Source organism: Medicago truncatula, chromosome 5 (genome assembly GCF_003473485.1).
Source record: "Medicago truncatula cultivar Jemalong A17 chromosome 5, MtrunA17r5.0-ANR, whole genome shotgun sequence".
Lineage (NCBI taxonomy): Eukaryota > Viridiplantae > Streptophyta > Magnoliopsida > Fabales > Fabaceae > Medicago > Medicago truncatula.
Genome location: NC_053046.1, coordinates 9,221,240 through 9,283,173, shown reverse-complemented (window position 1 = coordinate 9,283,173; position 61,934 = coordinate 9,221,240). Strand labels below are relative to the sequence as shown.

The window sequence follows — 61,934 nt, the reverse complement described above, 5'->3', positions numbered from 1 at the left end:
CGCCGGCCAGCCTCACCAAGGCAATAAGCATCTTCAAGTTTTATTGAAGGAGAATGCTTCTATGCAATAACATTTATATGAGCTTCGATCCCTCTGTATGCGTTTTCAGTTTCGTTACATTTTGATTGATTTTAATTTCGTGATTAGGGTTTTGGTATCACCGGTGTTGTTTTGATTGATTTTTCCGATTTGATAGGAAAGGAGCTTGAAGAAGCTGGAGTTCTTAGTGAATCGGCACGGTCGCGGAAGGTTTTTCTTTTCATCAACGATCTTCTCTCTCATTCACTGCTCTTCTCCTCTCTCATTGATTTTTTGTATTAAACTAACTATACATGTTGTGATAAGCTTTAAAGAATGTAATTGTAAAATTAAGTTGCATAAGTTAATTTTGTGTGTTTGTGATCTTCTACAGGTTTCAAAACTGGAAGCAATACAAAGTGATGATGGTACAACCTTGAAAGAAGAATTACTGGTATGGAAATTTGATAACACTTCCTGGTATGAGTTAAAGTGGCTAGGTTTAGGATTAAGAATGAGATAAACCAATTTATGACTATTATTATTGGAATGTATGTTTTATCAAGAAACTAAGACTGAATTTCATATATCACTTAAAGGAAGAATGAAGTAAATGGAAAATAAATATGATCTGTGAAACTTCTTTTTCTGCCATTTTTAAAAAAAAATATTTAGAACTTCATTTAAGTATTTCCAATAGAAGGAATTGCTTAAACAAGATGATAAAAAAGTTACTCTTAAAATTATGTTGTTCAACTTTTAGTTGCTTTCCCTTTTACATGTTTGATGTATTGCCTCTTTGGATTTCACTTTCACCACCCATGTTCTTTTGCATATGTTTAAACTTATGCCTATTTAATGTACATGATAGACATATATTTGCATCTTAATTATTGACAACTAAATTGTGATAGTTGGCCTTTCTGTTGTGGTGGAAGTCACTATATGAGTGTGTGTATATGTATCATATATTAGCTCCTTAGGCGCTAATAAAAGTTATTGATTAAAGTGTTTGATATCATTTTTATAGTTTCATTAGCTGAGACGTGAAGTATTTATAATTTCACATTGGAATCAAAGGTCAAACTGATATTTGATCGAAGGCCTGTTGGCTAATGATTGAAATGCATGCTCAAAGACAACCGATGAGTATAAAGTGTATTTTCTCAAGATGATCCTCTTTTTTCTTATTGGTTTTATCATCAATTTGTACATCACCATCATATTTAAGTAGAACTTCAAATTTTCTGATAACTTTTTATTGACTATAATACAGCAGCTTAAACTGAATTTGTTTTTTTACAATGAGATTTTCTTATGCGGTGAACAGTGAATTTATTGCATATGGACATCAGAAAAATCTTAGTTTTATTTTGATACATTCAAGACTCAAGCTGTTGTTTTTGACCAAGTATATGTGCAAAGATAAAATTTAATTTGTCTTTCTGAAGTGTGAATTTTTATTCCAGGAACCGCGATGACACATCTCAGGCATAGCTTATAATAATAACACCCAAACTCCTTTATAAATGTATTGAAACTTGGGTTTGGCTTATATTTTCTTGACAGATTGACTGAATATTTACTTTTGTTCTTTTTATAGATCCTTTAGATATGGAACCTGTTATCGAATTGCATAAGATTGTCAATGATATGCGAGTTAAATATAGGACATATTAAATGAGTTTGATGCTCATTATGTAAGTATGCATTTATATTTTTCTTCCTTCGAGTACGAATATATTAATATGACTGAATTTGTTTAATGCTTTCGTTTTATTTCAAGGATGTAAAAAGGATCAATGGTATGATTTTTTTTGAAAAAAGGATGACATGCTCTTAGTGATTTCTATAACATAGATCTTGGTGCTTGGGTGACCATAGTGTTCAATAGTTTTGGTAAATTTGACAACAATATCAAAGATATGTTTGGTCAGTTTATAACTTATCCAAAGTTTGTTCTTGCTATGAAATTTTCCATTGAAAAACTGCTACTCATGTCTATTTGTATCCTATTATTCCTACTCCATGAGTATTTTGACATCATGAGCCATGAGCCACAATCATCACGATAATGGGAGTGAATAACTAATATGAAATATAGTTCCATTAGATCTAAATTTGCACAATAGGTATTGTCTATGTTATGATAAAATAGTGTGCAAATAAATAAACTTTACATAAATTGATAGAGATTGTCTGTTGAGAAAATAGTGATAGTTTTGGTGGATTTTGTCGAGGTGGTTTCTGTTTTTTGTGGTGTGCTCTCGAGGGGCAGCAGGCTGTGTAGTGCCTCTGTGTTGGCTGCGTGAGGCTGCTGCTATTTTAGATAGCAGGTTTTTGGTTCTGTCACTAGGAACCGTTGTGATGTTGGTGTTTTAGGGGTTGCATATCATTGACTTTTTTTTTGTGCCTAGCCTTTTTCTTTTGTTTTCTTTCCGCAATCATGAGGCAGGCGTATGTGTTTGGTTTGTATTTTATAGGATCCTGATGTTGTTTATAGCTCACTGGTGTCCTATTTAATGCAAATAAATAAACTTTATATAAATTGATAAAGATTGTCTTTTGAGAAAATAGCGATAGTTTTGGTGGACTTTGTCGAGGTGGTTTTTGTTTTTTGTAGTGTGCTCTCGAGGGACAGCAGGCTGTGTAGTGCCTCGGTGTTGGCTGCATGAGGGTGCTGCTATTTTAGGTAGCACGTTTTTGGTTATGTCACTCGGAACCATTGTGATGTTGGTGTTTTAGGGGCTGCACCTCTTTTGTTTTGTAGCCTCATCTTTTTCTTTTTTTGTTCTTTCCATAATCATGAGGCAGGCGTATGCGTTTGGTTTGTGTTTTATAGGGTCCTGATGTTGTTTATAGCTTACTGGTTTAACAATAGCATATTACTTGAAGAATTTTGCAATTAGGCATTCGGATCTGTAAGCCATAGATTTGATGAGTAAGAGTTGATTAAACAAACAATTATTCTCTGCGATTTGTGGCTGACATCACTGGATTTGATGAGTAAGAGTTGATTAATTGCATTGCATATCTATGTGTAGGTTGGAGGTTGGGCATCTTTGAGTATGAAAATTTGTTAACTTTCATCACTATATAGGGAGCAGCTCATATGGTACCCTATGCACAACCTTCTAGAGTACTGCATCTATTCAGTTCCTTTGTGAATGGTAGGAGATTGCCATACACAACATGACCTTCAATTGATGGATGAAAAAAAAATGGGATGCTGAGTCTGCCAACTCTATATAACATGTGAAATAGTAGATTGTATGGTCCATTTGATTATTATTGGATTTGAAGAATTCATTGCTTAAAAGATGTAGCAATGAAAAAGAAAACTGTTAAAATGTGTTTCTTTGTAGGATCTTAGCAAACTGCATCTGAAAAATAAATTTATAAGGGGAATCGGGAAAATACATTATTCCATTCTTTTTATGTTTTATGATATTTATTGTCCTTTACACAATTTTTTTATTATTGCTTTCAGTTTGGATCACTTTTCGACCTGAACCAATCAACAACACGGATGATAACAGAAACAAGTTCATAAAGAAGCCTAACATGGATTGATAAAGATATGAATCCAAGTTTACAAGCACAATTTTCATCGGTCACCTCAAGAAACGGTTTAAAATTTTTGCTAATAGATGAAATCTATGTTTTTATTGATAGTACTTCGAATGTAGTATTTAAAGAAATTTTTTGAAATGTGTAGACACGAAAAAACTTCCATTATTATTAAATTTAAATTTATGACATTTGAAAATATACGATGTATTTTTTGTTTTTCTCTACTACATTTACATTGCCGCACGGGTGAAAAGTCTAGATTGACCACCCGTGCCTAAATTTTTTGTAATGTACCATCATGATTTGTTCCTTTTTTTCAAGTTGTATTGTATTATTATTTTTTAACATTATATTTGCACAAACAGATTATTAGTTACAATATAATTGAATGTTTTGTTTGCCATCAATATGACCCATGCGGCAGCACGGGTGTAAGGTCTAGTATATTTTGAAGTTAGGGTAAGTATATAATTCGGATTTTGATTATTATTTCCCCATGTTTTTCTGTTCATTATTTTTCCAGTTTTGCCACTTCTCTTTTGCTTATACTAGTATTTCATATAAAAACAAAACTAGCCACCAAACCATGTTTACATATATTGGTTGGTGAGACTTGAAACTCACATTTCCCATGAGGTGCATTTTGTTGACCGGCAACAAGTACTGCTTCGTCATGTATTAAATATACAATAAAGTATAAAGTTACATATAAGAAGGAGGACCCATTTCTATGACCAAAGAAAATAACAACATGGAGTAATGTTAATGACTATATGCCGTACCAAAATTCTTAAACTAAGACTTTGCAAAATATTATTCTAAAATGGTATGCTGATAATGCATGAATTCTTAAATTCCTTGTCATATACTACTAGTCTTATTATTATAGGAGCAATTATTATTTTTCACAATTAGCACAGATTGGCTGCCATTTGATATGATAACGGTCCAACTCAATGGTCACAATAATTTAATAAATTAATTAACAGTTAACCGCCAACTATGCCTAATTAATTTAATAATATCCACCAACCTAGATAGCTATTTTCATTAAGCCCCGGTCACATAAAGTCTCCTATACGTCTCTACACAGTACAAACAAGTTTGCAATATGCACATTTACCGGATTGACCATATATATATATATTTCAAGACCATCATTTCATTATTAAATTAATTTTCATTAAAAACAAAAATATTACTATACATGATGATGGCTTTTACACATGTAAGAGTTTTATATTCAACAATTTGTCAAAAAAGTAATGTAGAAATTTCATGGTTCCCTTTCCTTTTAATATTGTGCATTATTATTTCATACCTATCTATATATACACATCAAATATTTGAATGAAAAAATGCAACACAAAGGAGGAAACAACACAACACAATATTAAGGTGCAAAAATTGTCTAACAAACAATTAGTGAAACATGGGTGAAGCTAAGGAAATATGGTCAGCACCAATAACACCTAGAACTGGAAATTCATTGATGGGAACACCTAGGGTTGCATCACCACCAGTGTCATGTCCACCTTCACAGCTTCATTCACCATCTCTCACAAGATCACCACTACTTCAATCAGAGAATGGAGATGCACCACATCCTAAGAGTAAGACTCCAAAGACTCCTAGAACACCAAGAATGTCTTTGACACCAAGGTTTATTACCCCTTTGGGAAGTCCTATGAGGAAAGCTTTGAGATTAACTAAGCTTGATCCTCAAGATGCTTGGCTTCCAATAACTGAGTCAAGAAATGGTAACAAATATTATGCTGCTTTTCATACTCTTTGTTCTGGGATTGGTATTCAGGCTCTTGTTCTTCCTGTTGCCTTCACTATTCTTGGTTGGTAAGTTTCATATAGTTTCATTTCTCCATTCATTCATCTTTTCATCTTAGTTTAATTCCTTGTTTAAGTTCAAAAAAGTATTTTGTTTTTTTATAAATAAATCAAAAAGTGTTTTAAAGATATCAATTATGTTACTTGGATGTTCAAGATTCATTGTTTTATTCTTATTGTAAAAAAAAGTGATTCATAGTTTTATATGCTAATTTTTATTTTTGTTCTTGAGAAGGAGATTAGGTTAATATACATGTAATATTTTTTTTATTTTTGTTAAATGAAATATAGGGTAAGTGGATGAGACTGGTGGCGGCTTTAGACTATGGGATGAGACTAGTTCTTATATTAGATACAAGATATGCCATAGTTTAGTAGGAAACTCCTTGGAGTTATTTAAATAGATAGATAATAAGTTGGTCCCAATTTTATATATTTACCCTTTTAATTTTATCACTCCTCCAACATTGAAATACACGTAGTGACAAAATAATACTTTTGATACAATATATTTCAAAATATAACAAACTTATGAAAATAAATAGAGAGATCAACTTTATATTATTTCAAAAGTGTCAAGTGTATTTTACCCCTGATTAACTTTGTTGTACACCTATAACAAACTTTATTTAACAAGCAAATTTGTGATTGATGGTTGCAGGACATGGGGAATATTGAGCTTGACAATAGCATTCATATGGCAACTTTACACCTTATGGTTGCTCGTCCATCTTCACGAATCCGTCGAGAACGGTATTCGCTACAGTCGATACCTTCAGCTTTGCTTCGCCACTTTCGGTATAATTTCTTTCTCCACTTTATTATACTTGCATCATAGATAATGTTACATCGCTCAATAACATTTTATCTGACACATAATTTATAAGAGTGATGGTTGGATTAAAAGTTTATATCATATACATCATCTCTATAAATTTTGAAGTAAACTCTTAAAAAAAAAACATTTTATATGTCATCTTAATTTAACAAAAATGTTAAGACATTAATCTTAATGGACCAAAAGTGTAACATAATGATGTGAAAAAAATTTATTGCCCAATTGATGAAGTATTGGAATGGTATATTGCAGGTGAGAAACTTGGGAAATTACTAGCATTGTTTCCAATATTGTACCTATCAGCAGGAACATGTACTACATTGATCATCATAGGAGGATCAACAGCAAGAACATTCTATCAAGTTGTATGTGGAGACCATTGCAATCCCAAACCTATGACCACAGTTGAATGGTACTTGGTCTTTACTTGTGCAGCTGTGGTCCTATCTCAGTTACCAAACTTGAATTCAATTGCTGGAATTTCCCTCATTGGAGCAGTCACTGCTGTAGGGTATTGTACCTCCATTTGGATTACTTCTGTGGCACAGGGTACCCTACCAGGTGTGAATTATAATCCTGTGATGGGTGAAAACAAGGTTGAAAATGCTTTTAGTGTGCTTAATGCCCTTGGTATCATTGCTTTTGCCTTTAGGGGTCACAATCTCATTCTTGAAATTCAGGTATGTGGCAAATTTTTTATTCCTCTTACCTAATTAAATTTTTTCAAATTAATGAGAAATGAAATTATTTGACTTAACAATTTTTTGTTGATATATTTATTGGGTACTTGTCATGAGTGGTCATTGTTTCGTTAGCAAAGCCAATTTGTAGTTTTTTTTTTTTTTTTTTTTGCAGTTTCTTCTTTTGACTTTGAAGTAATGAGAATATGAGATAGTTACTACTTTGTTTTGTTGACAATTGACAAAAAATACTGCTTTCAAAGTTGTTGAAAACTTCAATAGATGTGCTGGGTCAAGCACACAATTTGGAGTTATTGTACGACTTTCTCCTTTTATATTTAATTGATTAGTCCACCATGTTAAGTTCAGAATAGGAGGAAAAAAAAAAATAGAGATAGTATTGAATATTGAGTATAGTCAACTTCATTCAATAAGTAGATTTTGATTGAGTAGTAGTAACTTTATATTTACTATTCCAACTTACATAAATTTATGTTGACAAAAAAGATTTGTAGTACAATCTAAATCTCTATTTTTTTCAATAAACTGAGCTAAATCTTAGATATTTGATTAGATGTAACTTATTTCTTGTTAAATAATCAATCAACGTATTCTTCAAGTAATTTATCATCTTATGATTTTCCAATTTTGTTGCAGGCTACTATGCCTTCAAGTGAGAAGCATCCATCACATGTGCCCATGTGGAAAGGAGTGAAGGCTTCTTACACACTCATTGCTGCCTGCTTATTTCCCTTAGCTATTGGTGGCTATTGGGCTTATGGGCAATTGGTATGTACATCTAATCTAATTACTTAGAACTAAAGAGAGTAAAATTAGCCAACTAATTAATTATATTATGACTTGTCTTATGGTATACTAGTACCATATTGTTTTAATTTGAATTTAGTTTTGATGCAATTTTATTATAAATTTACACCGTCAACTAATCACAAACCATTGACTTCAAATATACAGATTCCTGCAAACGGAGGAATGCTTACGGCCCTATACCAATTTCATTCTCAAGACGTATCAAAATTTGTACTTGGAATGACCAGCTTTTTCGTAGTAGTAAATGGTTTGTGTTCATTTCAAATATATGGCATGCCGGCTTTCGATGACATGGAATCAGTATACACCACTAGATGGAAGAAACCGTGCCCGTGGTGGCTTCGAGTAATTTTCCGAGTCTTCTTCGGGTTTTTGTGCTTCTTCATAGGAGTTGCAATTCCATTTTTGTCTAGCTTAGCTGGTTTGATTGGAGGAATAGCATTGCCAGTGACATTGGCATACCCATGTTTTATGTGGCTCAAAGTAAAGAAACCAAAGAAGTATAGTTTCATGTGGTATCTCAATTGGTTCTTGGGAACATTTGGAGTTGCTTTAAGTGTCATATTAGTTACAGCTAGTATATATGTTATTATTGATACTGGTGTTAATGTAAGCTTTTTCAACCCTCAGTAGTCTCAACTAAAGAGGGAAAAAAATTACTAGGGAAATATATGCGGATTTCTTAGGAAGATTACAATTGAAGTTGTATTTTTTTAAATTATATCTTAGAAATTCAAAATTGTATACTCAAGTTTGTAGTTGTAATTTTTTTTTTAAGTATATCTAGCATGATTGCATAATTGAAGTTGATATACTAGATTTTTTATTTATGATGATGTCTATGTAGTTAAATTTTACCTATACAATGTGCCTTATATATAGAATAGAAAATAGTTAAGTAGTTGACTGTCTTAATGTGAGACCATGACTGTTAATGTAATTTATCATTTATGTATTATTATACCCTCTTTTGATTTTTATGTTTTGTTTTTTAATGTCTGTCTTTTTGGAACCAATACAATATTTGATATGTCATCTCACTAAATTTTGATGGTAACATATACTCAAACTCATATATTATCCATGTCTAACAAATATTATAAACCAACTAGTATATGAGTCTAAGAAATTCGATGAATTTGGTTTTATGTGCCTAAATTAAAATTCTATTGAAAACAATTAAGCTCAAACTCATATATTATCCATGTCTTATCTAAGTCTGATTAATACAGTTGATTGTATAGTTATGATCACAAGAAGACTTAGTTGCATTTTACAACCTTCTTTCATTAAACAGAAGATTATTAGATTAATGAAATTTGTACGGCACTTTTTGACATCTCCACTTTTTAAAATCTAGAGTCTATGAGCATACAAACAATCAATCCAAAAAACAACGAATAAAGAAAGAAGAGAACCGACACCAAGAAATTGTTTGTTCAAATTGACATACATCAGGCAGGGAGAGAGAGAACAGCTCTCCAATTCACTATCAAGACATTTGAAAGACACTCAACACTCAAATCCTAACAAGACATGTGTGTTCCCTTCTTTTAGTCTTTTATCTATTGTGTGATTTGTTTCTATTTTTATAGGGAGAGGTGCATGATTCCAATCAGGAAAAATGTGATTCTAGTCACCCTATTTCACAAGTGATCCTTGGGACAAGATTAGTAACGTAATCCGAAACACCTTGTTTCAAAAGCGCAAAAAACTTGATTTTAAGACACTTTCATCGCATAATAATTTGGTTACCCACGCTAAAGAGTGAGCTACCTCGTTAGCATGTCTCATAACTAACTAGACCATAGAATTATTAAATAAAGTAAAAACAAGGAAAACAATTCTTATTATCATTAATGAAGAATCCAAAGTTAGATCCATTTTTCAGATGATTACTAAAAGCATCCGCTGTTCGTTCCGAACCATCTCCGCATCAATATTTTTCAATGAATAGCAAGTAACAAACCACATGTTTCTTCTTCATCTACAAAGAAAAGATGATATATCTAATCTAGTTTAGTCGAGACAAAACTATCAAACTCATCTCGAATACATATGTCAAGTCCAACTCATTTTCTATGTCTAGAGAAAGATGCCTCAACATTACTTTTCAAATAATCCCTACATGGATTACTAATAAACTAAGAAGCCTCAACAGAACACCTTCTATCATCACAATGATCGTGGATCTTCTACACCAATCTCCACCCATTCGACAGGGCTTCGCGACTTTGCATTTGTTAGCCTTTTTCAGTTAGAATTTGACTTGCATTCATTAAAGTTGTAGTTATAGTTGTTATCTTTCATTTGTCACTTGTTTGACTTCATTTAAAACATGTCTCCAAATATGATTAAAACACCCCACATAGGTTATGATGCATTTTCATAAAATATAAAAATAAAAATAAAAAAAATAAAATAAAAAAGTAGCACTGCGCTAAACCAAATAGACAAAACGAAGCTACAGAAAATATAAGGTTAATCAAAAAGATAAAATCATAAACTTCTTAAATCTAAAACCAGCATTAAAGTGAAAGACATAAATTGAGCAACTTACTTAAAAGACTCAATAACGACATTGAATATATCACTGCCACTGCCATTATTCCACTTGTAACCATCTCTCAATAAAAATCTCGTCGTCCAAATACTACACCAAGTTTAACTAGAACTATAACCAAATTGAAGCTCCAAAAAATTACTTGATGAATCATATTTGGTTTCGTATAACTGGGTAATTAGCCCATTCGACTTGGTGGTGAGTTTCCACACCCTTGCTTACTAAACATCACTAAATTGGAGGCTTGCAAATTATGTTTACTAATAGCTTGTCTCTCCCATGAGAGCCAATGGATCCCACGAGTACCTGCTATCGCGCCACCCTAACAGAAAGAATTCATTATTTTGTCAATCTCATTTGCAAGAGAACGAGGGAGAAGAAAATTACTCGTGACATAGGAAGATATCGGATGACTGAAGATTTTATGAGGACTTGCTTCCTCCTTCATGTATTTTCACCTTTTTTTGTCGAGAATTGCTTCATATATAGCTATACATTGCTCAAGTTTTAGTAAAAACTCATTTTGCAAGGTTCTATAAGCAAAAAAATCCTATTAAAATATACATTTTGATAGGTTGAACAACTTCAGTAAACCACTAAAACTACAACTGTTTATTTCACATCCTTGTCTCCAAATCGGCCTAATGAAGTCCAAGTTTATGTCTACAACCTCATGGCCGAGTGACCACTTCTCATTATGTGTCTCAAAGTGTAAGACCCGCATGTGTTTCACCCGATAAAAGAGTAGAGTAAGTGTTAGAAAGCTAACATTTCTTTTAAATTAAATATAAGTTTCAAAACGTGTCTTGGACCAAATTTAGATAACATAAAATTTGATTATTTTTTTTACTAAATAAACTTGTAAAAAAATATTGAGCAAATTTATTTAATAAATAACTCTTACTTGGCACTAGGGCGAATATATATGTTATAGGGTCTGTTTGAATTGACTTATTTTTGAGCTTATGTAAAACAACTTATTCAAATAAAGAAGCTTTAATATATTTTCATAAGCTTATCAAGATAGTTTCTAAAAAACAATGTATGAAGATATAGTTTTCGTTACTGAGAACTTATTATGAATTAACATAAAAGCTTATTTATTTACATAGTTTGAAAATAAGTTAATCAAAACGGATCCAAAACCCTTTTGACTTATATAACATCCATTCCAATAAGTCAATCCTTATTTATAGCATAATATTACTTGGCGTAGGCTAGGCTTCTCACAGCTGGATGACATCAAGATTTGTCAACTTAATTATCTGCACATCAATTACCCTTGCCGTAGACATGATTGGCCTCACAACTCCACTCCTGCACCCCCTCCTCCATAAAGAAAGTATTCTCATATAAAGTTAGCAACAAAGGAAAAACGGCCACTAATTGAAACTAGGACCAATAAGGAAGCATATGCACGATTATCCCATTAGAGGTGGAAAAATAGGCTACCATGCTTGATTTGGGCTAACAAGCAAAAATAGGGTACCATGCTTGCTAGGAAACAATTTGGAGCCATCATTGGAGGCGTACACCAATGGCACTCGCGAGATTTCAATGGAATTTCTCCACTAATAATAATTATTTTTGAGAAAAAAATTGTGGAAGAAGTAGAAAAAAAGAGCAACAGCAAACACCACCAGGACAAATCATGGCCAAGAGTAGATAAACACAGAGTTAAGGATGAAATACCTGAAATAGTTTAGGCATACAACATAAGACACACATATTCACAAATTTACAAATTCTAACTGCTGCTTAAAATTTTATGACTACATTTTTTTAGGGGATAATTTTATGGATTACTTTGGCTGGCTGAGAGAAGTGCTTAGAGGATTGCTCTTTAGCAACCTAGCAATTACTTACATACACCTACTAAACGGTAATAAATTAATGTTTACTATAAAACAATAGTTAATTGTCGTTCAGAACTTTTTAAATCGGTTCAAAAAGATCCATGCACGATAGTAAATTGCCGTTGAAATTATTTTGGGTAATTTGAGGTTGAGTTGCATGTGAGCAATTGTTAGGCGTCTAAAGAGCAACTTTTGAGAAGTTAAAATGATTATGATGTGACAATGTTCTAGGAAAATTACTCTTCTCACTTCTCAAATTGCTCAAAAACATAGCTCAACAACGGTTAATAGTAGTTTGGCTTTTTAAATGGCAGTTAATTGTCATTGTGCATTTTTAAGAGTGGTTCAATAACTTTTTAAATGGGTTTAACTGATCTTAAAAGTGCTCGATGACAGCTAAAAAACAACAATTTAAGAAGTGAGAAGAGTCATTTTCATATTCTAGACTCGCTGATAAACAACCCGATGTGGATGCTTTGTATTGGAGAATTTATTTTCTCACCCTCTGGCTTTCTTGCGGATTCTCCAAACTTTCTATTTTACCTCTGTTCGGATTATATAACTTGAATCATGCCTATGTACTATCAGAAACCCCCTTCCATTTCAATAATTACATTTTTGCCCTAAAAAAATCACCAAAACACCCAAAATCACCCAACATTGTGCCATTTAAGAAGTGAAGTTGGTCTAATTTATCACAATTTATATGCCCGAAATCTAAACCATGTGTATTTACCTAAATGTCAAACATGTAATATTATGTGTTGTTTATTGATTAGTATATGTTAATGCATGCATGAACATTTCAGCACTTCAACGGAGCCCTACCCATGGACTATTCAAATTCTTACAGGGAGGATCAACACCCCCCCCCCCCCCCCCCCCATGTTATGCTTTTTGTATCGGTTAAGGGTCTCGTTGTAATAGATCCTTACAAAGCGCACATGGATCGGATGAGTGTATGGAAGAATGAATGAAGGAAGGAAAAAAAACCAAATATGTTGTTCTGCTACTGGACACAGGCAGAGCGTGACTTAACTCACGCTGGCCTACAACCTACGCGATTTAAGTCACGTTGACCTGTAATGAGCATGAGTTAACTCACGTTGGAAGTCAACGTGACTTAAGTCACGTGGGTGATATTTTTATCAGTTTGTATGGAAGTAAGTAATTTTGAATGGAAGAAGAGCAATTTTATATATATTTTTGTTAATCATTCGGTTCTTAGATGAAGAACTCTACTCATCCGAAATTTAAATTCATTTATGAAGTTGTGTGCAATTTTCATCTCAATAGGGGATCACAAATCCATCATATGCATTATCCTTAGAGGGTGCAACAAGTTCTATAGAACATGGCTTCAAAATTTTGGGGCTCATTTTTTCAAAAACAAGAAAATTTACTTTTAGTCATCAGTAGATAAATGTTCATGGTTTAATTTTAAATTTATCTACGATTTTGTCTGTAGGTAAAAGTTAAACAAGAAACTGATAACTTATTATAAAAAATAAAAAAAATTGTGTTTTGTCTGATGTTATTTAAAATTTAAATTGATGATGACTTTTTCTATTTTTTTATTAGAGGTTCATTTTTTATATTTGAACAGAGCCATTAATTTAATTGGACCGGACATGTTCATTATGAACAATTTAGTTATGTTAAAATAGAATAAAAGACAATCTGAAAGAATAAAATGAGGAGTACAGTTGGAAAGAGAAGAGAGGAATATGGTATTATAGATGACCGGTACTCTCTCCGTCCCAAATTGTATGACGTTTTGGCCATTTCACACGTATTAAGAAATGTAATTAATATTATGTGGGGAAGAGAAATTATGAGTTGTTTTACAAAATTATCCCTAATAAATGGTATGGAAAAGATAAATGAAATAATTGAAAGAAGATAGAGTAATTAATAGTTAAGGATATAATAGGAAAAGTAACATTAATATTTCATTGGTATTGTAAAGTGACATATAATTTAAGACAATTTTTTTTTCCAAAGCGACATACAATTTGGGACGGAGGGAGTATATGATAAGAGAAGAAATGAAATATCTGCATCCTTCAAAAAAACTGAAATATATGCAGAGAATGGGTGTAAAGTTTTTTGACAATAGAATGGGTGTAAAGTTGAATTATGCAAAGTTAGGTCGATAATATCCAGATGTCTTTGTCTGAAACCATACATCAAACTTGAAACATTAACCATTCAAAAATTAGGCAAAGAATGATTAACCGAAATCATACCACAAATAGCATGAAGTTAAAATATGAGCTTTAGAAATTAAGTTTAAGTTGTTTGGTAAATTTTTCTTTTTATTTCAAAATCTATTTTATGTTAAAGTGTTTGATAATATTTTTAAACAAAATGAATTATTTTAAGAAAGTTCATATTTCATAATAAATTATGATAAATAAATAAATATTTTTAAAATGAAACAAACATTTATTTTAGGGGAAAATGAATAAAAAATTATAAAAATTTTATATATAAAGAGGTGAATAAGATTTATAAAAATTCTTTGTCAAAAAAAAAAGATTTATAAAAATTTATACATCATGAACCTATGAATTTACATCACAATATTTATTTAAAAGAGCACGTCATAAATAATATACCATTCCTTTAAAAAAAAAATAGTATACCATATTGTCAATAAAAAGTGCCCATTTATGAATAGTAATTTGTATAACTAATTTTTTTTTAAGAAAAATTTGTATAACTAATTTGTTAATACCATTAATAAAAGATGACCATTTTTTAACCTAAACAAATTATAGCAATTAAAAAAATGGTAAAAACAAACAAAAAACAGCAATTGTAGACCACATGCATGCTGTAAGAAATCAAATAAAATGAAATATAAAATGTGCTCAGTGGGATTCGAAGGGGAAATCTTAGAAAAAAGTTGCCGAGAATTTTTAGAAGTAGGTTTCAACAACTTTAACAAAAGTCATTTATTTGTGTATTTTACACACAAAAAATAAGCAACTTTTTATATTAAGTGCTTCTCAAGAAATATGTTTGGCCCAACTTCTCCTTTTATAATGTAGAAAAGTCAAAAATAAGTCGGGCCAAATACTATCTTAGAACAAATTGATGCGTTGACACAATCGGTTAATTTTTCCATGACTTTTTTTTACCAAAACAATAAAGAATATTTTTTTTTTTTTAAAGAAATAAAGAAATTAATTATGTACCAACCACCGTAGATACTTTTATTTGGCCGGTCACACAAAGTCTACTAAATAATTAAATGTATCATACAATGTTCGCATGGAATGCTCCTACGTCTCTACACACCTAGTTTGAGACATAATTTTGCAATTGCATGCTTATTGGATCTACCGTATATCTTTTGAAAACGATTTTTCTCCATCATTTCATTATCAATTAAATTATTTTTAATAATAAAATCATGGATACATATTAGTTTATTTGTAGTAGTACATGAGTATTCCGTCCGTACTCAGATATAAAATAAAATTATTTTAGTAGTGGCTAAGAAAATAAGTAAACTTTCATTCATTTCATTATACTTATTTTTAGGATAAAACTTAAATCAAGACATCAAGTTCTATACATATATTCTTTAAAAAAATACATAAAGTTCTATACATATAGTTTCTATTAACAAAGAAAAAGTTTTTTTTAAGAAGCAAAGAATAAAAAGTTATTTTCATATAGTTGAACAATGAACATATCCCCGCTTGAAAAATGAACTAAGACCATAGAAATAGTATTATTTTTTTTTTTGAAAGAACCATAGAAATAGTTAAATGGGGTGTATTATGAAATTATTTCTTTGCACTTTTTTGTTACAAAGTAACTGTATATTTATGAGTGTTACATACTCCCTCCATTTTAAATATAAACAAATTTTACTTTTTAGGTTCATTCAATTAATGATGTATGCGGTCCATATTATTGACCACATACATCATTAATTGAATGAACATAAAAAGTAAAATTTACTTATATTTAGATACGTAGGGAGTATGCACTAAACTTTTTTTTTTTTCCAGAAAGAAACAGGCTCCCATAAAAAAGTATGGGTCCTCACGTTAAGGATTTCTAATTAAAAAAATGTTTATTGAAAAAATCAATTACTTCAATTTTCAATACATTAAATTCATAAACTTCTATAAAAACTTACAAAAACTTACTATTTAAAGTTGTTAAAAAGTGCATTTAAAACACTCTTTTAACATTTCCCAAAAAGTATAAGCAAAAGAAAATTGAAAGTAAAGAAAGGAATAAAAAGAATTTCTTATTTGTCGCTGTCTGTGGGAATCGAACCCACGACCACGTGGTTAAAAGCCACGCGCTCTACCAGCTGAGCTAAGACAGCTACATAGCACATATTCATTTTCGGTTTATAATTTGAGTCAGGAAGATAATGAAGTATGAGAGTTTTACATGTGACAAACAATTTGTCTAAGGGTGTGTCTAATATATATTGCTGTAAAGAACATGGAAAACAACGGATCATAAACTTTTATCTACAACACATAAATTTTGGTCACAACACAACTCATGTGATCTTTCTTTTTCGGTGTTTGCAAAAGAAGTGACAATAGTTACTAGAAACATATACTGGATTCAAACCCTAATCACGATGTCTAACTTACTCCTTCCGTTACGATATATTCTCTCTGTTCCAAATTATATAACGTTTTGGGCATTTCACACGTATTAAGAAATGTAATTAATATTGTGCGGAAAAGAGATATTATGAATTGTTTTACAAAATTGTCCTTAATAAATGATATGAGAAAGATAAATGAAAAAATTAAAAGAAGAGATAGTAATAAATAGTTAATGATATAATAAGAAAAGTAACATTAATGTTTCATTGGTATTGTAAAGCGACATATAATTTGAGACAAATTTTTTCTCCAAAGCGACATACAATTTGGGACGGAGGATGTATAAGCAAATTTTGACCCATCTACTGGTTACAAAATACAAACAAAAGTTGACAATTTGCTACATATTTAATGATGATATACCGAAAATGCCCTTTATTTAATTTGATTTTTATGTTCAAAAAAGTTACAATCAATGCTATATTGATATTGATATTGATACAATCAAGAAGTTTGCTGCATAATTTCCTGTTACATTCATCATTAAATGAATGAATCTAAAAAGTCAATTTTACTTATATTTAGAAACGTAAGAAGTATCAATTTTCATATTTATATCAATTAAGTTAAGACTTGTGGACACACATGTGATCTTTTTTATAGTGTACATATATTATTTGAAGAACAATGCCAACACAAACAAAAAAGATATTTATATGAATACCCTTTGCAATATAATGACATATTTCTTCTTTTTCTTGAAAAGAAATAAATACCATATGACATATATACTTTTTCTTGTAAAAACATAAATACTATATATATGACATATATAATAGTACATATAATATAATATTTTATTTTATAAATAAAACATATTAAATAGAATATATACAAACAAGTTAAATCATATACTATATATAGAGAGGATTTTATTGGAGAGAGAATGTTTATTGAATATTAAATAAAAAAACAGTATCATTGTCTTTATATAGTCTATAGTAGTATGGTTGGACCCAAAATATTTCTGTTGATTTATTGAAGGATAGAATTTGAAGATTTTTTTACTAAAAAATAAAGGATATGATTGAAGTTTTTATGTTGTTTCTTACCCATTACATTGTTGAGTCACGTGACCAATATTAATTATTATTATTTTTTTTTACAAAACCAATATTAATTAATTGATACTACATTTTGAACAAAATATAAATAAAAGTTTTTTTTTTTAGTCACGAACCTTACATATATTATACATTGTTTCTAATGAGGACAAATAAAAGATCTAACATAATCATATATATTTAGTCTAAAATTAAAAAAAAAAAATATATATATATGACTTTTTTGTTCACCTGCGTTTTGTTATGGAGGGAGAATCAAGTAGTAGAAACTATCAAAATATGCGTACTTTTTTAAGTTTAAAAGGTTTAATCGAAGTCACTCAAATGGGTCGCATCTGCCCCTAAGTAACATTATAATATGATTTGTCAAATTTGTAAATGTCAAATTAAAAGCAATTTAAATTTTAAAGTGGTATGAAAGTTTATATATGATTTGTTGAACATCCCACTACAACGCCACTTTATAAGTCTCACAATAGATTCTTTCAAAAAAAAAAATAATTCTCGCAATAGATATTTGGTTTAAAAGATGTGAGACAGGTGTTGAGAATCCACATCAGATGAGAAATGATTTTAAAATAATTTTATATGTAAAAAACTTTTCTTACCTTATCGATATATTTCGTAAAGGTTGACTTAGACTTACCCCAAATTTTAAAATCATTTTATTGCATTAATATAATATATGTAAAAATATTCTACTCACCTATACATAACAATTAATCTCTTTAGTATATTATATACATTAATTCTTCCACACCCATCTATATAAACATCCAAAGTGCAACACATACAGTAGGTGTGGAAAAACAAGAGAACAAAGTGAGGAAACACATGGCTGAAGCTAAGGAAATCAAATCACCAGTATCATGTCCCCCCTCTCAGCTTCAATACTCACCATCTCTCACAAGATCACCCCTTCTTCATTCAGAGAATGAGGATACACCAAATCCAAAGAACAAGACCCCTAGAACACCAAGAATGTCTTTTACCCCACCAAGGTTTATTACCCCTTTAGGAACACCTGTTAGGAATGCTTTGAGACTAATCAAACTTGATCCTCAAGATGCTTGGCTTCCAATAACTGAGTCAAGAAATGGTAACAAATATTATGCTGCTTTTCATACTCTTTGTTCTGGGATTGGTATTCAAGCTCTTGTTCTTCCTGTTGCTTTCACTATTCTTGGTTGGTAAGTTCTTCTTCATTCATATTTTTAATTGATTCAAGTGTGAATATTTTATTTATAAAATTGACTCATGCATGTGTGCCTCTCATTTCATGCCTATCATTTTTCAATAATTGTTTAGTGGACAGTCTCATCTTAGTTATATATCCTCACTGTTAATTTATCCATTTTTCAGATTCATTTTGTCATTAGTTTTCTCCTTCATGCTACTACCTACTACTAGTATTGAGATAAAATCTAAATGAAGATTTTTTACAATACTAGCTAATATTTTGAGATCTTTTACAAAATGATATGACAATGTGATATCATACTCCAATATAACTGAATGACTCTATAAAATATTTTAAACTATGGGTAAATAATTATTAAAAAAATTGTGACTAATTTATTTATATGGGTAAATTATTTTTAAAGATATCGTTATATTATCATCAACTAAAAATATCATCAAGATGTAATTAGAATTTTAAATTTTGCTAATCATTGAATGTAATAAAATAATCAAAGATGATTGAGTGATTTGATTAAAAAATTACTTTTTTACAAATTCTTCATGTTATCTATGCATTTTAATCATGTTTAATATAAAATAACAATAGTCAACTGTAATAAAGTTTATTCAACACACTTAGACTAAAATTTATAAATAAATTCATGATAGACCAGATTTTCAAAGTTGTCCATATATTTCCCATTTTGTTTTTGTTTTAAAATACTACAACCCGTAGTTGTATAATTTTAAAATTAAAATAATTTTTACATCTAAAAAATTCATATTTCATTGTTTTATAAATAAGCATTTTTAAAATGGGGATTATTAATTGTCATAATATTATTAAAAAAAAATAATCTTTAACTCTATAATAATTAATTATGTTTGATAACTTTTTTTTAAAAGAATATTTGATAACTTATAGAATCACTCAAGTCTTTTACACTAGTACTTATTTGATTCACAAGTTATTATTAATAATTTGTATTTTATAAAAAAAAATTATAAGCTAGGAAATTCATTTATCTAAACATAAACACACAAAAATTTAACATGTTGATGTACTGAAATATTAGAAGGTGTGGTGGGGGTACAATATTGGATGGGTCGATGGTGACGGTAATGGGTTGGGTATGTTGGTAAAAATTAATATTTAATATTTTATTTTAAGTACATACTTAAAAGAAATACATTCAACATAACTTAAGGAAGAAAATAGTAGTACAATTTAATTATCACTTTTAATCAAACTTATTTTTCAAGAGGGAGATAATTTTAATTTATAATAACTATCACATGTCTTTATGTTTTCTTCTAAAATCAAGTTTATCTCAAACCCTATATATATTGTCAACAAAGAAGAAAGTTTTTTCAACCATTTTCTTACACACACACACACACATGCTCTTAATATTGATGAAACAAATGTGTGATTGGTTGCAGGACATGGGGAATAATAAGTTTGACAATAGCATTCATATGGCAGCTTTATACCTTATGGTTGCTCGTCCATCTTCACGAATCCAAGGATGGTGTTCGTTATAGTCGATACCTTCAACTCTGCTTTGTTACTTTTGGTATGATGCAACCACGTATTCATTCATTTCTTTTTCATTTTGTGGATACTATATTTTCATTTGATTTAAGGAAGATGTTGCAACAAGTAATACTTACCTAAGTTTTCACCAAATTAGAGAAAATATACTCTCTAAAATGAGATTAGATCCAATTTATTTTTCCATAAAATGAGAATAGGAATTTTCATGGTTAACAAAATGCAACAAATTTTAGCTGAAAATGTAATGTGTAACTAACAACAAATGTCATTTTCATGCAATAAACTATTGATTGAACTATACATCATGTCTAGTTTGAATGTGAATTAAATAAAAAGATAGGCATGTAACATGACAATATTGGTAGATGTAGTGATGTTCATCAAAAATTGAGTTGCTTGTGCAAACAATAAGAGTAACGAGTGGTATTAAATGATTGTTAGGACAATTTGTAAACAATAATGTAATTAATTTAAAATAATTACAAAATCAACATATGTTTGGCTGATTTAAAAACATGGGTAAATTTGCACATGTTTGGATTGCATAATCCTGACAAATCAAGTGTTTTGCGTAATTTAATTTAGTCTAACTAGATTAAATATGTGGCCCGATGTGAACCACTATGAAACAATTTGGATAGTCGGTTTTTTAATATGTACTGTAGTGATTTTTTTGTGGTGTCTGGGTTCGAACTCCGACCTTGCATGTATTATGCATTGTCCTTATAAGTTCACGGAGATAGGTAATTAAAAACTAAATAGTTGGCCTCAAATAATTAATGTACTTCGGCTAATGTTGAATCCTTCAAATAGTTCACAAATTTGATTCATGGGTTGAACATTGGTCGGACATTATTTTATCTCTTGAACTAACTACAAAATTAGGCAAAATCAATTGATGAAGTGTTGGAACGGAATGTTGCAGGTGAGAAATTGGGGAAATTGCTAGCTTTATTTCCAATACTATACCTATCAGCTGGGACATGTACTACATTGATCATCATAGGAGGATCAACAGCAAGAACATTCTATGAGGTTGTTTGTGGAGAATCATGTAATTCCAAACCTATGACTACCGTGGAATGGTACTTGGTTTTTACCTGTGTTGCTGTGGTTCTGTCTCAGTTACCAAACTTGAATTCAATTGCTGGAATTTCCCTTATTGGAGCAGTCACTGCTGTAGGGTATTGTACCTCCATTTGGATGGCTTCCGTGGCACAGGGTACCCTACCAGGTGTGAATTATAATCCAGTAAGGGGAGGTAACAGTGTTGAAAAAATTCTTGGTGTGTTTAATGCATTTGGTATCATTGCCTTTGCCTTTAGGGGCCACAATCTCATCCTTGAAATTCAGGTATGTGATTATATAAGATTATTTTTCTCTTAATTGACTATTTACTATTATTGAAGTTGGTGACAAATGGAATAATTAAAAGGAAAATACTAAAAAGTGTCATGCACTTATAATAATTACAAGAAAAATGTTAATGAGTGCTCTGGGTTATGGGGTGCTAGCTAGTTAAACAATATTAGTGAGTGCTCTAGGGTATTAGTCAAGTAAACTAATAGTATATAAATAGTGTATTGGAAAATGATAAAAAAGTTGTATATTCAATTTTTTTAAAGTAAAAAATTGTTGTCTTTAATGAAAAGTTTTTTAATGAAAATGTTTTAATTTTAACTTTTTTACCTAATGCTCTAAGAGCACAAATTAGCATGACCAATGATGAAAGGAACAAATCTTGGTAAATTTGTCTAGTAGGAGTTTCATATGCTAAAATGTGAATTTGAAGTTTCTTTGCTTCTTCTATCTTTTGACTTTGTAGTAATGAGATAGGTACATTGTTTTGTTGACAATTGATACGAAGTATTGCTTTCAAAGTTGAAAGTTGTTTAAGAGGTTGGATGAAGTATACATCATTGAAGTTAGTGGATGACTTTTCCAGTCTTCCTTCCTGTTAGATTAATTGCAGTTCAGTTGATAAGTTGAGAGATAGAGAATGACCCAAACTGGTTTAGAGTGGTGTAACATACAAACATTCATCTATTCACTACAAAAAAATAGCTAGTCCTAAATAATGTTTGGAATAGGAAAAAATAATTATAATCATCAAGTATTGTGTGTGATCAATTTCATTAAATAGAAAAATAAGAGGTTGAATTGTAAGCGTAAGTTTTGGATTTTCTACCTGATAAGTAATAGAGTAATCATATTTGTACAATTATTTGGTGACAACTTTTGTGATAAATTTCTTTTTCTTTATTTTTATTGGTTAAAAACAATAGAGAGATAAAAGAAGAGAGATGATAAAAACAATAGAGAGAGATAAAAGAAGAGAGATGGTAAGAAGATAATGTGAGTATATGATAAAAAATTATTCAAAAGTTATCACAAAATTGATTGTTGTACAAATATCATTTCTCTAATTAATAATAAGTGAGTTTTTTTTTTCAAGTAACACAGTGGCTAGAAATTCATGAATAAGTGAAGTGTATGAGATTCGAACCTCGACTCATATATGTATTATACAATGTCTCTGTCAATTGAGTTAAATTTACAAAAATAATAATATCTGTGAGTTAATTGACAGTAAAAAAGAATACTTAAAAAGTTGATGTTAGATCACATACTTTTAACTTTTTAATTTTTTCTTCTTCTTGTATCTCATTATGGTGAAGGGAATGCGTACTTTTAACTAGCTGAATTATAGATTAGATGATTAGTCTCATAGTCGATTCAATGAATAATTTTGAAAAGATATCTAATTACTCATGAGAAATCTAAGGATCTTATCTTATTAGTTACAATGGATTACTAAAAACACTTGACTAATATATTACTCAAGTATCTTTTTGATTCGCATAAAAATCTTTGTTGCAGGCTACTATGCCTTCAAGTGAGAAGCATCCATCACACGTTCCCATGTGGAAAGGAGTCAAGATTGCTTACACACTAATTGCCGCCTGCTTATTTCCCGTAGCCATCGGTGGCTATTGGGCTTATGGCCAACTGGTAATGCATCTCACTCATTTAGAACCATACAAAAATTATAAGAATTTGTCTCATGACTGTACAATATTGATTTTCTAATATACACATGATTTCTAAAAGACAACTGTTTTTAGTCTTGTAATCACTTATTTTGGTATTTAAATGAAGCTTAAGTTATTGTCAAAAACTAATTTTAAGGTAGAGTGAAAACATCAAAAACAACTTTTTTACATAAAGATGCTAGCAAGTGCTTTCTCAAACATACGACCCTTTTTAAAATCTAAAACAAATGGACCCATTATTTACTAGGACTTATTTTATTGTATATCATACATATATATATATATATATATATATTAATTTATACACATGATTCAAAATGTACAGATTCCTGAAAATGGAGGAATGCTCACAGCACTATACAAATTCCATTCCCATGACATATCAAGATTTGTGCTTGGATTAACCAGCTTCTTTGTAGTAGTGAATTGTTTGTGTTCATTCCAAATCTACGGCATGCCAATTTTCGATGACATGGAATCAAAATACACAACAAAAATGAATAAGCCATGTCCATGGTGGCTCCGGTCAAGTATTCGAATCTTCTCAGGATTTTTATCCTTCTTCATAGGAGTGGCAACACCATTTTTGGCTAGCTTGGCTGGTTTAATTGGAGGAGTAGCATTGCCAGTGACATTAGCGTACCCATGTTTTATGTGGCTCGAAATAAAGAAGCCAAAAAAATACAGTGTTATGTGGTGCCTCAATTGGTTCTTGGGAACATTTGGTATTGGTCTTAGTGGCATATTGATTGCTGCTAGCATATATGTTATTGTTCGTACGGGTGTTAAAGTGAGTTTTTTTGACCCTAAGTAGTTTTGATTACACAAAGAGGAAAAAAACTACAAGGGAAATTATATATGGAGGAAATTAAGAAGATGATTGATCATGTTGTCTTTAATTTTGTACCCAAAATTGTCCACCCCATATGTAGTTATGTTTATGCTAAAATAATCATGATATTTGTGGTATTTAAGATATCAACAGTGAACCATTACAAAGAAAGAAAAAAAAAAAAATTAAACTTCAGCGTGCGAGTATGGTTAGATTAGATGTGTCAATGGGAGTTGTTGAGTAGGTTAAAATAAGCTTACTTTTTCACTATGGATTCTATTATAATTATTTTGTGGAATTTAGATTTTTTCTTCTTCTAATAATGTCATGTTTATTTTCCTTGCTATTGAAAAGTGAAAATGGTGGTCATAATCAACTGATGTTTCATGAATTTTGATTCACATTCTTGTTTTCAAGATGTTTTCTTTTGTTCCTTAGTTTCCTTTTACTTTTAGCATTGCATGATTTTATTTTATTTTTGTTGGTGAATTTAGCATTGCATGATTTGACAAGTTGAAATTATTATATAGAGGTTTTGACTAAAAAAAATAGAATGTTATTAGTTTTTAATATAGAATGTTATTAGTGTAAATAGTTTTGACAGTGTTATCTAATTGCAAATTACAATATCATTAAAAATGTTCCACTTTAATAGTAGTAATTTCTTAAAAGTCCCATATAAAATGACGTATGATAGGGACGGAGGAAAACAATTTACACCGATCACATGACATGTCAGTGCATCAAAAGTTTACCCTAAACAATATATGATCTTACATTTTCATTTGTCTTGGATGTTTGAAAAGTGAAGCTTCAAATCATTTTCAATGCGGTGACTTATTTGACACCACAGGGCAGGCCAGTGGAAGAAAGCAATAATGTAGTTTGAAAAAGGAAAAAGAAATTACTCGAATAACTAAGGCATATTTGTATGATGATGCTATTAATATCTGGATGAAAACGACCACATTCTGTGAACTTTTTGCATGAATGGATTTGTACACCAAGTTACTTCATTATTTTGTTGACTGTTGAGAAACAGACAGGTGAGACTTAATATTTTTTGCATGCATATTGGTTTTACATTATAAGACAGATAAATGTTGAACTTTAATTTAAAGTCCTCTGCATGGGATCCATTTTCTTCTTTCTCTATCTCTTTAGCTAAAGCAGTCACGAGTCATGACATCATATTTACCATTTGTCTATTTCGTATGCTTGTTGGTGGCAATTAGAGTCGTTATTGTTATGGTTCAGTGATGATAGTCGACTAGTCGTATAGTCTGAGTTTGTGATATACCACGATTTTCTACATGGTTTTACCAACTTGATAGTTGCGTTCCCATTTGTCAAACGAGCCGATTTTGTAAACGTTTGAAAACAAAAATTGTCTAAAGGCATGAATGTCATTATTTTTAGCAAAAGTGATGCTATGAAAATAAATGAAAGTTAAACACAAACTAAGTGGAGATAATTCAAAAATAAAGTTGATAAATTCTCATCGCATTGATTGGTAATGCTGTAAAATTATCCCATTTTGAAGTACTTGAAGAGGTGCTTTTGGACCAAAGAAAGTGGGAGATATTGGCATTTACCATGGTTATATAGAAGCCACGCCCACAAGACTTTCGCTTCTGCGTCATGGATAACCTACTGTGACGCCTACAAGTGAAAAAGAACGTCTGCACAGGTGTATAACTGACAGTTGACAAATACAATTTAAAGCTACAAGACCAGCTGGTTAACTAATTTTACAATCTTCCCCTTTCTGGCAAGGAAAGATAAGAGTTTGATTAGCAGCATTGTGTTCTACAAAGACTTGGAAAGAACTAAGCCGAAGTATAATCTCAAATATTGCAAGTTCTAAAATTTGATTTGCTAATCACTTATGGAAACATAATAAATAGGGTATTCTGATATATGCTAAGTCTTTCTTTTGCCACTCGGCATATTAACATTTGGATGATCACAAAGGTTGCCACTTCAACTTCTCCCAAATATGCACCTTAAATATTCTATTGTCCATTGCATTTCATTACAACAATCAATTTGATATTAGCTAAATATCCTGGTCTAAAAAATAATAACTTTAAAGCAAAAAGAACATACTAGCACTGCACCTATACAATAAACTTGAAAGTCACCTTCAAAAATTAGCAAAGAATGAATGATAGAAGAGAAATCGCATCGTTAATAGCCTAAAATGAACATCTAATTATCTAATCAAACAGATGCATTGACATACTCTATGCACTCACAAATATGCTGTTGTTTGAGGAAAAGACTTCTACTTATACAAAACATAAACCATCAGCAACACCGACATGTTGCAACATCCAAGCATGTGTATGGCCTTGAATTTTCCTCTATCTCTTGTGGGGTAGGTATTCGTTCTAAACCAAATGAGCAGCAGAAGTTGTATATATTTCTACAAACTCCTTTACTGAAAGGATGTACTCGTTCTGGAACCGCCCTGCAGATTAATATAATGTGCTTAACATAGATATCCCGAAAAAACAGACATCTAAGCATTTACCATCAACATACACATATAGCGGAAACATTAAAAGAAGTGCAACACAAAACAGAATCACGTTCCACCAAAATGTTATCTTTAGATCATTAAGTTAAAAATACGAAATAAATACAAAAATATAAGAGGACTACTTATCTAACCTTAGATAAGGAATCCGTCTTCTCCTTACAAGTTCATAGGTAGTCTGATTTGTCAGAATTAGGTAACTGCAAAAAGACAAACAGTGATACTCTTACTGTGTTGAACCAGGATGCTCAACCATAAAGTCAACATGGTGGAGATAAAACGCCAGAGTATAAAAAGGACGAACAACATTGATATTTTATTTAACATATGGTTATATTGACAGAATGAACTCCTAATATTTAGATTAGATGCAAATGGTAGCAAACTCATTCAACAACTTATAAGCCAAAAGGTAATTCTGTTATACATCCTTTTTTCGAACACTTGATACATTTTTTCTAGCCATTTCTTCTAAACTTTGATTCTCAAAACCTCCCAAGTATCATAAATTGGATTCTGAAAATCAGGATAATTGAATTTAAGTTAAACTCCTTGAAACAAATAGTTTATGGTCCAGAGATGGATCCATTTAGTCTTCATTAGATAAAATACACGGTTTATTGATCGTGCAGCATCAAGATGATGGAATGAAAACATTCAAATATATAAACTAAAATGTGTAGAACACAAAAGCAGGAACACGAGGAGCACGTTCCATTTCACATGCAAGGATAAAATTACGCCATAATATGTAGAAACTAAGCCTTATCCCACTAAGTGGGTCGGCTACATGGATCAAATTATGCCATAATGTTCTATCATAAACCATATTTCGATCCAGCTCATTAATCTCTATATCTTTCTTAATAGTTTCTCTTAGTTTTTCTAGGTCTTCCTCTGCCTCTAGTGATCTGATCTACTCTCGTTACTACAGAATCTACAAGTCTTCTCTCTACATGCTCAAAACACCTAAGTCGAGTTCTCGTCATTTTTCTACTATAGATGCTTCTCCAACTCTCTAATGTTGTCATTTATAATCCTATCCCGTCTAGTCTTACCACACATCCAATGCAACATTTCCATCTCTGCTCAGCTTATTTTATTCTTGTGTTAGTTTTTTACCATCCAACACTCTGTTCCATATAACATCGCTGATCTTACAGCTGTCAGATAAAATTTCACTTGCAAGGATCAAAATCAAATAATGGTAATGCTTCCGACATAGAATCCTCCCCCAATAAAAACGAAAAAACAGAAATAGAAGGAATTTATAAGACAAGTAAAGTGATAGATAGGGTACTCAGATAATCAGATTATTGATTTTAGGTTGGATTTTGGAATAGTCCAGGTCTCCTGAAAAATGCTGGCATTCTTCCATTCATTAAAATTCTGACGAAAGATGGTTCTGTACCCCACAGCCGTGGATTGGAATTAGGGTTAATTCAATAAAATATTTATTCATTCTTTTTAATTTAACATTCATTTTCTATTAGAATTGTACAAAAATTGTATAAGTATTTAACAGGTAAGAAACAGAAGCAGACACATAAATGCAGTCTGATAACATAAATAATTGCAAGTATTACCTATGAAATATCAGTAGGAGAAGCAGAAATATAAGGCAAATGGACAGAGTGATCAACAGTAGTATCATGATCGCATCCTGCCACCTGACAGCCAAAAAATTGAGCATCCAATTTCAGATTACAAAATATACAGAGAGAAGGAGGAATGGACTTTTTTCCTTTGGATTATGACAGAATTCATAAGTCATATAAAGTACAAGAGGGATGTGAGAAACATATTCTCCATCAAAGTATCATTAGGTGAATTCCGTGTGACTCTCACTAAATAAAAATCCCTGGATATCTAGTACACCAACACGAAACTCAACCAATAACAACAAATACAACAACAATCAAGCCTTATCCCACTAAGTGGGGTCGGTTACATGGATCAAATTATGTCATAATGTAATGTCCTATCATAAACCAACCAATAACAACAAATATGATAGTAAAAAAGATAATACAAAGAGCATGTTCCTATTTGAACAGAAAAAGTATACGATCATCAACAACATTAATTTATCTGATTTTTATCCCTAATTACCACCAACTGCAGCCAGTAACATTACATTGGTGTCAAGAGAAGGTAAGCCTAGGCAAAAAGGTAAGGTTATTGACTTACCAGGTTCTAAACACAGAATCATCCTCTACACTCATGAGGATATGACTATAGATGCCCCCCACCCAAACCCCTGATGTACATGTCAATTTAACGAAGGGGGGATTCGACTGATAATGATTTTCCAGCATTTTAATCTTAAGCGAGTCTAAGAGTTTCAACATTCATCCCAAATCATTCAAAAGAAATCATACCAAACACTTGTAATGTGAGCCTTCAGGTGTGAAATATACATGAAGCCAGTCCAGATGCACACTGCCGTCTCTTCACATAGGTACCACCTAAAGTATTTTGACAGAAAGGAGGAAAATTTTTAGTGACAAAAATATATTTATACGAAGATACAAAGGAACTGATAAAATTAGTAGCATCATTGCCCAACTTTGGAAAATTATTGTTAGATGGAGAACATAAGCTAACATTTCCATTCATCAGTTCTACAAGTGTTCAAGTAAAGCTGTAAAGTAATACATTAAGGTGCTTTCGTACACATACATATAAATGTAGCTTAGAACCGTCTATAATTATTAATCCAAATAGTACTTAGTAGGACATATAACCCAATAGGAAAATAAAAGCACATATGCTGTAAAAATAAATAAATGAATAGTGCAAGGATAACATGCTCAAGTCATGTTTCTAAGTATGTTTCTAAGTTTATCAAACTCATTTCTATTTTTTAAGAAAATGAATAGTGATGCATATCAGTGTAGTTAGTATCCCACGATATGTATCCAGATACAATACGAAAACAGCCATTGGCGATACGTATCAGTGTTTGTATCCCATGTATCGCGGGCGTATCCCATGTATCCCGATTCAATCTAGTATCCTACAATACTGTGACATTTGCGTTTCAGTTGCAGAAACCAGCTCGGGTTGCGCAACCCGGAAAAAATTCCAAATTTTTTTCCGTTTTTTATGAATCAGTTCTGGAACAGGGTCGGGTTTTGCACTCGTCAAAAAATCCCAAATTTACCCGGTTTTCTTGGGCCGGGTTTATGTGACCCATCAGATATTGCAGGTGAACCATTTTGTATTCAAGAGTTTTGTTTTGTAACCTACCAATTAATTTGGAGCTATTCCCAAAAGCCACTCACCTTCTCTTCCTTTATGGCTTCCAACACATACACGCTCTGTTTCTCTACACTCTATATGTTTGATTTTGATTGAATTAAGGGTGCTTTATGTTATTTAATTTTGATTATGACTTGAGTTTTGAAGTATTTAGAAGTTTATATATGATATTTGTGAAGTATTTTGGAGTTTATATATGATATTTAAAGTCGTATTTTTTTTGTTTATGTATCTTACGATACACAATACGATAAATACACGATTCAAAAAAGTGGTCGAACGATACATGATAGATTTGACTACCATGATGCATATTGCAACAAGAAAATTATGAATCATGCAACAAACAAACAAAGGCACTACCGATAATATGTGGTGAACAATTGCTTTTCCAGGCCACTTGTACTTCAGCTAAATATCACTAGTAGTAGTTAAAATAATAGCATCAAGCTAATATTACATTTTTAGTAAAAATGAAATTCCATATTTCTACATTATCAACTCACCAAAATTGACAATGATTACGCTGGCCAATGCAGTTTCCCAGCCAAACACAGTGGTGGTCAAACTGAAGAACACATTTGTCACAATCATGACAATGCTTTGCCCGTGGAGGCTGCACAATGGGCATCAACAAAATAAATTAGCACAAAATCAAGAAGATAAATTATTAGAACACAAAATATAGTGTAGCGAAAGAGAATGTGTCGAGTATTCATGGTACAAAGAAAGAACTCCTAATGTGCTGAAAGTAATATTAGAACATAAGGAAAAGGTAATTCGTAAAGTGAAGCACAATACATCACCTAGATTTCGATGGAAATATTGTTTTCTAATGCTTATGTTACAAGCACACAATCCAGCATGAAAAATTCATTCTAGAACTTTTACTGAATTTAAACAATCACTTTAGGTCGAAAGTCGAATGTCGAAACTAATAACACAAAACTAAGTGTTGACATCAAGCTGCATTCTTTCTCTTACAAGGCATGATAAATTTACATCAAAATCCAATATAATCTGGTGACTATGCTTAATTATTCAATAAAGATACTTTAAGACATGACAAGGTATATTATGAATAGCAATTGGGAAAGTTCACCAAAATTATTTATAATCTGGTGACTATGCTTAATTATTCAATAAAGATACTTTAAGACATGACAAGGTATTATTATTGTAGAATAATATGTATGAATGTTGTGTGTTACAACAAGTGCATGTATGGCTCTTATTTATAATCACAGACTAGGGTATACAGGGATCAATCACAATTACATAAGAATCCACCAAATCCCTAATTGTTAGTAACTGCTACCTACTTATTAAGCATGTGTTATATAATTGGTTTATGGTACTGCATTTAATATACTGCTGTACAGAATGAAATTGAGTACTGAACCCATCAAACAAATGCCACACTATCACTGAAATATGCATTAAGGAATCACTAAAAAATAAATGACTTATCAATATCATGACATAATACAAATTAAATTACATATCGCCGTTCGTAATACCTGCTCCACATTGCAGTAGGTGCACGTCCATGTTCTGCAAGGAAATAATAATTCGTATGAAATTGATTGACGGTGTATGGAATCAAAGATCTTATGGATGGATATCTACCTGATTGTTGATGCTGGAGGATACAATTCTGCCACCAACTTTGACCAATATGTTGCATTACTCCCGGCAACACATTTTCCAGTCTGATTTCCCTCCATCGAAATTACAAAGCTCCCATTTTTGCCTAAAGCTGGTTGACTTTGCTTAAGCATTCAGAAATTGAATATAAATAGTTAGATGAAACCCAAACATAAATTTACTTCACGTGTTATCAGATTCTTATTTTTAATGATAAATTTTAAAATGGGGAAAGGATGGTTTCTTACTTTGATGTTTCTGGTGTCTTTGTGTGTACTACATTTTTCTTATTAATCTCCATCATCGCATCAAGGACATAACTGTACATTATAAAATAGCAAAGGAAAATAAATCACACCGGGAAGAGAAGATATAAATTTATTTCAGGGATTTTAAAAAACACTGTTCCCCAACGCAGTCAATATGGATTTTACCGAAAGGAAATAAATTGTTGTATTACCCTGGATTAGAAACAGATGTAGCAAAGTATTGTACTAAAGTAACAACAAACAGCAGCAAGTATAAAGCAGTGTACCTGAAACAAAATCAAGTTAAAAATAGAAAGTAAGAAAATTAAGCAATTATCTAAAACTGCTTGGAAGCACTAAATCATATATTCATAATATTTAAACTAGAATTTTCCTTAGTATCCACACATTGATCTACAAATGATAGATTTTATTCAAACTTCAGCGCATTCCTCATATTACTTGACAGAAGCAAGGAAAGAATAGGTTGCAATATGTCCTTCTCAAAAGAATCAATTGTTGCTAATTTCTTCTGCCGACACGATAAGACAACTAACAGACCCATTATACATATAATCTTCATTTCATCCCTTGTGTAGAACATATAGAATTTGATTTTATTTAAAAATTCATTGCATGTCAGTTTAAGGTGTGTTTTGAACTAGCACAAGTACCAGTCAGCTAAACTAAGAGGACAGTTTTGGATTTCTTGTGTACAAGAACTTTTAAGTTAATTTATGACTTGTAAGCTTATCGATATCCAATCAGCTGGTTTATCTGCTATTAGCTAGCTTATCAACTATCCACTATAAGCTCGTCTGTTATACGCTAGCTTATCAACTATCCGCTATACAATAAGGATTATTTTATATCAAACAGAGCCTAAATGTATTTCTGAAGAAAAATTGCCTAAACTGATACTAAAAAAACTCAGTTATTAAGATTTCACATCTCCTTTTTCACAAGCATTTCCACTAAACTGCGACGTAATTAACAACATCCAGGAAATGCAGCTTCAATTATAGAATACACAATGAGGCAAGAAAAAACGTACCACGGTTCTTTCTTAGTCTTCTCAATTAAATCTCCATCGAATAAGAAAAGAACACCTGCATAAATCAGATGAACCACCAGCAAGAGCAGCTTCAAGCACGATGAAGACCTTCGAGCTAAAATTCATCAAACAAATAAACAATTACACCAAAAAAAATTGCAGAAAATCGAAACTCACAGTAATCACAGACAACATTCACAATTCAGCATGCAAAATCGAATTAAACAGAATAATTATAATTAAGTTTAAAAACAATAAATCGATTAAGCGCGAACCAGGATCAGCGAGGCAAGGAGAAATACGGAAGCATAGATCCATCGGTTGATTCGGAAAGGGAGTTGAAGGGCGGCATATATCAACGATTGTCATCATCGGCGGAAGGAGGAAAGGATTTGCATCGGAGATTTCCCGGGAAAATGGAATTTTCTGAGTAGAAATGAATTTTCTCGGGAAAATGAATGAGTGAAGGTGATAGAGAGTGATTTTTATTTATTTATATGAATCTGTTAATTTAACTGTTTATTGGAAAGGGTGCGTAGTGCGCATCGTGAACGTGATTTAAGCTATCGGTCTTGTTTCCAGTATATGTATGATGATTGATGAGATTAAGATGAAGCTGGTAAGACTGTTAGTTGTTAACTTATTTTATTTACCTAATCAATTATTCATCAATAAATACTAAATAGGCATTTTTTTAATTAAAAAGTATTTAAAAATAGGTATTTTAACTTTTTAAATTGTAAATTTGGATAAATTAGTTCTTATATTATCAGAATACTATTAATTTAGTCATAGATTTTGTTTGAAAAAAACAGTGAATAGTTAATAGACCAGTAGTGTACATTTGATGGGTAAAGTAAGAGCTGATAGATAAACTAGTTTATTAAATTTATATTGATTGATAAAATTAACGGTTGAGCTAACTAAGAAATATGAAATGATAGAAAAAATGATATATTTAATTATATTTGTTTACGATTGTAAGGTAAAATTGAGATAAATAATGATTAAGCTATTAGAATGAGCTTATAAAAAACATTGTAAACTAGTAAAAAAAAAAGTTATAAGTTCATAAGAAAATGATAGTAATCAAACAAGTCATTTTAGTCAAATGAGCATGTAAGACATAAGTTATAAATTCAAAAACATATCTTATCAAACAAACCTAAACGTATAGAATATTGATTAATTTAGTATTTTTATTAAATTTTGCATCACATTTGTATATGAATTATTTGTATATGAATTATGCTTGTGTTGATGCAAGAAAAAACAATTTAGGTATATCTTTTACATGTTTTGATGAAAATTTATCAAATAAACCAGCTCTTTGTTAAAGTCAAATAAAAAATTTGACCGAGAGAATGAATTGATTGACATTATATAATTAAAAAATTAATTTTTCTTTACAAAATAAATAGTTTGACCGAGAGAATGAATTGATGACGGCATGGCAGTGCCATTGAAAACTCATACATAAGTGGACGAGATGTTTGAACTTCGATCATCATGTTCAGTTTAACAATTTCGATATTTACATTAATTGAGATATGATTTATGAACAATTAAAATATCAATTTACTCTTTACCTATCCAATAAATTAAAGGATTAAAGACTATGTTCTTCTTTAAAAAATAAAAAAAATATCTTGTGATTTGCAACCAAAAGTTAAAAATGTTTTTAAGTTTTTGATTTTCCTTTTATCTCAGACTATCACTTTTAGTCTTATTCAAGGAATTAATCGAAACATAATTAATCTAGATCCGAAAAAAGTTAGAGTCCTAATGCAACGAATACAACATTAATCATTCTATCTTAAATTATATGTCATTAATTCTAATAAAATATGTTTGTCTTAAATTATATATCATTTTACAATATTAATGAACCAAAATATGTTTGTTCTAAATTATATACTCCTATCATTTTACTATATCAATATTAATCATTATTTTCATATTATGTCTTATACTATTTATTATTTTATCTTTTTTCAATTCTTTTAATTTATGTTTTTCATACAATTAATAAAGAGTAATGATACATTGACCACCAAATATGGTAAACCCTCAATTCCACACCCCCATCTGGATTTTTTTATGTTAATTATATTGGGGGCAGTTTTGTCCATTACTCTCTCTCTCTCTCCACCCTTTCTTTTCCCCCTCACTTGTTGCTGCCTCCACCACCGGACACACGCACCCACCACTGTCGGCCACCGTTGTTACCTTCAAATTTCACCACTAACGTTGTTTGCCTCATACCTAACACTCTTTGTCCACCCTTGACCCCTCTGTCCACCACCCTAGTTTCCCACAGTCAACAACATTGTCCCCGTCCTCACCATAAGATATCACCACCATCGGTGCCGTTTCACAACCCCATCTATGTTTTTGTTCAGATTTTCGTTTCTTTTGTTGCGGATTTGCGTTCTTTTTTTAATGTGTTAGAGGGATGGCTAGAGAAGAAAGGGGTAGAGAGAGGGAGAGTCTTGTGGCGAACAAGCAAAGAGGGGTGGCAAGATGGTCGGAGAGAGAGAGAGAGGATAAATGAGAAGAGAAATAAAAAATAATAATAAATGCCACATGGGATGGTATATGAGTGGTATGGAGAAAAAAAAGGTGTAAACCCATAATTATCCTTAATAAAACATACTATTTTTTGTAAAATAACCCATAATTTTTTCTTTTCTTTCTATAACATTAAATACATTTTTTTTAAGGTTAATAGGTCTTTACACCCCTGTAATATAGGTCATTTCTGGTTTTCCCCCCTGTAAAATATTTTTTTTGATTTACCCCCTGTAAAATATTTTTGTTTTGATTTACCCCCTTAATAGGTTAAACAAAAATGAAAATTTCTTAAAAAAATAAATAAATTTAGTTTTTGTTTGGCCTATTAGGGAGGTAAATCAAAACAAAAATATTTTACAGGGGGTATATTAAAAAAAATATTTTACAGGAAAAAAATCAGAAATGACCTATATTACAGGGATAAAGATCTATTAACTTTTTTTTTTATAGGTTTTACTATTTTAAAAATGGATGCCACAAGGTGTTGTGACTAATAAATTTTGTCAAGGAACAAGAGTATAACAAATCGCTAATGCTTAATATAGCGAAAAGATTTATCACGAAAGTTTCACGAAGACACATATCATAACAACACATGAGTGATTTTATTTGTTTTTTGAGTAAAAAATTAACAGGTGTGCTTCTTTGGTCTACCAAGTATTGAAATATTGGTCATAACTAGTGATATAGCTTCAATTTTTTGCATGCTAGCAATGAGCCATGTGTCTATTGCGGTGATTTTGACGTTGTTAGGAACAGTATATTTTAACAACGTGACGTGGGTCTATCTTGTTTTTTTCTTTTTCATGAGTGTTATTTGAACAACCAATTTGGTTGACAACTTTTGTGACAATTATAATTTACAAAGAAAAAGTAAGTATTTGCACGGAAATCAAAACAATAGAGAGATAAAGTAAAAATAATGTGAGTATGAGAGAGAAAGTTGTCATTAAATGGATGTTCAAATATCATTTCTCTTTCATTTATATGTATACAAGTAGTAGAAATCAGACATATGTGGTATATTCGCGTGCATTTCTGTCGTGATATATAAACAAATACGGAGTAATGATGATATTTGAACAACCAAATGTGACAACCTTTTTTCCTCACTTTTCATTGGTAAATGGTTGTACAAATATCATTTCTCATATTAGTGTGAGTATTGCTAACACTTTTCATAGAAAACATAATATAGATTCAAATCATTGAACTTCCTAAATATGAGAAACAATGGCTTTTATTGCATAATCACTCTAATTGTTTTGCCCCAAAATTGCTCTACATACTTCCTGTGAACTAAAAAGTCAAGAGAATGTAATAATGTTGTAGCAATCAACACCCTGTACATCTAAGGTGTTTCATGTATGCATGAGTAAATTTGGCGCTTAATGGTCATGATAATGTTTGAACAATTTTATGGGTTAGTTATAGTATGTTTTTAGATATGTGTACTTTTTTACTTTTTATAGCGTTGTTCTAAATTTTGGTCGTATGTTTTTCTTTGATATCTATAGCTCCATCGTGGTACTTATCTAAAATACTTAAATAAATTGTTTACCCTAACACACCAGATGCAAAGAAATGGTGAAAGGGTGACCAATTTGAAAAGTTGAAAAGTGTATGAAGAAGCTCGTATTGCCTTCTTAATGCATGTAGCTTCACCTTTTTCAACTTTTCATCTGCAGCATACACTTTCTCTAAAATATCCCATGCCTCTTTTACACTTTCACAATGCATTATACTCTCAAAGATAGACATTGGCGCATTGATGTATCAAGAATAGGTTTTTTTTTCATATTTCTTCTTTGTATTTTCATGTGTAGTGGTTTGCGCATTAGTTGCGCCTGAAGGATCACTTTCATCCTTACGATCCACTAATCGTAGTTATTCCCGTCGAAAACTGGTAAATGTGTCGGAAACCCTTCATTGTTTGAGCTCGAAGATGTAGTCTTTCACATATTGCACACACTTTTGTTCGAGGTTTGATCAATTGAACCAGACTCTCAATGCCAATTTGATAGAACACCTTGTTACTTTGAGAAAATTGGGTTTAGGGATTGTAGAAAATTGAGAGAGTGAATGATAGGAAATCAAAATTTTCTTTTGATTATTATCGCATATTGTTACATTGTGTATACTCGTTACTTATACAAATGGAGTTTACATCTAACTTCAAAACTAACTTGTTTTACAAGTAACCTGATTAACAAATTAACTTGTTTCTTAACAAGCAAGATACATAACTAACTTATCAACTAATTTTTTAAATAGAACAATTAATACCTTGGTGAAGCATGTTCTTTTCGCATTTGGATTTGTTCATGCATTGTTGAAGCATGTATTTTATGCGTTTGGCTCTATTTGTTTTGTTGCGACCCTTGTTATGGAGGGGTTGGTCTTGTGGCAGCATCATCTGAATGGTATTTGAATGCGGATGGAAGTGTGTTTATTGATTTCAATTATGTTGGCTTTCGTGTCATCATTAGAGACCATAATGGGTCTTTTCTTCATGGGTTTTTGCCAACACTATTCTTTATATTACCCATGCCTAATTCTTGCTTTTTAGGGTATGCTCTTTAGTTGGTCTTTGGGCATCCAACGTGTTATTTACTTCTTGAATTCCTTCATGTAGTTCAGCTTGTTGAAGAATCATTCAATGTTCACGTTTTGGGAACTTGTTAACCAACATATTGATTCGTTCCAATTGGAGAGTTTATGGGAACTAAATGTTGCTCTCAATTTTTAGTTGAGTGTGGTGCTATAAATAGGGGCCTATCTCCTTGCATGAGATTCCCTAATGTCTTTTGTAGGGGATTAAATTAAATGTTGATTTTGTAATGTGGTATCCTCTTTACACTTTTGTCTTTTGTAGTTTGGTGCTACATCAAGTTCTTTGTTTTGCTGAATGTATTACGGTGAGAATAATGTTAGATTAAATCCAGAACAATTTTTATTTTGGGCTGATAAACGAGATATTAATAATTGAAAACTCATTTACGTAAGTGGAGGAATCGTAGTTTAAATTTTTTTATAACATTTGACCTAACATTTTTAATACACTTTTACTAATTGAAAAAACTTGTGGAAAGACAAAACTTATTTGTTGTGTTGAGAATCTCAACTTATAATTTTCTAAACTAGATGTATTTATTATAGAAAATTATTATTGTTATTTTACGTATGTGGTTGAGATGGTTTATGTAACAAAAAACTCTTTGCTGGATCAAAAACAGAGAGATATGGATGCAAAAATTATCGATAAAATTACTATATATATCATTGAATTATCCAACAAAAAAATGAAAATATCCTTCCATAACTATTAATATCAAGATGTTGACAGCACCTAAAAAAAAGAAAACAAAAAACATGACAAGACCTAAAGAAAACAAAATGGAACTATTGTTTCCATCTTTTTCTTTCTGCACATTATATCTCAATAACCATGGCCCTCCATAACTATTTGAAAGCTCTGTTTTACTAAACACAAAGATTTGAATTCACTGCAGTCAAAACACAATGCAATCAAGAAGTCGGTGGTATTGGATAAAAAGATCAAACGGCCTATATTTCACATTACTGAACTTAAGATACAAATCATTTCATCTTAATCCAATGACTCCGATCCAACGGCTACAGTGAACCCAAATCCTAGACCCTACGAGATACACCTCATGGAGTAAGTAGTCACAGGCGAATCTAGTGCAGGAGCAGTACCATAAACCCTAGCATGATCACTCTCTAATCCATAATCCATCATCGGACGATACTCCAAATCTTCATCATGGTCGTATACGAACTCCGGAATCTCCACTTCGGTCCTCCTAACATTCTCCCATAGATAACCAATTCTGCTGATGTACCTCAGCTTCCTGTACAACCTATCACACCCAATCAAAACCCAATATTAGTCATTAAAATTTCCGATTTTTTTTTTTTTGAGAGAATTAAAATTTCCGATTAATAACGAAACCTACAAACAACTTCATTAATTTATAATAATGAAAATTAACGCTGATTTTAATTTTTCTAACGCGTAAAAAGATAAGACTAATTCTCAAGTAACGTTGAATTTAATTCAAGCTATTGTAACTAAGATTAATTTAAAGCTGATTTAGGACTAAATTTAATTTAATTCAAAAAACATTAACGTGAAAAATTCATCGTTTCTTACCCAGCGTTGAAGAGAAAACGGCCAAACGTAGCGAGAAAAAGGCGAGCTTGTAAACCAGGATGAATAAAATAAACAGCTTCTAGATTCTCCTTCACGTTCGCCGGAATCGCATCGTAAACCGATCGGAGAGAAGAAATTCCAGCAAAATTCTCGCTCCTCTGAACGCCGGTGTGAATATACAACACAGCGAATTTCTTCTTCCCTAGCTTCGGGAAAATCCTCTCCTCCAAAAACTTCTTCAGAACCTCAACGCTAACCAATCGCGCTAAATCAAAAAATCACAAAATCGAAATTAATAACAATAATCACATAAAAACCGGTAAAAGAACAGACAAAAAAAAAACTGAAATATATTTTTACCTGGGAAGAATTTTCCGATAATGCGGAGGATCTTGCGGCCATGCTTATCTCTGCCTTTGATCTTGAAGACTTCCAATTTCTCAAGCAATTCTTCTTGTTCAAGTTCAGTTATGGTGGTGCTCATGTTTTTTTTTATTGGCGTAGTGATAGAAGAAAAAGGTGTGATTGTGAATCGAATCGTGATGATTATGATTGTGATGGTGGATTTGGATGGATAGGGATTATAATTTATAAGGAGTTATGCAATTAACGTAATGAATGGGTTAATTAAATAAAACAGAAAATTAATTTGAGATTAAGATAACGAAAAAGGAAGAAAGAGGGAAAGTAATTGGAGGAAAAAATAAATGAAAAAGAAATGTGATTTTGCGGTTGTGCGGTTAAAGGGAATATTCGAAAGCATCTTCCAATTTTAAGAGGCTAATGTGGGGTCTACATGGGAGTTATCTTGGACTGCATGCAGATAAGTACGCAGATGCGATCCTAGCCGTACGATGGTACGATTTGGATGGATATGGTTTACGCGTTAGTTAATCGTGTTTGTTTTGATTTTAATTATGGTTATTGGTTAAGGAAACCATGGTCGCGATAGTGTGGTTTGTGTTTGTCTGCTTGCAATAATTGTACTTGTATGGGATTGGTGTGATCGTCTTTCTTGAATAGGAGAATTTTTTGGATTTTTTTGACCAAATAATTATTCGGATTATTTCAAGTTTTGAATATTAAACTAACTTATCTTGTCAAGTTCTTGTCTCTGGATTTCCGATTAAGGCAAAAAAGTAGGATGTTTAAATCCATGCATGTAAAATTTGATGTATTTATCAAATGAGTTGCTCATACTCACGTGGAGTCAAGATCCTCTTAGAGATATATAAACATAAAAAATCTTAAAAATTATTAATGATGGTGTAACCAATTTAATAATAGGATCTACCACCTATTTTTTGTGTCGAGTAAATATCCAAATTCGTCTTTAAATTTGCAAGGATCAGTCAAATTCGTCTCCCAATTTTTTGAAATATCAAATTAGCTTCTGAATTTAACAGACATCCATCAAATTCATCCCTCCATTCAATCCCCTGTTAGTGAGGCTGACGTGTCGTCCTACATGTTGTGCTGTGTTGTCCACATGTCATCCACGTATACACAGATCAATTTGATGGAAACACTGCAAATTTTAGTTTTAACTTTTTACTTTCAATTTTTTTTTCTTTTGTTTTTCCTCTGTTACCCCTCTTTTAAGGATCAATTTGACAGTAACCGTAATAATTTAGGGACTGATTTGATTGAAAATTTTAGAAATCTAGGGACCAATTTGATCGATTTCATTGCAAGCAGTGAGTACAAAGAGGTATGGCATGAGAGGACCAACTATTTCAACTGAGAAATCTAAGCAAACATTAGTGAGGGGCCTGCTCCACCACATCCAACTGCTCCTGGAGTTGTTAGAATGACATATCCAAGTTATGGGCCATCCAGTTCTACTCAACCATAGTTCATGGAGTTTATCACAACCTCATGATTTTCAAAGAAGTGATACTTGATGCTGATTAAATTATGCTTTTGAAAAATGTAATATTTAGACTTGTTTAAATTAAGCCCCCTAATATTTAAGAACATGGAATATATGACTTATGACTTGTTAATGCCTCATGGTTGGATTTCTTTTTGCTTATGTAATATTCCTGCACTTGTAGTGTAATGATTGAATTGCGACTTATTTGATGGAATATATGACTTATGACTTGTTAATGCCTCATAGTTGTGTTTCTTTTTTATAAAAGAGTCGTGTGGTATTCAATCAAGACTATTTGCAACTTAAAAAAAGTCATATGATATTCAATCAAAACTCTTTGTCATTTAGAAAAAGTCTTGTGATATTCAATCAAGACTCTTTATCACTTAAAAAAAGTCTTATGATATTCAAAATCATTCAAATTTCTAAGGATTGTTTAATGAATTAGAATTTGTAGGATTTTATAGTAAAATTTTAACACGAAAAAGTCTTTCGTGAAAACATGATATTTCTTAGGATTGTTTTTTCTTTTAAGATTTTATATATCTCTCTCTTCCTCTCTATCCCCTTCTTCTCTCTATCTCTCGTAAAAAAAATAAAAAAAAAAATAAAAGTCTATATTGAGAATATTGTAAAAGAGGGTGTGTTATAATAATTTGACTAAATTAATTCAATGGTCCCTCAACTAATTTCCAGTTTTCATTTTGTTCCCATAAGTCTTGAAATCAGAATTTTGGTCCCTCAACTTTTGCTCTGTTATTCAAAAAAGTCCCTCGTTGTTAACTTTAACCTCAAATGTCTATGGTGGACCAACATTAAGAAGAGTGGTCCCCCATAAATCTTATTAATTATTTTAATTTAAACCGTTTGATTTTTCCTTAAAAGACGACCGTTGGATTACACATGTCTATTTTACCATACGATGTATTACCAACACCTAACTTTTTATTCATTTTCTTCATCTTCTTCCCTCAACTTCTTCATCATCTTCCTATCATCTTCACCAACATTAAAAAAAAATCCAAAAAAAATAATTAAACCCATAATCATCATCATTATTATCAACATCCTCCTCATCCCCAAGCACTCCAAATCCAGAAGCAAACACACTTCCACCACTGCTTACCCTCCACCATTTTTTTCGATTTCCCTTTTTTCTTCCCAGCAAAAACAATTTCATTCATATCATCAACAACAACAACATCATCATCACTTCCGTAACTGCTTTCAATTTTCAGTTCCATTCGAACACACATTCCACAGCCTCTCCTTCATTCCACTCTCTCCAAATATTATTTTCACAGTTTCCTGCAAAATTCTCAATGTCAGCTCTCTAACCCTTTTCTTCCTTCAATTCAACAAACCATAAAACCAAGATCTCAATTTCCGGTAATTTTTTCTTCAATTCTGAATTCTCAATATACCTAAATTTCATCGATTGAATTTCACAATTCTGATATCACGTTTTTGATTCAGTTATTGCTTCTTCATCAGAGGGTTTTCTGATTCACGTTTTCGATTGAAATTCACGTTTTCAGAAACGGTTTCAATAGCTTCCAACAATTTGAACAAATTTCTAGAAAGTTTTGCAAGCACTAGGTTTCTGGAAGTTGAAAAAGGGGTGGAAATCTGATGGTGTTTCTGGATTTGTGAGTGTGCTTTGTGATGAGAAGTATGGGAAGGTTATGGTGTTGTTGCAGTTTTTTTAGATTTTGTGAATCTGGGTTTGGATTTGTGAATTTAAGTTTCAATTATAGAGAATGGATTTAAATTTTTGAAAAAAGATTTGCTTATGGAAAATGCTGATGAAGAGGAAGAAGAGAGACGATGATGAAAAGTGAAAAAAAAAAAAAAAAAGGTGTTGAAGGTTCACTATTAAATACAATGAACATGCAATCAAACGGTTAAAATCAAATAAAAAATTTTAGACATTAAAAAACTAACGGAGGGGATCAAATTGACTAATGGAGCAAAAGTTGAGTTGAACTGAGTTTTTCTTAAGTTTGAATCGAGTTGAATTTCAAGCTGATTTAATTAGTCGAATCGAGCTCAAACAAGTTCGACTACTTATTTCCAGCACTATTCGAAATTGTGGACACCACAATTAGATCAAATCTTTCTCTCTATAATTAGAATAACCAATAGAAATATGCTAAGCAATTCACACAAAATATGCCTAACACCACTGAATTATATGATACTCTAATTCAATTATTATTCATACGTCCAAAAATCTGTATCATAGGCATGTTATACATTTAAGCATATAACGAAAAAAGAATTTTATACCAGTATTTATGTGCATATGTATGTCTAAAAAGGACAAACAACTCTACAAGCTGTACAATGTATATATATGCTTCTACACAACTATCTTTGTTACTTTCTGTCAAAAGCATTAACTAGGTTGATCAGATTCACTATAACCAGACGCTTGTGCCAACTCCGATAATTCAACTTCACCACTCAGAACCTGAAGGAGATGCAAGATGTAATGAAATCAAATCAAATTTGAGAGAAGAGAGGTTCAAAATTTTAGTTAACAACATAAGACATTCTTTACCTGGCCATTAATAATCCATGTAGGGAAACCTTCAATTTTGGCGTCTAAACATGCATCGATCATTTTAGTTCCTGTTCGATATCCGTCAGGAAAACATTCCACGTAATCCAATTGCTTCGCCGCCTCACGTCCAAACATCTGTATCGAGAAGTTAAAGTGAATAATTGTACTCGAAGACATGTTAGACAAGATTACCAAGAATAGAAAATAGGTTGAAAAAATAAAATGAAGTTACTCTACTGTGATATGCCTATAGGGGCTATAGCAGAGGAATTAGATGACTGAGAAGAACAAGAAAAGTTTGTTTGAAGAAGTAAACAGCCAACTATACAAATCCAATTGAAACCAAGGCAATAGCCTCACAAGGAGTAGCCATGAGAGAGTGAGTCCTTTTTTGAAAGATGCATTCCTGAAGTTGGATTCTGATAACTACTTTGATATAATACAAACTAAAGTTATGGCAATTCTATCAAAAACAAATAAAAGACGTAGTCATAGATCATGATGATTATTGTTCCACATAGTAAGGCTAAACTTTTCAAAATGAATTGTAAGTAATCAATCACATACCTCTTTTTGTTCCAGACAGTGTGAACACCAGAAAGCTCCATACATTTTAGCTCCTATTGAATGCAAATACCTTGCTAGAGACAAAGCAAAGGGGCTTGATGGAGTTGTAATCTCGGTTGCAAAATATGGCAGCTCAATTTTAGCCATGCTGCTAAAGTAGACATCAAAAAATTGTGAATTTAAAATTGTATCTCACAAGCATAGTCATTCACCTAACTTCCATCTCTAATAGGAATAAGAAAACCAAAGCTAACTAACTGCCACATAATGGCGATGAATAAAATTCTGTAGGTATTCATCAAGTCAATATTTCGCTTATAATATTACAGTTCAATGTGATGACATTATACAAGTCAGGGTTATTGATAGAGGACCGTGGCAGAAAGCCAAAATCCTCAATAAAATGCCAGGGTGCTTCCATCCTTCAAAAATTGGTCATAGGCGTTGGTGAAAAATCTGTCACCACAATCAGCCATGGTGCGCCATCGACACTATTTGACAACATTTGTACTAATTAATTACATTATCAAAACTACTTGAGGGTTGCTACTTCCATTTGCTATTATTTGTGCCAAATCCGCTGCGCTCTTTTCTTTAAGGCTTACAGGAGTACTTGACTAGCCTGCTTGACTGATCTTACAATCTCGACTCAGCAGGGGTTAATTATGCATTTATGCTTAACACGGTGAGTTCTGACTATGCAAACATTCAACTGAAAGAAGGGATAGGGGAGGAGATAAGGAGCAGGCGAAGGGGAAGTTATTACTAACAAAGGTCTCTGTTATAAAGCACAGAATATACATGAAGGCAGTGCAAAATGTTCATTGCCAGACTAAATGCATTCTACCATGTCATATCGAAGTCAATGTGAATAAAACTGAAAGCAGCTTAGAAAAAAAGGAATATTGGATAAGAAAATATTAGCCATGAGCTATAAGCCTGAATGTAAAATCTCATGAAAGAAAAAATATACCTTACATTTGTTCAACCTAGTGAAATACTAGCATCAATTGACGAGTGACAAAACAGTTGTACTATACAGTAAAAAAAAATGAAGCGATTGAACATTATATGTGTGCTATACCGTAATATTCACCTTGAGGTAGATTTAGCACTGCTATAGGAGGTGTTCAATGTAAGAATCACCAAGCTAGCAATAACCAACTGCAAACCCAGTTGTTTGTACTTCTCTTGCAATCCAATGTCCTAAAACGGAAATTTCAAAAAGGGTATCAATTACACAGACACAAAAAGGAAATAGAAAAAGTTGGACAATAAAAGTTTTTTTAACATTGAACACCTTGAGTGTGAGAAAGAATAACGAAAACGACAAGAGAACCGAAAGTAGGCAATAGGAGCAAGATGATTCAGGAAACGCTGTTGTTAGAATGTACAAAAAATAAGCACTAGCAGTTGCCATTGAGGTTGTGCTTCCAAGCAATACTAGTTGAGCATTCGATCTGTTAACCCCAAAAGGTAAATTCTTCTTTGTAGTTAACTGAAGACTAAGAGCAGCTACAAAACTATACGCAGCCATCCCAATCAAAGGAAGAGGTACACCTGCCAGATGCAAAACCAATTTCATTCACACAATATTTGAAACACAATTTGTGCAGTACATAACAGCAAAAACAAAAGCATAAAACATAGGTGATGTTCTTTGTGTCAAATTTTTATCATTCTCCGATCACAACTCAACACTGTGTATTCAATAGAATAAGCATAGTTATCTAAAACTTAAAGGCATGTTATAAATGAGTAAATGACCACTTAGCACTAAACTTGCATTTGAAGGTGTGTGAGTATCCAACATGTATTAGTGTCTGACACCAACACAATACATATCGGTGTCTGACACGGGCATGACACAAACAAATGTAATTATGTACAATCATTTCAATTTTCACAAATTATTACCGCGTTGCATCATAATTAAGAACAGTTTGAATTAACTTATTTGATATAAGCAATTGTGATAGCTCATAAATGGCCACAATTCGCTGAGAGTGGCTAACCAAATATCATTATTTCTAAGCTCACTGCCAACTATAAATACCCTCCCTGCCTAATTCTTCGAGAGTGGCTAACCAAGTACCGAATCCATACCACCCACCGAAAGGTGTGACTATGTTGCAGCTTATCTCTAAGCTATCTAGGATAACTAATGAAAACAGCTTACAACTTAAATGAAAACAATTTGACTTTCGTTAAATAAAATGACTTATAAGTTAAGTGGTTATCCTATAAGCACTTAATTAAGAAATAAGTACAAAGAAATAAAATGCATAGACGTTAGTTAGTTAAGGACATAGACGATACCAAAAACGACGGCGTAATCACTATTGAGTATACTGGAGCAAGTATCGCCGCCGACGGGGCAGAATACATCGGAGCCAGTGAACTTAAGGTAAGCAAGGTACGATGTTTCGATGAATCCGATTCCGGCGATTCCTGAGATTAGCTTGTATGTCCAATCAATTGTAGAGGTTTCTGGTTCCGAAGATGAAGAGGAGCATTTGAGAGATTGCAGCTTCGGAAAGTGCAGATTCTTGTAGAAGAGGTTCGGAGAACGGTTGAACCGAACCGGTGCGAAGAAATGAGAAGAGAAAGAAGGTGATAGTGTTGTGAGGGTGAAGGTAGCCATTGAGAATTGGAAAATTCTATGGCTACTTTCTTCATCATTGAGAATGCTGCTGCTAACTGGTATTGGACAATTTTTTTATGAATGGGCTTGGGCTTTATTTAAAGCCCATTGTAACGGGCTTGGGTTCAAATATGTTGTTGGCCCATTATAAGTTGGATGGTGTTGCCACGTGTATGAGAAGATTTCCACCCACATTGGAATGTGGAAACATTATCCAATCCAATAATGTTTGTGATGAGATTACGACGTGTCCCACTTGTAGGTGTACAATTGTTACACTGTATACGAGACATTACGTGTCAGAACTGTTTTATCCAAAATATGTTTTTGTAATAAAAAAATGTAAAAAATTAGTAAGCGATTGATACGTATAAAGAGGTACTATAATTGGTAAGAGATTAAAATCTTCGGTTTTGCAATAACAACCTCAAAGCATTTCATAAAAAAGATAACCACTAGTTTGCATTTCATAGTATTTGTCTATAATAGTGACGATGAAAACAATGATAGCAACTTCGTTTGATGTCTCCGCCGCATGCTTCCTTACACGTCCTCAAATTCTACGGCAGAACACGACCATAACAAGGTCACACTCTAATTAAACAATTCTTCTATATCTTTATGTTTTTGTTTACTTTGTTATTATCTATGTGTTTTCAAATTCTTAGTGTTGTTATTATTATGTACGTGCAGTTTTTCGTTTATAAAATCTTCCAAATTTAATAAGGTACACAGAAGTGTTGTTGTTCAACCAAAGTTTTCGAACTTCCGGTAAGTGTAAACAAAGTGTTGATCATAGTTCAATAAAATTGTTTTTTATTTGAGTAAGTAACGTTGTTGATGGTTTTTTTATATTGAAGCACGATGTGTGGTTTAAAGGGGAATTTAGAAGAAGTTGTTGGAGTTCCAACCTCGGTGCCAGTGCGTGTAGCTCACGAGCTTCTTCTAGCTGGCCATAAGTATTTGGATGTAAGGTAAAGTAACCGATTAATATACTTACTGATAATGTTTTGGAAGAAGCCAAAAATCACGACTTTCCATACCTGTTTATTGTGATTGTGCAGGACCACGGAAGAGTTTAATGCTGGACACGCTCCTGGTGCAATTAACATACCTTATATGTACAAAGTTGGATCAGGTTCTAATTCAATTCTCAAACACTATGTTAAATTATTGTTGATTGTCATAAGTCTAAGAGATATAATAATACTCTTAGCCATTAGATCAATCAAACGACTGAGGTTTGATAGAATAGGTTGTAATTGTAAGAGATCAAATTGATAATCCATTGACCATTAATGTCCTTTTCTCTAATCTATTCATATAGTGTTTGATGTTAATGTAAATTATTTTCTCATGTATTCAGGGATGACAAAGAACAGCAATTTTGTTAAAGAGGTCTCCTCACATTTTAGAAAAGAAGATGAAGTTATTGTTGTAAGTGCATGAGATTATGTATGTTATTTTCAAGTACTCCAACTTAATTCATCTGCTAATGTAAATTAATGTTATTGTTTTTGCAGGGTTGTCAGCTTGGGAAAAGGTCTATGATGGCTGCTACTGACTTGTTAGCTGCTGTAAGCATTTCTTCTTTCAATTGCTAATATTTACATTGCAGTAGTTGATTGCAGTTGAAAAAAGTTTCCTAGTTTGTTTGACTGTCATCTTTCATTCAGCTTTTAAATTCCCCCATTCACTTCTTGTTCGACTTTGGACCTATTATTTTTGTTGAATGCTAGATGATACAAAACCTGATAGAGAAAACAAAAATAGTTTGTACTACTTTCCAATTTCAAAGTGATACTTTATTATCTTAAATTCTTTAAAATTTTAAGCTCAAAGATTGTGTAGTGACAACTGTTTTGCATTGTATAGGGGTTCACTGGACTCACAGACATAGCTGGTGGTTATGCTGCTTGGACTCAAAATGGACTTCCTACAGAACAATGATTGGACCTAAAGCTGTATATAGAAATAATAAGAATTCTGTTTGGATCATGTAAATGCATAAAAAGGAAGGGGGTGGATGGAATGATTTTATGTATTTAGATATTAATGAAGGTTATTTATCAAACTTTCTGAAGAAACACCACTCTTGGCTTGACGTTGTCATCCCATCTTTACATTTCAAAGTTCAAACCATACTGTGCTATATTTAATAATAAATAAATAAATGCTAGAGCTATAACTTAGTACAACTGTGTTTGATACCAAGAAGAAGAATTCATGGCATGTAAGTCTACAACACTATATAATGCTATGAAATTTATGTAGTGCTCGACATATTTGAAAAAAAATCCCATTCAATTTCTTCCTAATTTCCATAACAGTAATAATAGGAAGGAAAAGAAATCATGATATGCAAGTCAAATGACTGTATCATATCATTAAGTAATGAAGTATCATGTAAGTCTTGGCATATTCAAAAGCATTCTCACCCAACTTCGTTATATAAAAACATAACAATCAAAGACTTAGTACAATAAAAATTTATCTAAATCAGACAATTAAACAGCCATGAAAAGCTTTTCTCTGCAGAGTCATTCAAACCACTACAAAGTTACTATTAACTATTAAGCACTGAAGTCCATAGCATTATCATGATGCTTTTATGATCCAACATTTAGTATATGTAAAGTATGATGAAATACTAGATTTCGATGTGTTTTTGTTGAGTACAGAGAATGGAAAACGTAGAATAATGGACAGCGTTGCAGCACTGAAGCTCATGGTTTTTTCTTCTATATTTCCTTTCATTATCATCTGACTCTTACAATCTACCTTTTCGTTACATGTAAATTCATGATTAGCTTGATGTTAAACTGTTTTTGTTCAGTCTAAAGGTTGTTGAATAAGGTATAATGGATATGTGTTGAAGGCAAAAGTGTGGTTGAAGTCCCACATCGCCTGTATCAGAAACAAGGTGTGGTTGAAGTCTATATAAAAACAAGGTCTGTTCACTATTAGGAACCATCTTTGCGCTTGGGGCAATGACGCAGCTAATGAGGTTCTAACCGAGGCGCGTCTATTGCTGGTTGAAAACTATTTCCAAACCCCCTCTTGGGCTTGGGGCAACTCAAGCCTTCGAGAATTTCTGGAAGGACTCCCTTTGGGGTAAAGTCCTACAATTTAGTTTAAATGTTAATGTTAATTTTCAAGGCTGCACCATTAAGCCTATTCAATATTGGAAAATATTTGGTTTGAATTTATCTCATAAAATTGTTTTTTTTTCAAATCTCGATTTTCTAATAGCATCTTTGTTTCCAAATTCTCATCAATTGTTTTTAGCCTCAATAGCAAAAGTATGAGGGGTTTCTTCAACCCAAACAAAATCAATAAAAGACATAATAGCAAATTTTGCTAAGAAGACGACAGCTTGATTGGCAACATGGCAAATATGAGAGAAAAAATCTCAAAGTATTGAAATTTGATGGGAGTCTTTGCAATCTTCAGCTCTTGCTCCTAAAAATAAAGCTTGAGAATAAATGAGTCTGATACTACTTTAATCTTGAGGAACAACAAGTACTTGCAAGCTCCATCCCTTTCAACACTAGCATGCCATCTGCCACATCTGATACTGGTAATAGCAGCATACACGAGCAACCTGCAGCGATAACTACTCCCCCTGCGTCGCTGCGGTCAGCTCCCATTTACCATCCTTATTAGGCCCTGCTGCATCCACCTTAAGTTTGAATAATCACTTGTGGGTGGAGTCTTAGACAACCAGCACCCAAGTCCATCTACTCATGACCTTTGTTTTGGATGTGCTTTTTATATAAAGATTATGACATAACTTTGCCGATATTAATCAAAATATAGACCTGTTGTTGAGTGCAACTTGGATAGTATTATCTAAGTCCCACATCGGAAGTTTTATAGTGAATGTTATGGAGCATGAGTTATAAAACAGAATTGTGTGATACATTGTAACATACTTACCTGGATGGGGTCAATGGGTGATCAGGAAGGCCCATGGCCTAGGCAAGTGACCTTCATTGCACTTTGAAGAGGTGCTAGCCTAAGGTCTACCCAAGTGGTGGAGCCTACATCATAATTTGTTGCTGTGGGGGCCTGCGTTCGCGCGGCCCCTCCCAATTATAGTTTTAAAGTTTGAGAAATTATTATTTTGTACCGTTGTCTTCAAGTGTGGCAATCTTTTATTTTATTGCAGCGAAGTTTTCTTGCTTCTTTTCCATTACAATGTTAGTGATGCAAACTGACTTCATACGGTAGTTCATTAAAATGGTTGAATATTTTAACATCCATTTTTCTTCAATTCATTTTACATACGACTTATATACTATTTCAGTTTAAATTTCATAGGATACATTTTAATTTTACAAGGGAAAAAGGTCGTCTAATATATATTTATCATGGAAAAATCATGGTCCGATTATTCTGCAAATTAATGGGAGTAATATAGGAGTTTCCAGACTATAAACAAAAGGATTAAGTAAAATGGGGGTCTCAATTGTATTTGTACCCAAAAAAGCAAATGGGGAGTCTCAAATGGGGTGGATACCATTGATTATATTTATTGGGAAGTTTCTAAGGTCTTAATATAAAGACGCCCTCAAATGACGACACCCTTGAAAACCTCAACATCTGGAATACATGCCATGAAAAGTCAATTACATCACGCACATTTACTACCATCAAAAGCACTGTAGTTGAACATCCACCATTTTTGAATTGTAGGTTGATCAAGTGAATTGTCTCCTCTAAAAAAGCACTCCATTACACAAGTAACGTATCTTTGTAAAACATCAAGGGTAGTTTTTAGTTTGTCAATTCCAATATGTATTATGTATGTGTAATGTCAACGGTTTCTTACCACCGGCTGATTGAGATTCATTACTTTAATCTCTAAAGCAAGACTTAGGTTCGAGTCCTACAACATTACACTCTATATCAACACTCATTCTTTTATTGGATAAAACTCATGTCGATATAAATACTCAATGTGAGATTCATTTTTCAAGTGAGATATACATGAGTTTTCACCCAATAAAAAAGTGGGTGTTAAGAGAGTGTTTTTATAGTACTCGTCCCCTTAATATTTGTATGGTTACACATCAACAAATGTTTTCTTGCATAAGGTGCAGCAATTGACTAACCCAATGTGAACACAAACACATGCTTGTCGACAATATTTTCATTTTTCACAATCAACGCACACAGACCAATTATAGTACATTGTGGTGTTCATACATATTTTTATTTGTTATGAAAAGATAAAATGGTTGCAACATTTGTGTTTAAATTTTCTCCCTTTTTTTTTTCTTTCTGAAATTGAATTACACAATAGCATGTGCCAAATCATTGAATTACACGGTAGCATGTGCCAAATCTATCAAGCCTTGTACATCTCAACGTCATATAATGTTTTTACCAGTAAATATCAAAGTGGTTTTGGATACAGGGGACTGCTTAGTAAAAGCTCCAATTCAAAAAACGTGGTAAACAAAGCAAAGGTTTAAGATTACATGATGCCTTGAATTTTCAACCACCACTGCTCTTGCAACCATCCTACTCGCTTCTGAATAACAATAGTTGAGAAGACAAAAGAAGAGAGACGCAGATTGTGACAAAAAAAGAAAAAAAAAAAAAAGGCAAAAGCAGAGTAGAACTGGATTTTTCAAGAGCAGAAAGAACCAAACTCAATTGATCTTTGGTCAGACTGTACAGGACAAAAAGGCTATACTCTTGGATTCTCAACCACCACTGCTCTTATATGGGTATCAATGTCAGTGATGGCCACGCCTAAGTGATGAAAGGAAACCGTGTGATGACTTATCTTTATGCCGATCTACATCATTAACCTGACAAACATGAAACAGAAAATTGTTAAATAGGTCTAACTTGGGGCTATTTTTCAAAACTTTAATACTTGGCCTCTTTTTTTTATGACGTTAATATTAATAGTTTACCTCTTTTGCTATGTGTTGGAGAATTTCAATTATTTCAGAAAAGGCTGGTCTCTCCTTTGGATCTTGTTGCCAGCACCGCTGTAGTAGTTCAGAAATTCTTGGATGTGTATTTTTGGGAATTGTAGGCCGTAGACCCTAATAGCAATTTAAGCCAGAGTTATTGTGTGTAAACAAGAAAAATGTTAACGATAAAATTATCCGCAAAGAGGAAAGGATACAGACCTTCTGCACCACACCAACTGCTGCTTGTAATGGGGTCAAGTAAGAGTAAGGCAGCTGGTTACAAAAAATAGAATATAGAATGGATTAGCAGGTAGAAGACTGATCAACGTTTGAGACAAGAAACAAATAAAAAGATGAAGCAGAGCAAAGCTTGCTGCTTGAGACAAAAATGCTCACCTCTCCAGTTAAAAGCTCCCAGAGTGCTATTCCAAAACTGAAAACATCTGCCTTCTGGTCATATGGTTTGTGTTCAATGACCTTCAAGTCAGATCAACGGAAAGAAATGTGAAGCAATATCAAACAGCTAAAGAAAGAAAGAAAGAAAAACAGAAAAGGAATCCAAATATCATTATCGTGTAAGCACTTTGAAATCCAAACTCTAAAAACTTAAGGCATGCTTGATGAATGTGAGTTGAACTAAAAAATAAGTGTCAATGCATTACGTTTTTTCTTATAATGGGACGATGCATTACATGCTTGGTAAGGAAATTGCCAAGAAAGAATAAAAATAAAGTGGACGAGTAAATTATTTTCTTTACCAGTTTTAAATTCTGCTTCACCATGGACAATATTTTTAAGGGTAAACCAAGAACCTAATTTAAGAGAATAGGATAAAAACTTTTCAATATTTTGTGAACTCCAGTTTGAATACCAGTTTTACTTGCATTTTACTTGGCTTGTTCCCCACACAAAGTCTTCCCCCCCTGATACATTTAAAAAAAAAAGCACTATTTCCACTGCTGAAAAATATCATCCAAACTATCACCCAATCACTTGCACAATCATATCACCCAAAATATCAAGCAGCAGAATAAAATCAAGTTCAAGAAAAATCATACCTCAGGAGCCATCCAGCGGTACGTTCCAGTTTCAGCTGTCATCACTCCAGACTGAGTTTGCACTCTGGCAACCCCAAAATCAGCAACCTTGACCAACTGTTGAAGGATATGCTCTTTGAGTACATATTAAATAAAATGTTGAGGTGCTTTGGGTCTTATTATGCAACTACTCGTCTTAAACTTAATTATACAAACTATAAAATGAGTTGCAGTTTTGGTTTATCAATGAATTAAAGCCATAGTTCTAGTAGTAAATTATCACACACTCGATTAAGAAATTCTATAATCAACTAGGAATTGAACATGGGAAAGTAAAAAATGCAATGGGCCAACAATCGAGATAGGCAATACATTAGTGATATAGGATTGCAACTGAGGAAATAAGATTAATAGATTTATTTGTAACCAAATATTACCAAAAGAAGCAAAAACATAGACCAATAACAAATGAAAATGCAACAGGAAGTATCAATGTGTGCATTCATGAAGTCTACTTACTTCATTTTCGTCCATCAGAAGATTGGCAGTCTTGAGGTCCCTGTGAATAATATTATTTTGGTGCAAATAGTTCATTCCCTTGGAAACATCAATGGCTACTTTTAGTAAAGATGGAAGCTTAAAGACACCCTTTTGTCTGTGCAGAAAGTCATATAAGCTTCCTCTCGACATAAACTCTGAAACAAGACCGCATAAGCATCACAGTTGAATTATTAGGTTATTGAACAAGGAACCAAATCATCTTAGCAATTAAAGTACTCGATGCAATACAAATAGGAAATTGAAGATTCTTTGTCCTAACTCAACCCCAAAAGCTGGCTCAATGGGTGGATTGCCCAAGCATTATAAAAACAACTTTGGCCATATCTCTAACTGATATGAGTTTCATCAAACCGCCTCACACTAAGGTGTATGGCCTAGATATCTGAAGCATGGACAAATGTGGGTGGCCTAATTACATAAATCTCAACATACATTGCTTATAGAAAAAACATACACTCATGCTCAGGACTGTCCAAGCCCAAAAGCTAGCTCAAGGGGTGAGGATTGTTCAAGCAATGTAAAGACTACTTTTACAAATATCTATAAACAATAATGGATAGCATCGGAGATATCAAACAAATTCTAGAAAGGGAGGCTGTGCACAGGGCTTCCAACATTGTAGGGTGTGGGAGAGTCAAATGTATGCAGTATCCACCATCGGAAGAGATTTTGCTAAACCAGAGTCCATTCCGAGACAGTAACAGTGTAGTAACCTTGTCCTTGCATCAAGGCTCACAGCTCACCCTTTGAACTAAAGTATGAAACTTAAACATAAATCTTCAGTTCTCAAAATCCTATCCTACTTACCGGTAACAATACAAAGATTTGGAGGCCGAGTACAAGCACCAATGAACTGAACAACATTCTTGTGTCGAATCTTCCTGCAGCCAAAGATAAGTCATAATTTGTAAAGGAAGAATTGTCATGTAGATCTACAAGGATACCACATTACTAAAACTAACAAGGATAAAAAGGACTCCTACAAAAACTAGCGAAATAGTCAAAATAGAAACAATATCGGATATTTTAAAACAAAAACATTCAGAAGTATTTGATGGAGGATACCACAAAATTTGAGATATTATTTTCAATAAACACATTCTCCTTTCTGAACGGTCGTAGCAGACAAGATAGATACTTTTCTCTAAGGATAAAGTTCATGCCCCTTCCAAGATTGAAATTAAGCCAAACTCATTAATCCTTGACCCCAGGAATTTTAATAATCTAGATTCTACAATGCCAATTTCAGGGAATCAATCTTCCATACAATTTAGAATTATATATATCTGAATCTGAAATGCATGGATTTTTTTAAAAACTTAAAGAATTAGGATTACAACCAAAGTATGCTTCAATTTGCATAATAATGAGCAGTTATATATATATATATATATATATATATATATATAATTTGCATGGATTTTTTTAAAACTTAAAGAATTAGGATTACAATCAAAGTATGCTTCAGTTTGGATAATAATGAGCAGTTAGAACAGCTTTGCAGAGGTGCATGAGAGCACGAGAGCCTGAGAAAATCTCTTTGGTAATCAGAGCACAAAGATTTGTGTCAGGCTATCCGTGCATGCTGATTTTCCAACAGATAGTTCAAAAAGAATGAACAAGATGAAAAAACATTCCGAAAGTATAAAGTACAAGAGGTTTGATTTTTTGTCTGCAACTAGGAAGAAATGTCTAAAATTTTCCAACAGATAATGAATCTCCAATACAATTTATATCAAGATGATGTATCTACAATGAGTCCACATTTTTAATTTCACATTATAATAAAACTATAGGGTCTGCAAGCTAGATTATCATTTGATACGCTACAAAATCAACAATTAAAAACAAGAAAAAGGAAGATATACACACTTTAATTGCTAAAGGTTGCCTTTTCTATCCTCAGATAACAAAGGATAAATGCAAGAAGAAAAGGTGGAAAGCATACAAGAAAAAAAAAATCTCAGTAATAGGAACAGAAGCTCCACCAATTATATTCCACTATACAGACAAACCTCATGATATAAACTTCCTGTGCAAACTCTTTCAGCATATCTGTACTTATGCGTTCAGGCTTAAGAACTTTGATAGCCACATCTTGACTGCAATAACTGCCTCTGAATCTACGAAGTCCAGTGAAAAACGTAAAGAGAGGCATCAGCTAAAAAAGTGATGTAGATTTCTAATATACTCTCATACAGAAATAACTTACAAGTCACCAAATGATCCAGATCCAACTTTGTTTTCATATTTTAGCTGGCTGGGATCAATTTCCCAGACATCAGCTCCATCAAATGGTATTTGTATGCAATCAGGGGAGGATTCCATCCTAGTCTGGTATTGATCATTTGAGGAATAAAGTGTGCCCTGATTTGACAGATATTGGTCCTACAGAATGGGTATTTCATATCAACAAGTCTTCAGCACAAATGAATTTAGCAGATTGCAAGAGTGTAAAGAACAACTAATATTAACAGATGTTGCAATTGCTTGCATGTCATCCAAATTATTATCAGTTCCTTTTTTGCAAGCCAAACTGCAGATTATCATCTTCCCTTCTTAATCTTGAATAGGTACCATCATATCAAAGCTAGCAAGAAAATTAAAATATCCCCAAAAACCCTAGAACTTTGTATTTTGAAATGAATCACTGAGGAGTATACCTTAACCTTCAAAATTTCCTTTTCCAACACACCTTTAAGCTCCTCAGTTTCCTAATGACAAAAGGAAAAGACAATAAAAGCAAGATGCTATGTGGATATAAAAAATACAATTAAAGATAGAGTTATTACGAGTTCAACGCTTTTATCCTACCTCATTAGGCCATCCCTCAACGACGAAGACATCCAGGGAAAACCCATCAGAGGTGGAAAACGCATGAGCTTCTTGAATATTTAGTCCAATCTCACCAAGTATTGAAGTTAACTGAAATGCATACATAGTCAAGGGTGAGAAATTGCATATAATATAAAATACACTTTCTCTATCATATAATTCAAAAAGAATTGAATTTTAATCCATCGTTTGTGTAAAAAAAGGTATAGGTTGTCCACCTATAACATATTGTCACATCAGTCAATGGATTTGATACCGTCTAAATTGTCAAATTCATTAAATGGAGTTACACCACGTCATAGTGCGTGTCAAACTTTGTTTACACTAATAGTTCATCAAAATTAATTTCATTCAGAACTCCAAGTAATTTGATCCTTTGTTCAATGAATAATTGAGTAAAGCCTGCAATTTGCAAAATGAACAGGAAGCAGTCCTCTTGTCATTGTTTGAAACTTATGTATGTCTCTTTGAAAGTTTCTAGACTTCTGCATAAAATAGACTAAAGGAGTCATCGCCTAAAAAGATCAAGAGTAAAATACTCATCTTTAGCCTTTTATGTTTAACATTTAGCCTTTTATGTTTAACATTTAGCCTTTTATGTTTAACATAAAATAGAAAAGATCAAGAGTAGAATACTCCACGTTAGCATTTTATATTTAGCATAAAATTATTTATTTACATGAATGTGAATCCGTATAAGAGTTTATATCTATGGGGTTGCATGTAAATATTACCAGGCAGTGGTATTCAATCATGCATACTTTCTTGCACATTCATAAATGGTCAATTTATTCTTGGTAAAAAAATGACAAAAAAAACTCTTAGTTTCTCTCTAGTTTCTGAATGGCTATGTTTGACGCAGCGTCCATAATAATTGGCAAGAGCTATGTCCATGATTAATACAAAAGGCAATGACAAGCAAGAAATACTTCCAGCATAGCAATTTGCATAAAGTTCACCAACTAAATCAAAAGGCTAGAAAAGTAAGAGCTATTTGCTATCATCGTGTTGGATGCCGAAGAATACAGCATAAAATAAAATGGGGAATATACATGCTAAAGAGAAATATCACCCAATGATTTAAAAACATCATTTTACAGAATTATAACGGAAATTTGAAAGAATTAATCACCTGACTAAGGAGTTTAGGCTTGTCAATTGTTGAAAAGGTAATCTCGTGCATGGGCCTAAAATGTAATAAGTGAGAAGATCAGTACCAGTCAAAATTTTAAACAACAATAGCGTAAAGCATTTATTAACTGCTATAAGCTAATGTAAGCAATCAAACAAGTGTTTCCCCCTGAAAATAGTGAGCCTTCATGATATACAATTTTAAGAGCCTTGTCAGTCGTATTAATACAGTTTTCACATTGACTGATTTTACATTTTTTTTTTCTAAACATCATACTACAGTAATGAACATTCCTGACAATAGAACTAAATGTTCCCCTACCAAGAGGCTTGCACTTGAAAAATATTATCTTAAAAAATGTGAGATTTTATTCAACAAGTCTTTGTTTGTATATCAACTCATGAAACACATGCTTCTGCTTCTGCTTCTACTTGATCAATATAAGACTATTTTTAACAACACTAACCGAAGACAAGGAAATAAAGCAAACACATTTACAATATTCTGAAAGCAAACACATTTACAATATTCTGACTAGAAGAATAATAGTCCAAACTGAATTTATTAAGATGCATACCTGTTAAAATTTGGCGTCACACCCATAGTATTGTCTCCATCTTCAATGTTATTTTTATTTGTATGAAGTGCAAGAGCTTCAAGGTTAGAGGAAGAACCAAACGTAGGTGGTGGATGAATTCTTTTTTGCCCAAAAAAAAGAGAGATAACATTAAAAAAATAAACTAGTGGTGGCATAAATGAAAATAATATTGATGGGACCAATTCAATAAGAGTTGGGATGATAAAAATTATTCTTATTGAGCAATCACAATTCACAATGAAAGAAAATAAAACTGACTAGACAATGTATGAACCATACCCCTGCTTTAAAGAATAGTTAAGAGAACTTTGTGCATCATCTTTCTCAGAAGGATCTGAATGCACTGAAGAATCGTTATGATTTGCACCAGCAAAAGGATATACCTGCATTAAAGACAATACAGATATGAATCAATCTAAGGCCCTGTTTGGATAAACATCTTATTTGCAGCTTATAGCACAAGTGTTTATCATGATAAGTGCTTATATATAAGCTATTTCTGTAGCAAAAGATAAAATAAAGTTAAATTGTTTTCATATAAGCAATAAGCTGTTTTCATAAGTTATCTTGAAGAACTTATGAAAATAAGCTGGAAACAGCTTATGAACAATGTCATAAGCTGTTTCCATTAGTTTTCCGAAATAGTCTTACAAAACTTATGCCAGGAGATAAGCTCAAATAAGTCAATCCATACAGAACATACCACTATGCTACAATTCATTTAAACCACTTATAAAGATGCTGATTCCAAATTTCCAAATCTTATGTCAATAATAACAACAACCAGTTAGTTATCTACATCAAGTTCATAACAGCTAGTAATTAAATTTAAAACGAATTACAAGTATTTTTTCGAAGATTTTTTTACCTGTACTAAACGAACTTGAAATGCAGGACGATTCGCAGGATCTTCTGCTAGCTCGAGCAATCTCTTATGAGCAAGAACATCTTCTGCTCTCTCCACATTCACATCCAATGCATACCTATGTAGTAGCAATCATTGAAGACTCGTACAAAATCACTCTGGCAAATTCACTTACAAAAGTAAAGTAAAAACAAAACAAAACAAAAAAATCACTCAGCTATTTTCTTCCTTTTTAATTTCCTTTTCAATTTCATCATAATTCATAGGAATTGAAACTTAAATTAACATGAGTTAAAAAAACGCTAATCACATCGCAATTCACAAATTCGTATATCAATTTTCAACGGTAATTTGGCGAGAAAAACATTTTGATGAGAAAAATGAGAGAATGAAAACCTAGCGGGAAGACGATTGAAGTGAAGCCAGAGTTGATCATCGAAACCAGGAACAAGAGCGTCTTCGCAATCGGAATCTTGAATTCGACGAAGAACTTCATTGTATACTTCAAGTTTCTGGCGGTGATGGCGAGGATTCGCGTGTGATTGCACCGCTCTGCTTCCGCAACTCTCAATGTCATTCTCGATCACCATGAGAGAGAGAGCGAGCGTAACAAGAATCAAACGAAACACGATCAAAACCGTTAAGAAGAAGAAGAAGGAGAAATGAGATCGCGAGAAATTGAAGAAAAGAAAGAAAGAGAAGAGAAAAAGGAAGAAGAGATTTGTTAAGAATTGAGTTGTTGACGAGAAACTGTTTTTTGGTTTTTGCTGCTGCTGCTGCTGCTGCTTTGGAATTGGATTGGTACTGATTCAGTGATTTTGGCTTCGGCGCAGTGTGTTTGTTCTCAGCTATCCACGTCAGAGTGGGACCCAATTTGCGCTCAAAATGGACACACCCGGCAAATTATAATATCATTGTTGATAAGGGATTAGTTTTTTTTTTTTTTTTTTTTTTTTAAGGAAAGGGATTAGCTTAATGCCGGGAAATATAAAATATAGCCAAGGTCAAAATTGTTTGGTCGGACGTTTTTATCTGAAATTGAATTCCGAACTTTATAGTGTATAATGACATTCATCCGATAAATACTCCCTCCGTTCCAAATTGTATGATGTTTTAGGTATTTCACACATATTAAGAAATGTAATTAATATTGTGTGAGAAAGAGATATAAAGAATTATTTTACAAAATTGTCCTCAATAAATGATATGGGAAAGATAAATGAAGGAATTGAAAGAAGAGAGAGCAATAAATAGTTAAGGATATAATAGGAA

At 32.2% G+C, this 61,934-nt stretch overlaps 7 protein-coding genes and 3 non-coding genes across 12 annotated transcripts; 5 read left to right on the top strand and 5 right to left on the bottom strand.

The window, feature by feature from the left end:
- Positions 1–4,898: 4,898 nt before the first annotated feature.
- LOC11424086 (lysine histidine transporter-like 8) lies at positions 4,899–8,618 on the top strand. The gene is made up of 5 exons (XM_003612234.3): positions 4,899–5,442; positions 6,095–6,231; positions 6,524–6,951; positions 7,609–7,740; positions 7,927–8,618. The coding sequence occupies exons 1-5, from the start codon at positions 5,024–5,026 to the stop codon at positions 8,413–8,415; spliced, it is 1,605 nt and encodes a 534-aa protein (XP_003612282.1). The 5' UTR covers positions 4,899–5,023; the 3' UTR covers positions 8,416–8,618.
- A 7,864-nt stretch (positions 8,619–16,482) lies between these two features.
- TRNAK-UUU (transfer RNA lysine (anticodon UUU)) lies at positions 16,483–16,555 on the bottom strand. Its single transcript has one exon. It is a non-coding gene; the product is annotated as a tRNA-Lys (tRNA).
- Positions 16,556–18,688: 2,133 nt separating this feature from the next.
- Positions 18,689–24,865, top strand: LOC11430999 (lysine histidine transporter-like 8). Its single transcript, XM_003612232.4, has 5 exons — positions 18,689–19,107; positions 20,543–20,676; positions 21,583–22,010; positions 23,538–23,669; positions 24,036–24,865. Exons 1-5 carry the CDS (start codon positions 18,752–18,754, stop codon positions 24,522–24,524), a joined length of 1,539 nt encoding a protein of 512 aa, XP_003612280.1. The 5' UTR covers positions 18,689–18,751; the 3' UTR covers positions 24,525–24,865.
- A 1,574-nt stretch (positions 24,866–26,439) lies between these two features.
- LOC11430998 (protein S-acyltransferase 10) lies at positions 26,440–33,911 on the bottom strand. Of its 3 annotated transcripts, none has more exons than XM_039834300.1 (11): positions 33,573–33,910; positions 33,298–33,352; positions 32,456–32,530; positions 32,244–32,315; positions 31,978–32,115; positions 31,869–31,902; positions 30,855–30,964; positions 29,466–29,552; positions 28,671–28,754; positions 27,219–27,284; positions 26,440–27,015 (listed from the first exon to the last, which is right to left on the bottom strand). In XM_039834300.1, exons 1-11 carry the CDS (start codon positions 33,667–33,669, stop codon positions 26,853–26,855), a joined length of 981 nt encoding a protein of 326 aa, XP_039690234.1. In that variant the 5' UTR covers positions 33,670–33,910; the 3' UTR covers positions 26,440–26,852. The 3 variants fall into 3 exon arrangements, with proteins under 3 accessions (XP_039690234.1, XP_003612279.2, XP_039690235.1); XM_003612231.4 differs by having other exon boundaries at positions 26,506–27,015; positions 33,298–33,412; positions 33,573–33,909; XM_039834301.1 differs by lacking the exon at positions 26,440–27,015 and adding an exon at positions 28,385–28,489 and having other exon boundaries at positions 33,298–33,412; positions 33,573–33,911.
- Positions 33,912–39,158: 5,247 nt separating this feature from the next.
- On the bottom strand, positions 39,159–40,749 carry LOC11434005 (ganglioside-induced differentiation-associated protein 2). The gene is made up of 3 exons (XM_003612228.3): positions 40,409–40,749; positions 40,049–40,313; positions 39,159–39,755 (listed from the first exon to the last, which is right to left on the bottom strand). Exons 1-3 carry the CDS (start codon positions 40,530–40,532, stop codon positions 39,533–39,535), a joined length of 612 nt encoding a protein of 203 aa, XP_003612276.1. The 5' UTR covers positions 40,533–40,749; the 3' UTR covers positions 39,159–39,532.
- Positions 40,750–44,112: 3,363 nt separating this feature from the next.
- Positions 44,113–47,751, bottom strand: LOC11421116 (thiol-disulfide oxidoreductase LTO1). The gene is made up of 6 exons (XM_003612225.4): positions 47,377–47,751; positions 46,358–46,617; positions 46,154–46,263; positions 45,058–45,205; positions 44,488–44,625; positions 44,113–44,397 (listed from the first exon to the last, which is right to left on the bottom strand). Exons 1-6 carry the CDS (start codon positions 47,699–47,701, stop codon positions 44,323–44,325), a joined length of 1,056 nt encoding a protein of 351 aa, XP_003612273.2. The 5' UTR covers positions 47,702–47,751; the 3' UTR covers positions 44,113–44,322.
- Positions 47,752–48,101: 350 nt separating this feature from the next.
- Positions 48,102–49,833, top strand: LOC11418767 (thiosulfate sulfurtransferase 16, chloroplastic). The gene is made up of 7 exons (XM_003612222.4): positions 48,102–48,287; positions 48,395–48,472; positions 48,562–48,675; positions 48,766–48,839; positions 49,068–49,138; positions 49,225–49,278; positions 49,577–49,833. Exons 1-7 carry the CDS (start codon positions 48,196–48,198, stop codon positions 49,649–49,651), a joined length of 558 nt encoding a protein of 185 aa, XP_003612270.1. The 5' UTR covers positions 48,102–48,195; the 3' UTR covers positions 49,652–49,833.
- An 840-nt stretch (positions 49,834–50,673) lies between these two features.
- LOC112422329 (U4 spliceosomal RNA) lies at positions 50,674–50,823 on the top strand. Its single transcript, XR_003012693.1, has one exon. It is a non-coding gene; the product is annotated as a U4 spliceosomal RNA (small nuclear RNA).
- Positions 50,824–51,632: 809 nt separating this feature from the next.
- Positions 51,633–51,793, top strand: LOC112422284 (U1 spliceosomal RNA). The gene has a single exon (XR_003012652.1). It is a non-coding gene; the product is annotated as a U1 spliceosomal RNA (small nuclear RNA).
- Positions 51,794–52,952: 1,159 nt separating this feature from the next.
- On the bottom strand, positions 52,953–61,471 carry LOC11434955 (serine/threonine-protein kinase STY8). Its single transcript, XM_003612220.4, has 16 exons — positions 61,059–61,471; positions 60,666–60,780; positions 60,077–60,180; positions 59,777–59,896; positions 59,200–59,254; positions 58,047–58,157; positions 57,896–57,946; positions 57,445–57,620; positions 57,248–57,355; positions 56,040–56,113; positions 55,191–55,366; positions 54,693–54,788; positions 54,031–54,111; positions 53,854–53,907; positions 53,632–53,766; positions 52,953–53,523 (listed from the first exon to the last, which is right to left on the bottom strand). The coding sequence occupies exons 1-16, from the start codon at positions 61,250–61,252 to the stop codon at positions 53,449–53,451; spliced, it is 1,725 nt and encodes a 574-aa protein (XP_003612268.1). The 5' UTR covers positions 61,253–61,471; the 3' UTR covers positions 52,953–53,448.
- Positions 61,472–61,934: the final 463 nt, after the last annotated feature.

Coding starts and splice junctions, on each gene's coding strand:
- LOC11424086 (XM_003612234.3), top strand. CDS start 5,024: ATGGGTGAAGCTAAGGAAATATGGTCAGCACCAATAACACCTAGAACT. Junction 6,952..7,608: donor ATCTCATTCTTGAAATTCAG/GTATGTGGCAAA, acceptor ATTTTGTTGCAG/GCTACTATGCCTTCAAGTGA. Junction 7,741..7,926: donor ATTGGGCTTATGGGCAATTG/GTATGTACATCT, acceptor TCAAATATACAG/ATTCCTGCAAACGGAGGAAT.
- LOC11430999 (XM_003612232.4), top strand. CDS start 18,752: ATGGCTGAAGCTAAGGAAATCAAATCACCAGTATCATGTCCCCCCTCT. Junction 19,108..20,542: donor GCTTTCACTATTCTTGGTTG/GTAAGTTCTTCT, acceptor GATTGGTTGCAG/GACATGGGGAATAATAAGTT. Junction 22,011..23,537: donor ATCTCATCCTTGAAATTCAG/GTATGTGATTAT, acceptor TCTTTGTTGCAG/GCTACTATGCCTTCAAGTGA.
- LOC11430998 (XM_003612231.4), bottom strand. CDS start 33,669: ATGATGACAATCGTTGATATATGCCGCCCTTCAACTCCCTTTCCGAAT. Junction 32,531..33,297: donor AAGACTAAGAAAGAACCGTG/GTACGTTTTTTC, acceptor ATTTTGTTTCAG/GTACACTGCTTTATACTTGC. Junction 30,965..31,868: donor CCTACTGCAATGTGGAGCAG/GTATTACGAACG, acceptor CCCATTGTGCAG/CCTCCACGGGCAAAGCATTG.
- LOC11434005 (XM_003612228.3), bottom strand. CDS start 40,532: ATGAGCACCACCATAACTGAACTTGAACAAGAAGAATTGCTTGAGAAA. Junction 40,314..40,408: donor TATCGGAAAATTCTTCCCAG/GTAAAAATATAT, acceptor TTTTTGATTTAG/CGCGATTGGTTAGCGTTGAG. Junction 39,756..40,048: donor CGTTTTCTCTTCAACGCTGG/GTAAGAAACGAT, acceptor TGGGTGTGATAG/GTTGTACAGGAAGCTGAGGT.
- LOC11421116 (XM_003612225.4), bottom strand. CDS start 47,701: ATGGCTACCTTCACCCTCACAACACTATCACCTTCTTTCTCTTCTCAT. Junction 44,626..45,057: donor ACTGTCTGGAACAAAAAGAG/GTATGTGATTGA, acceptor TTCTCGATACAG/ATGTTTGGACGTGAGGCGGC. Junction 44,398..44,487: donor CATGGATTATTAATGGCCAG/GTAAAGAATGTC, acceptor CATCTCCTTCAG/GTTCTGAGTGGTGAAGTTGA.
- LOC11418767 (XM_003612222.4), top strand. CDS start 48,196: ATGAAAACAATGATAGCAACTTCGTTTGATGTCTCCGCCGCATGCTTC. Junction 48,288..48,394: donor CAGAACACGACCATAACAAG/GTCACACTCTAA, acceptor ATGTACGTGCAG/TTTTTCGTTTATAAAATCTT. Junction 48,473..48,561: donor CCAAAGTTTTCGAACTTCCG/GTAAGTGTAAAC, acceptor TTTATATTGAAG/CACGATGTGTGGTTTAAAGG.
- LOC11434955 (XM_003612220.4), bottom strand. CDS start 61,252: ATGGTGATCGAGAATGACATTGAGAGTTGCGGAAGCAGAGCGGTGCAA. Junction 60,181..60,665: donor TTCAAGTTCGTTTAGTACAG/GTAAAAAAATCT, acceptor TCTTTAATGCAG/GTATATCCTTTTGCTGGTGC. Junction 53,908..54,030: donor GGGAGCTTTTAACTGGAGAG/GTGAGCATTTTT, acceptor TTTTGTAACCAG/CTGCCTTACTCTTACTTGAC.